We start from the raw sequence: 55,537 nt of genomic DNA, 5'->3' as shown, positions 1-55,537 counted from the left end.
TTTTCTGTTTCGTGGTTTGCATCTCTAGCAAATTTTATTTGGTTTGGATTTGCAACACATTGTAATTACTCTGGGCCAACGTCTACTGCGAGGAGCGATGGAAACCAGGGGATGATAGCTCGAATTAACCTTCCTGGATACCGACGAGTTAGGTGTGTCGGGAGTTTTCCCCCACTGAAATTTACAGGGCTGTGCCGGGACGAGAGCGTTAATTCAAATTAATTGGAAGTTCGAATTAGGCTAGATTGAATTAACAAGCTTTTACTGTATAATTATAGACGAGGTGCCAACAAATATTTATGCATCGTATTTTATTGCGCTTTTTTCGGAAACATGGTGAAGGAACCCTTTCCGTGCACGGAAGTGAAAAACCAAGGAATTTTCGCACATGTTTCTGAAGTGTATACGCCATATCAAAATAAATTACGTGAGTTCCAACATGAAATCGCAGTGCCATACTGTGGTCACATGTACCAAAGCGGAATTCTACGACCCTCGTTTGATAGCCTGTTGAGCACCGTCTACAATCAGACTATTGATCGCGTATTTCTGTTATTAGGTTACTATTTATTTTCCAAGGGCCCATGCTTTAAAATCCCAAGCCTGCATTTATGGACATGCGAAGAATGCCTTTTATTTGATGGAACCTCCAAAAAGCGCCACACTGAAACTTGAGACAGACATAGCAACAGGGCGAGCCATAATGCGTTTTACTTGACGAATTTTATTTCTAGTAGTTATGACAAGAGGCATTGCTCCTACAAAAATCTTACTGGCGTTATATTGGTGCATGTACATAGAAATAATACGGCAGGCATCACTTCCCCTGACATATGGAAGGGGAATGATAACAGGTTAAATAGATCAAAATGGATAGCCATATATCACAATGAATGTTAAGCCATTAAACCTTTACTTCAATAAAGAATATTTAATTGAATTGTTCTGGCTGCTACATTGTATGAACGTTCACCAAGGCTGCAAGTGGTTTCAGTAGACGTATGAGTCGAACTTTTTGTCGAAAGCAGTAAGATCTTTACATAACGTCCGAAAGATGGAGCTCACTGTCTAAATTAATTTGGATAACTTTGAAGGAGTCGGCGCCTTGGGAAAAACAGGGCTTATACACAGGACATGTTTCAAAATATTTTCGCTAGTGGCTAACATCTCCAGGTACGCTTGCACAGAATAACGCATACTCACCTCCGTTAAGTCCGCCACCTAGTCCGGATCCAAGTCCACCATTCAGGCTGGTGCCGAGCCCTCCACCGTACCCAGATCCAACTCCGCCGTACAGGCCGCTGCCGAGCCCCCCACCGTACCCAGATCCATATCCGCTGTACAGGCCGCTGCCGAGACCTCCACCGTATCCAAATCCAGATCCATATCCACTCGAAAGACCTCCGCCTAGCCCTCCACCTAGGCCGCCACCAAGAGACGAGCCTGCAAAGCGACACAGCCAAAGTAACATCAGAAAACAGATACTGACCATTAATCACGTAAAGGCTTCTAAAACTGGGATAAAATACTTCCCAGACCAAGCAAGAAAGTACGATTGTTGCCACCGTTTGTGGTAAAAAGCTATACCCTACAGACCTAATCGTAGTGAAAATGCCCAGGTAATATGCTGAAGACTGTAAGGCTTCCTTTGGTGAGCGCTACAATAATGTAATAAATGACGAAAAAGAATGAAAAAATGGTAGCTATATACAGCTTGGTTATGATGGCGGAATGGCTGCCGGTGTTAGTATGACGGCTGCAATCTCTGCTTCTTCAAACAGTAAGTTGTGAACCGATTAGTTAGTGCAGCCCAACTCGGTCTATCATTGCCGGAAAGACGTAACCGGAAAGACAACACAAAAATGTGCGGGCTATGACTCGTCAGTTTGCCCAGACATCACCGTTGAGCAATAAACGCTTATAGCTTTACGGCTTGTCGCCATCCGCACCCCTTTCTTGATATTATGCTGTTGGGCATTGGGGAACCAATAACGTGCAAACAAATAGGTATAACCAGAGCGAACTGAATCCTATTATTTTCTTGAAACTTGCACCACAGTATTTCTTGGGCGCGCATGCTTTCAGGAAATGTTTCTTTTGTTACAGAAACACAATTTCTTTCTTTGTGTACCTTACCTGATCCCAAGGAGTAACTTCCACTTCCATACCCCCCTGATCCGTCTTCATCGCTGGTGTAGTATCCGTATCCTTTTGTAGTAAATATGGTAGAAGGAAAGAAAAATTTCAGTTCCCTTGTTCCGAAAACTTTCATTCAATTTCTGATCGGGGAGGCACACAGCAAATGACCAAAACTTTCAAGTAACCACGTCAGCAGGCGAATAGTTTCTATCCAAAATGCTAACATTTTTGCGTCATTGAAAATTTTTAATTTCATGACTTTAAGGACGTAGAAGAATTTTTGTGAGTATCTACTTGCAGTCAAATTTTCAGAAATTCCGCAATAAATTTTTATGGTAGTTTGCTTTGTGTTAGAAAGTAAAATATCCGAAAAACAATCGACACGGCACGACAACTTCCTAATTAGGGTGATGTGTGATATATTTTCATTATAGTGGCCTTTGTTGAAACGTGTAAACGCTATGCTTATTGCTTGCATTGTACGCTTTAACTGAACTGTTAATCTGGACATAAATATGGAACTAATGAACACTTGGTCGAGTATGTGATTCTTTTTTCTTAATGAATTCAGGAGCAGTTGGCGATATCCTGTTTTTGCATGCACATTAACGGGGATAAATATTTTTAAGCTTCTGGAAATACCAAGAAATTATTTTTTTGCAGACGCTTTCCAAATATAGTTGCAACAAAATACAGAAGGTTCGAAAGAACCATGCCAATAGCTTAAAAATGCAGCTTGCCCTATTTTTATATCCACAACCGGTTTAATGAGGCTGAATTTAGTTTGTCAGTATAGGTATAATGCCCGAAATATTACACGCAAGCAGTCAGATTTATGTGTTTATTTAGTTATTAGGTAACGGTGTGTGGTGTATCCCGGCAGACACATTCTTCCTACAGCATAACATATATCCTAAATACAAATTGAGTAAAGTTTACCAATAAATTACACTCCAGCGTTGCTTGAAGATTCAACAAAACATTAGGTATTAAAATTGTAGTACAAATTACAAGTAATGTTTTTTAACCAATTCGCATATATATAAACACACATACCGTAAGCGTGCCTCGTTAGGGCCAGAAACAGTAGAACGCTGAACCTCCTCATTCTTCTCGATTTGTTTTTCCACGGACCAAAACCCCCCTTCGTCTGTGCCGAACTGGCTGGGCGAGTCTTTTTATTTCACAGCACACGTCAATCTTCTCGTGTATTGTTTGCACGCGGTAGAATTCATCGCTTGACAGCGTTCCCCCGAAGGGGACCAAGGTCGCATTCGGTCTTCGTGTTTCTATTGCAGTTCTTCTTGTGACCGAAGACAATGTACCAGTAGGACAAAAACTGACAAACAACTCTTATTTTTGTCTGCAGGCCCACCATGCCCAAGACATCGAATCTGTCTATTGTGATATTTTTCTCCTACTTTTCTATGGACGTCATCGACTCAATTGAACTTACCCTAGCACATTCAAAGCTCCCTGTTTAAAAACTTAGAGATGTTGCGTCTAATCTGAACTACTGACAAAACAATCACATTGTTCGTTAGAGACACTAAACACATTTCGCGTGGTTTGCTGGCCATAGTGCGGAATGAGGTTTATATTCAAAAATGTTACGGATGTTGCAACAGAAGTGTTAACCTGACGTACGGTAGCCTTCTGAAAGAAAATGACAAAATTGTCTAGAGTACAGCGCTATGCAGGCAGCAGGGAACATGGCAAGTCTCTGTACAAGGTACTATGCGGGGGTGGCTTTTCATAAAAACACTGTTTTGATTTACTCAGAAAAAAACTCCTTATAGGCATATGAAGTGGTTGCCATAATGCGAGGAACATAGTAAGGGTCTGTAAGCTCTTTTCTATTTCTCCCACTGTGCTCGAGACAGAATGTACACAAATCATCGTGCGTTCAACCCAGTTCCACGCCATGACATTTCGCAGCCATCTTATTGCACTTTTGTATCTTCCTTTCCGCACGGTTCAATAAATATTTCAGCGCAACTTGCGGTGTGAATGGTTTAACTTTGTTTTAAAGTAAAAACACTTTCGAGGGCGTTGTCTTTCCGTAAAAGTGTACACATTTTTTGGCTGCCTACTCAAATGCCCTAAACTCAACCAATCATTGCTACGTCAACTAGACCGAAACTAATCCGAGCTCCAAATTCAGCCACTATGCATAAGGATTCCCATTGAATGGCTACACTACAGTAAGTGCTTTCGAAATATGCGTCCGCCTAGCTACTGCTTAAACTTAAGAATTCTGGAATAGAAGAACACGTGAGCAGTTTACGAGCAAGTGAAAATTCCGGCTAAACAATATATGACTGCCCTACTCAGGCTCCAGATGGGTTAACCTAAAATCGAACACGGAGGACCGCTTGGGTTACAGGTCGCAGCGTGTTTTGTTGATTGCAATTGTGGTGAAACAATACAGGTCACTTTAGGCTCATATTTCAGGCTGTGAACCGATTGAGTTATTGTTTCCGGCTGTGGGGGGGGGGGGAATTTGCTTTTATGTTAGTTCGATGTGAAGTTTATAATAACTGCCAGGACTAACCACACATGAGAAACATCCAACAGTTTGTACGTTACCTTTTGCACTCAATCGCTATTTTCGATGGGGAATTGCCTTGCTCTGTTTTGAAAACAAGCATGTCGCAGGGCATGCAACCGCTGAAGCTATGCTTCCATTCCGGTTGATTACTTCCGATGACATTTGCATTTAATTTATGCCTATGTTTAGTCCAGGCTACCATCCCTAGTGTAGGGCACTAAGAAGCAGTGGGTGAACGTAACAGCAATGTCACATTAAAATCTTTACCTCAAGAGCAATACTCCGAGACTGGCCAGCGCATTCCCGAAGTTTCGGAGATCCGCATACTCGGCATGCACATTCACAGCAAGGGCGACAAGACAAACCTCATGAAGAAGCTTGCACTCAAAACAAAAAGTACACTACGCCTTCTACGCCGAGCCTCCACGGCCCGAGCCGGAATGAGGGAGGACGGCATGATGCGATTAGTACAGTTTTTCGCCTTCAGCCACATTGCCTACACGGCGGCGTACCACGCGTGGACCACAACCAAATAGGACAAGATAGACGCCATGATACGCAGACTCTACAAACGGGCACTCGGACTACGCGAGTCCACAGACAACGAGCGCTTCTCCCACCTGGTGGTTCACAACAGCGTCGACGAAATCATCGAAGCACAACTCGCTGCCCAGCGCGAACGCCTCGCAACCACAAGAACGGGACGCCACATCCTGGAGATCCTCTGCTATGGTCCCCAAGTCACGGGAAGACACCTTTCCAACCTCCCCGACATGATCCGAGCCAATATTCACGTCAGTCCTATCCCTAAGAATATGCACCCTGACCACAACCAAGAACGCCGTCAAGCCCGGGCCAAGTTCCTCGTGGAGCAATATGGGGATGACTCCCACGCCCACTACGTCGATGCGGCCGAGTAAGGCAACGGCTGATACGTGATGGTTGCGATCAACACCAGCACGGCCCAAGCTACCCAAACCGCCAGCGCATGCTGCAACAACGCCACTGCGGCCGAAGAGTTGGCTATCGCCCTCGCCATGACCGAACCAGACTGCGACACTATCCTCAGTGATTCTCAACAACCCCTCCGCAACTTCGCAAGAGGACGCATCCACCCCCAAGCCACCCGCATTATAGAGCGAACAGCAATCTTGGCAGGCCTACGCAAGGAATTAAGATGGATCTCCGCCCATGCGGGAGATTGTTCACCGTATGCACCGAACCACAATGAGACGGGCCAAAGGGAAGCGCGCCCTCTCACCCACCGCGCCCCCGCAGCAAGTGCCCATCCGGAGTGGGAATGGTGGACGGCGACTGAAGACTAACCCAGTGGATACGGAGAAATCCTCAAGAACATGAGGCTGCTCACCCCACAAATCTCTAAGCAGGGAAGAAGCAGTATACCTACGACGCCTCCAAACTGCGTCGGTGCTCACACCGGCGCTCCTCCATCACATGTACCCTGACGATTATCCCAGCGCACAGTGCGGCATCTGCAAACAAGGTACGGCCAATCGCTGGCACATCCTATGGGACTGTGCAGCCATACAAGACGGCGTCAGCTCCACAGAATACCCCGCAGATCTCCAAATCGCCATCGCCTCAAACAACAAGTCGGATCAAGGGTGCGCCATCCAGCAGGTTCTCAAGGCACTCCAAAGGCACGGACTCCGAAAAGGGGTCCCTGTCGAGTAGGGCTGCCCAAGAGGATAAAACGCACGGCCACGTTGAGGTCGGCCCGTCAACCGGGCTTTACCTACTGCAGGATTTACTCAATAAAGTCCTTTCCATCCCATCCAGAGCAATACTGACTGTCCATCTAATTGCGTAATTGCGTATTTTTTGTGTTGAAATTTTTGAAGTGCCTCTTTCCTTGTTTTTTTTCTTCATCTTTTAACACCAATAAATTCCACTGGCCGAACGAAACCTAAGCCTAGCTTCCCAGAATAGCATTTTTTCGAAGCTGACATGCACCTGTTCTACTCACATGGCCTCACGTTCATCTATGATGCGATATGGCATCAACGGTGCATGTTTATAACCCTTTTTAAGCCAATAGCAATCCTGCTGAATAAGTGACGTGGTTCACACACTCAGCTTCTACGATGGACGCCTGTGCTCAAATCCCATACAAACTCGAATAAGTCGTTTATTTACTCTTTAGAGCAGCAGCTATGTTTAGAGCAGCGGCTACGTCTTGGACAACAAGAACCAAAGCAACTGAGGTTTCTCGCACAGACCCCTAACCAAATTTGAAAATTCTGTGAAGGGCAGTTTGCAAAATTTCAACCGTATTTTTTTAGTCATGTAAACACACCCACCCTGAGGAATTGTAATCTTGTTTGATGAGACGTCTGCATGATATCACTAAGTATCTCTTTATGAGCTTCACCTCACCTCAAGACCTTATTTGTTTAAACTAATGGGAACGCTGGAGCAATAGGAATATTGCAGAAAGGCCTAACTACTCCTTTTTTTGAAGGGATTGCGAAACTATTGTAGCGGAAGCAGCTCAGCACTGCGGCATTCCTTTCTCTCCCGTCTGCAGCCCGCCTGTCGACAGCGCGCCTTTGTGAAAGACTGGTCTTCGACATGGTAACAGGCGCACTAGACGGGGACACAAGAAAAGAGAGTGACACGGGACGAGTGCTAATTAGCGCTCGTCCCGTGTCACTGTCTTTACTTGTGTCCCCGTCTAGTGCGCCTTTTACCATGTCGAAGTCGTATCACCAACTCGCCAAATTTCTGCGTGGAAAGACTGGTATTCGCGACGGGGGTATTCGCTCTTCGGTATTCGCTCTTCGGGGAACAACTTGTTTTCCGGCCGATTCCTGGGATTAGTCCTGGCGGCATTGCCGTCTGCTCGCTCGGGGGGCCCTTTTTCCACTCTCTTTTTGGACGACGCGGGGGTTCCCCTTCTTTCCGTCGTCGGGGGGAACTCTCGGCACTCGCATCTTTGGAAAATAAACAGTGTGTCTTGAAACTGCAAACCAGCTCCACGTCTGCTTTCTCGCTTCCTTCGGCAGCCGACATTCCCGGCTGCTACAGTATAATAGCGTTGTTTCCACGCATATAACGTTTGTGCACAGCCATGTGTTCTGAGTGCATGCATTGCTTGCATTGCCAAAGAAGCTGGACCGGCACGCCTTTGCTACACGCGTTGACAATGTTCAAGAGGCCATGGAGACAAATGCAACCTTCATCAATTAGAGAGAACGTGGTTATGGAAAGTCACTCAGCCTTTATTCCAGCTACCAAAGATATTTTTTAAAGAAATATCCCAAAACCTTTGATTGATTGTAGGGTTTAACGCGCCGACGCAACGCAGGCGATGAGGCGCGCCGTAGTGGAGGGCTCCGGATTAATTTTGACCACCTGGGGATCTTTAACGTGCGCCGAACTCTCGCACACACGGGCGCTTTTGCTTTTCGCCTCCATCAGAAAACGACCGCCGCGGCCTGGAAACGAACCCGCGACCTCGTGCTCAGCAGCGCAACGCCTTAGCCACTGAGCCACCGCGGCGGGTATCCAAAAACCTTTAAATTATCTGCCGCTACTATCAATGGTGACTAAATGGAGTCCTCAAATAGAACTATTTATGTGAGGGTAAACTGATGGTTAGCATTCGAGGGATACAAACGAGCGCTAGACGTCGCACACATTCGCAGTCACGTCTCCTGGCGGTGGCTTTGGTAGGGAGCCCCGAGTTACACAAAAAAAACTGTGACGTCATACGGAAATCGTCAGAACGTGAGCAGTGCGCTCCGACTGCTTCGTTTGTTTTAATGATGTTTTAATAAGAACTGCGAGTTGGGCTTGTTCTGGTATATGTTCATAATGGGAAACATCGCAAAAACAAAACTTGGACAAGAAAGACAACGAGACCTTAGATTGTGTGTATATATTTGTGTGTTTTGACGTTTAAACGTTTCAGTTGCAAGTAGCGCTCCGTCCCGTTGTCTTTCTTGTCCAAGTTTTGTTTTTGCGCTGTTTCCCATTATGATGTTTTAATGTTTTTTCACAAAATTTGTATCAGGGCGATTGGGACTGAGCACCCATTTGTATAAACCAACCTTGTGTTTTGTCTTAACGGTCTCTTGCAACTTGCCCCTGATCTGGCACAACTTTATCACAGCTTCCAGATGTCACACCTGCGGGTTCTTCTTCTCCGACTTCCTTGCCGCTGCTTAATAGGCTTTCTTTGTTGGGGATAATTTAATGCTTTTTGCGCTCCGTCGCCCGCTCGCTTAGCTAAAACTCAGCTGCTTCCGCTGAACTTCTGCGATAAGCTGCCCTAGGAAAGCATGTTTTTACCTTCCTATTATGGTGGACGCTGCGGAGTCTTACGCAGAAAATACAGCATTGACTTAATTCGGAGAGCACTTTACTCGTGAAAGGCAGTGCCCTGATGGATGTCCACCCATGTCGTCGCACCTACATTAAGGTTACGTCTTCCCTATGTGCTGGAAGACCACGTGACAGCTTGCAGATATCGCAGTCGCATAACGAAATGTCACCTATTGAAAGTTTATGAGGAGAAGATCGATTCCCCACACAAGAACATAGGCATTTGATGTCCAGCTATTGCCGGCAGTCAGAATCTCGTATCGACAGAAAAAATATCGGTATCCTTGGCTAGGAAAAAAAGGGAGCTCATGGCCAAATGGAAATATTGGCTTAACTGCAAATAGCGCAAAATTACAACATTAAAACGAAACAGTGGATTAAAGAACCGTCAGACTATTGGAGCTGTTACAACTAACCCACCAAATTAAATATAATCTATGAATTAACTAGCTGCCAAGATAGAAATTCAGATTCTTTGCTACTCCACATTCGGGGAGGTTGCAAAAGTCTGTGAAAAGTTCGTGGCATCGGAGATGACGGTAGTGGCCGCGCTTTGTGTGCCTTATGATAATAAGGTGCGTTGGCTGGAGATTTCATCAACGTGGTTACATTGAATTAGGCTGATCAACAGTCGGGGAGTACTGCTCACGTGTGTAGCGTAGTCAGCAAGCAGGCGCGAAAACCCGAGACTGGTTCACGTTTCAGCTGGACGTTGACGGAACTACCAGCTAAACTATAGAGCCGGGCTATCCACATCGCCACCTCGCCTCTTCCCCTCCGCATTCCTTTCCAGTGCATACGTGTTTTGGCATGTCGCTGCCCCGTGCTGCTCACATTGTCGGTGGCTGGATGTGCTCATGTTCGCCACGGGTGTCTTTGAAGCTCACCATGCACGCGTACCACGTTCATGTAAAACGCGCCCCTTTTGTTATTCGTATTCGTTCTATAAAATACGTTTGTGAAAATTTTAAACATTTGAACTGACTGACCTTTTTGAACCAATGCCCTCAAGCAGCAATCAGGCACTTTGACGGTGAAGGCCTTTTTGGTGCACTGTGCACGGGCTTTTGGCACTGGTGTGTCGTGACTAGTGTAAAAGAGAGCTTTACTTGGGAACGTGAAATAATATATTTCTATTTCCCGCAGATTTCATAGAACATGACATTTCATATGTGCAGTGTAGGTGTCTGCGCGCTACTGGTGTTGGCGTACGCTTGCACTATTCTTGCGCAATAGCTTAGCCTGTTAATGACTGAACATAAAGCTTAATAGTGGTAAAACATTAAGTGGCCCATCGAGCTAACAAGCTGGTATCAGCTGAATTTGGCCTCTGCAGCCGGCTTCTAAATCCCTAGTTCCAGTGACGTGTTTCCGAGCGCTTGCGCCTGGAAAGTGCACCATGAAAAGCAGAGCGACCATTGGTTGCGACACGCTTTATAGCGCGTGCCTTGTTTTGTTTTATCAAAAGACAGCAGCGCGCGGACATGCTCCCAAGAAAAAGAAAGCGCTTGCAAGTTGCACCTGGTTTAACCGAGTTAATTTCCGTAATCTGCGCCTGGTCACTGCTGCGTCCCATGCCTAGCGGCGCATTCTGCGACGCGGCATTCAGATGGATATTCATCAATTCGTGCTTATAAACACTAAGAAGTCCTTACGTGTCGTCGGAGTTTGTTGTGCTGATGAATACTAAAAAGAAAATGCCTGGTATGGCAAGGACCCAAATGACAGCCTTCCAATGCCAACTGCACATGGTCGACCCTCTTTATTGCGAACCAGTAACCATGACTTACCTTTCCGATTCAGTCCCTCTCAGGTTGGGTGTGCTAAGTGAAAGAAGTTATGATCAGGTTTTGTTCCCACTAAAATACTGGTTCAGATTTCGCTTTAGGCTGTGGCTCCGATCGGGTTGTAAAGCTTGAATTGAGGCACAAACTTTTTACCGTCTTGGAAATCTTCGCCCTCAAGCAGGCGGCGGGTGCACAGGTGAAGGAAAGCAAGCGGCGGCCTACGGGCGTTTTTTCCAGGCGGAAGGGATAAATTTAAATTCGCGAACTGACCGCCAATTCTGGTTGCCTTTTGGATGTATATGTTATCTGTCCGGGCTCACGGGCTGCGGGTACCTTGTTGAGGCCAAGCGTGATAGCGCATCTTAAGTTTCCGGGCTACGTGTTCCAGAATCAACCTCAAGTCTCAATGGAATGGAGTGGAAAGAAACTTTATTGATCGCCGGAAACAGACGTAATGTCTCCCCCTACTACCCCCGGACGTACCCACTCGTCGATCTTGGTGGCATTCTGCTAAGCAACAGTTTTGCTACTCACGGGGGAGGCGGACACTCTTGTCGCCAAAGGGAGGGCGTCGGACCGCAGCTTTCTCTCCGGAACTGCCGTTCGAGAGCCGTTAGGACCTGCTGAATGGCTGAGTTGAATTTCCTTGTCGTCACTGCGTATGGCGTCTCGTAACCACGGCGGAAGGTTGGTCCTGGTTGAAGCTTCGTCTCGTCACACTTCACAATCCCATAATAAATGGCCGGCTGTTTCCCTGGAGTAATTGCAAACACACACGTGTCGCCCTTGGTAGAGTTCTGGTTGGATATGCTTCATAATGACCGGGGTCATTAATGAATTCGTCAGTAGCTGTCGGAACGTGGACGCTCGTTCTCTAGTCAACTCGGGGTGAGGCGGTGCCAGCACCCACCTGTTATTCCTCTAATATTAGTGATACCTTGAAAGGTATCGTACCTTACCTTTGTCTCCATCCACCGCTCTACAGACGAATCCATTAAAGCCGCGCGGCCTGCTAATCCTCGCACCACAAATTTGCCGTTTCGTTGTGGCTGGCAACCGATTAGGACACATCCTTCCCTGCGTGAGCGGGGAACCACTTGACTGCTACTTTACGTCCGTCGATGTTCATCGATTCAAGCAACCGCACTGCTCCACACTACATCCGACCTTTAGCGAGGTTACGCACTGCACTTTGGGAGTCACTTAGCACGTCGTTGCATTTGGGTCCGCGATGACCAGGGCGATGGCCAACTCGTCTGCACACTGCAAGTCCGAAACCTGTTCAAGACACGTTGGGTCTCTCGCCACCTTTGCCATCAGACTTTGTTATGGCTTGCAGTGTAGTGGGGGGCGTACTTACTGACTGACAAACTTCCGGGTTCATCTTAATAGCGCACAAATAACGGGAGAAGGCGAGGACAACACTGGACAACACTCAGTGCTCGTCCAGTGTTATCATCCCCTTTGTCCCGTTACTTGTGCGCTATAAAGATTAATCTGTTTCAACTAGCCCGGTTTTCCCCGGTACGAGATATTTCCGGAGTCACCGTCAAAGACAAGTGATAAGCACCATCTCCTGACTTGTATGTGTGAGTAAAATTCAGAATTAACGATTGCAAATGTCGATGAAGGCGCGGAAGAATGGGTCCCCGTCTGCATATCCCCTGGCCTGGGCCCCTACGTCCGTGTTAGGCGTCCGTCCATTAACTCTGTGTATGCTCCTGTTGTCACTGCGCGTGGGCCAAACTTAGTTTTCTAAGCTACATGCGATAGTTTTGATGGTTAAAGCTTTTTTTTTATTGGTATATTCTATAGGCTCAAAGACAAGCGCTAATAAGCTGCTAATTTTAAAGAATGAATGAACAAATGAATACTAATATTTTCACAATCATCAAAACTCACTTTTATTTGAACAAACCATCTGATTCTCTAAGGGTAGTAATAACGCTTAGTTGCACCGAAAACCAAAGCATGGGCGTCGCAGGCGCAGGCAGGTTTTACACCCGCGATGGGAGCCGCCGTAGAAGGCACCGCTCCTGTGACGGCTGCGATAGCTGTATCCGTCACCTGAGATAACCATTTAAGATGGTGACCATTTCAAATTGGTGGAAAAAGGCATACCTACGGAAGACTCAGTAAAGCCCTTAATCCTGACGCTCAAGCTGGAACCGCTACATTTGCTTGTAATGCCCATTTACATAGCATTTAAGAAACTGCGGCCAGTTTATACCCTAGACCCGCGAAAATTCGGACTCAAAGGGACCCGAAGATTTTGTATGAATTATCAGAAGAGTTCTTATACATATAATTTCAGACAACATTCCAAATTTTGTTGCAATGAAGGATCCAGATGTATGTAATAGTACAATAGTCACACACAATACTTAAGTGCTGCTCACGCTTTCAAAAAATATAACGAATGGATTACTGATTTGTATTTGCGTGAGAGTTCAAACATAGTTTTCCTTGTGAGCCAGGACAGTCAGATTATTGTGAGAGTTTTTGCTTCGGTCAAGAACTTTCGAATCCAAGCAGTGTGCTGAAAGGAGGCAATTATGCCGCTAGAAGCGGCACATTTTAGCAACCTTTTCTCCAAGAACAAGCAAAAAGTCTCATTAAGCGAAATTACGCAATAGACGTTTCAATTAGGCCAATTGAAAATGCATTAAACTTATCAGGCGAACCACAATTTTGAAATTTGTTAAGCGAAGTTTGAATTACTCGAGTTTGAAATACCGCGAGCAAATTGTATGCACTGTGTAGTTAGTCAAATTAATTGATTTATTGTAGGGTTAAACGCGCCGACGCAGCGCAGGTGATGAGGCGCGCCGTAGTGAAGGGCTCCGGATTAATTTCGACCACCTGGAAATCTTTAACGTTCGCAGATATCTCCTACACACGGGTGTTTTTGCTTTTCGCCTCCAGCAGAAAAGCGGCTGCCGTGGCCGGGAATCGAACCCTCGAATTCGTGCTCCGCAGCGCAACGCCTTAATCACTGAGCCACGACGGTGGGTTAGTTACCGTCAGTGCCTTACAGGCAAAACATTTGTACACAAAATAAACACGCCTTCGCATAGCAGTATAACCAAGTTCCTGGGCAGCAGCAGGAGTGGTTCAGGCTACTTGAATAGGTACTCTACTATACACAGCGAGCATTATTTCTAACCCAGCTTCAATTAATACATGTCTTAGCATCTCTACCTAATTATTAACCCTTATTTTCCGTTCATTGCAATGAGTCGACTAAAATTTTCTTTCGAGGTTGAGGAAAACCTAAGTTTTATTATCCACAAACTTTCACGGAGATTGCAGAGAATTCTAGAAGTTAATCCTCACCGACAAACGTGTTTTAATATTTATTACTTCGAGAAATCATTCTAGCAATCGGCACATCAATGAAAAGCTTTATTTTTTTTCCAACACACGTGTTAATTTCCTGTAGCAAAAAAAGGTAAAGGGCGCTTAGCTTCACCTCCGGAGGGGAGCGCTATAACCTTGTACAGGCCCGTTCACTTCACAGTAAAGTTTTCGAGCGTGGAAAACTGGTGGCCGCGGATAAACTCTTATTATTAGTAGAATAAGGAGAAAAAGGATCGGGTTCGACATCAGAGATAGAAGCTTATGTCTGGGGCTTCTAAGCTGTAGTCCCTACCCTCATCGTCTCGACCAGCATCAACTGACCCGAGAGGGATGTGCTGGCCGGGGCCGTCTACCAAGTCTCTCGAGGGGTGTCGTGTCTACTTCTTATTTCTGGGCCATATAGTATTCATTTATTAATGCGTGGAATGTACTAGTTTGTTGGTTGACCGCGATTAAAGCGGTGGCCTTATAGTGCATTATGTTGGGACTGAGGACATAAGTGCTTGAATTCCAGGAAGAACAATGGCGGCTTTGGTGTTTAATTCAGCTTGCGGTGGTTGGAAACATCGCCTCGTTAGACAGATTATCTACAGGCGTTCGCGAATTGGCATAGGCAGACGAACGTGGTAGGTGTGATCTGGGAGTGGTTGGTTAGTGACTCCCACACCACCTTATTGCAACCGCATTCCCATCTAGCCCCTCGTGTGGGAAGGTACACCTGATGAGTATTGTGATTTTGTGAGGTTGGATGACTACCCGTAATCTCCTACTGGCACGGCATGCGTTGACTGTAGTTTCATAAGCGGCCAAAAGATAGCACTAGAGACATTTCGCGGAAACTTTTTCTCCGATAATGGTCAAAGCCGCCAATGACGCTGGATTTCGTGCCGCACGGGGCCCTTAAAGCTACGCGTTAATGAACCCCATACCTCACAAACTCTGCGCTTGGTTTATCTTTCTAGGTTGGATAATTCCTGAGGACGGTAACCACCCACGACTGAATTTCAGTACCTGGGTACTAGAAGTGCCTTACAATCACTGCGTGGCTAACTACAAGTTTTAACGACACAGATTTTGTGCCAGTTACCTTTGAGCCCACGAAGCAACTTCTTAATGTGTGCATACCCATTCTGAATTGTCTTCTGAGGATAGATTGGCGTGTGTGAACTCCTTGCAAAGCCTTCTGGAGGTGTACCTACAGCTTCTCAAGCAGCCGAGCCTCTGGTAGTACCTAATGAAATGCCTATTAAATAAAACTATTTTTTAATAAATAATACAATCATCAAGGATGTCATAAAAATGGACTCCAATGCACGCTATGAAGGTGTTTGGAAAGCAAAGCTGTAAAGAACACCCAAAGCAATTACCCATGCGACGTCATTTGAATTCACGCACGGGGTCCCGGAAAGAGTGAAAACAAATATTCTGCCAGCCGTTACCTGGGATTTGCGGGGGCGCTTCCCGAACCCCGCGCGTCGGCCGCAGACGGGCGAGAGCGACGGACGCAGCCGCTCTAGCCGTGCCGTGCGTCGGCGGAAAGAAAACAGAGAGGAGTGTCTTTCCAAGTGTCGAGAGAAGGGCGGCATGCACGGCTATAGAGTTATCTGTTTCACTTCCTTCCACTCACTCTTGTTTTACATGTGGCTTCGAAAAAGCTTCCTCCCCCTCCTTAGCCGCTGAACCAAAACCAGCGTCTGACTTCCCGTACACCCGAGTGGACGTGGCTTAGTAGTTAAGACGACGGGCTCTTGCTCCTCTTCTCTTAGGGCCCAGGTTCCATCCCAGGCGGTACCAGTACTTTTATATAGCTGAGTTCCGGGATGCGTTTTTGCAGTCTGTTATTGTGTCGTTTCCGTCGCTCGGTCAACTTCCGGCACGCTTTACAAATTCCAAGAAGATGGTTGTCAATATAGGAAGTGTCTTCCATGGTGGTAATCTGGATGGTGCGGCTGAAGACATCTTTTTGGGGTTGGGTGGCCCAGCAACTGTAGCCCGGGTCTGACTGCGTGTAGGTCATCAGGGCTTTTCGAAATTTTCCTAGTTTGCGTGCCGCGCTTTCCCACTGACTGTCTTGTACTGTGTCCCTGTGACTGAAATCTGTACAAAATCGGGATCTGATCCGAGATTTTAGGGCGCGGAACTGCAGGTGATCTTGTGTATACTTGGCTCAAGCAGAAGCGAGGTCAGGGCTTGTATCCCGACCTGTGCTTGTTCCAAGCTTGTTTGGTGCGTCAGGGGCGTTGAGAAGTGTGAGGTCTTTATGCATTTGTATTCTGAAAATTTTCTTTCCCAGCACTCAATTCTAATGGTAGCCCCATGTTTGATGCGCTGCATTGAATTCGCCGGTGATGGAGAGTCAGGCGTGGGTTCAGGGTTTGGGCTTGAATTTAAAGTTGCCGCTGGATGGCTTGGAGTAACAGTTGTTGTTCCTGAGCTTTTAGCTAGATTTGTTGCTGAACCTCTTGTATTTGCTTTTACATGTGGTACAAGAGGTTAGCGGTCTGTTGGGCCTGGAGACCAAATGCAGACTGAAGAGTAGATTGCTTGTTCTGATCGGTCTCCGCCTCCTCGTCACTGGCTTGCTGAGTGAGGTCTGCGCGCCAAGCCTTTCGTTTTGGGGATTCATTCACCTCGACAGACACAAGGGCAGCGGCTGCTAATGGTGGGGCTGGTGGGGCTTGTTTGAGGGCCTGGATGGTTGCAATGAGGGTGTGAAAAGCCTTCGCCATGTTGGACATTCCTGTTCAAGAGCGTGGATCTGGTTCTTGAGCTCGTTGTTTCCCTTGAGAAGTTGCTTCTCTATGGCTGAGGGGTTGGAGTAGAGGTAGCATCGGACCACCCCTCTTGCGAGAAAAAAATATACCAAGGTAGTCCTTTTCCCGAAAAAGTCAGAAGGGTTCGTTGCATTTGCCGATTCTTCGAGCTGCAATGAGTGTGGTGTTGTGGCCGTTGATCATTTCCATTAGACAGTCTAAGTCGGCTTCGGCAGGGATGCCATGAATAACTCCACGTACCAAGTTGTGGGCTGGGGGAGGAGTTTTATGAGCTCGTACCCCGTACACTTTGCCTCCGAGGTGCAGCACAGTAAGTGCGGCCAAATTACTGGCTGCTGCTTGGCTGGGTGTACGTGCAATGGCAATGTTTTGTCCCGGGTAGATGCGAACTTTCCATGATTTGTGCGCAGGTCAACAAGATAGACAGCCGCCTGGCGCACTTAATAGAAGCGAAAGAATCCATCTTAAACAGGTGGAAGAAACAGCGGTTGAATCGGCGACTGAGAAAGAAGGTAGCAGAGCTGAATCGCGCCATCGAAGCCCACTGTCGCGTGCTATGCACGCAACAGTGGAATGAAATCTGTAGCGCTGCGGACGGGCAGATGCATTGCGGCAAGACCTGGAACTTGATGCGGCATCTGCTCGACGAGACAAAAACCAAATCCCATCAACGCGACCGCCTCGCAAAGATCATTCACAGAGCAGTAAAGGAACACGGGGAACCAGAAGTAATCAGACAAATCGACAGCAAGTACCTCCCGGTCACCCCCACGGACAGGCATCCCGAGTACGAGGGTCAAGCCAACGAGAAGCTCGACTGCGACATCAGCGTCGAGGAGGTGCGAGCGGCCCTGCATGACCTGAACAGCAAGTCGGCGGCCGGCCCGGATCACATCTCGAACAGAGCGCTCAAGAACCTCAGCGATGCGGCCATCAAGAACCTCACCGGTTACTACAACAAGTGCTGGAGGGCGGGGTCACTTCCCCAGCAGTGGAAGGCTGCCAAGACTATCCTAATCCCCAAGCCGGGCAAGCCACCGAACACGGACAACCTCCGGCCCATCTCGCTGACGTCCTGCGTGGGCAAGCTGTTGGAACACGTCCTCATGTGTAGGTGGCAGGACTACTTGGAGGAGTCGGGACTGTACCCCGCCACGATCATCGGGTTTAGGCGTCGCCTTGGCACCCAAGACGCGATGATTCTGTTGAAGAATGAGATCATTGACGACAACCTAACGAAAGACACCAAGGCCATCCTGGGGGTGGACCTGCAGAGCGTCTTCGACAAAGTGAAGCACTCTGCGATCCTAGCCCAGGTGTCCAGACTCAACATGGGCGCAAGAACCTATAACTACATCAAGGACTTTCTGACAGGTCGGACCACCGAGCTCTGCGCCGGCGATCTGCGACTCCAAGAGAAGAGGCTCGGCAGTGTCGGGACACCCCAGGGCTCGGTTATCTCGCCGTTGTTATTCAACCTCGTTATGATCGGGGTGGCCGAGCGGCTCTCTCGAGTTGAGGGGGTCCGGAACACCATCTACGCCGATGATATCACTCTGTGGGTTACGGGAGGCAGCGATGGTCACATCGAGAGCACGCTGCAAGAGGCCGTCGACACTATCGAAGACCAGCTAAATGGATCCGGCTTGATCTGCTCGCCGAGCAAGTCGGAGCTGCTGGTATTACCACCGAAATACGTCAGGCGAAACAAGAGCGAACCCAGGGACTACGAGGCGATAAAGATCGTGACGAGTAGCGGCCACGTGATCCCGGAGGTTGACAAGATACGGGTGCTCGGCATGATTATAGACAAGCGTCGCGGCAACGGCGAGACCGTTGCCCGCCTTACAGCCAAGATCACCAACGCAGTGCGTCTCATCAGACGGGTCGCCAACCGCAACGCCGGGATGAAGGAGGAGAGCTTGATTCGGCTTGTGCACTCCTTCGTAATCAGCCACGTCGCCTACGTTGCAGCCTTCCACAATTGGATGCAGTGCGAAAAGAATAAGATCAACGCCCTGATACGCCGAGCGTACAAGGCGGCGCTCGGGCTGTTCGAATGCACAAGCAGCGACAAGCTCCTGAGCCTGGGGGTACACAATACCCTCGAGGAAATTGCTGAGGCGCAACGGTCCGCCCAGCTGGAGCGGCTGTCTACGACCGAGACCGGTAGGCGCATACTACAAGACTTGGCCTTCACGCCTGCGGCGAGGAAGGCGAGCAGCGACGCTCGTGTCCCGGACGAGACCCGGCGTCGGATTCGGGTAGACCTCATCCCGAGGAACATGAATCCGGAGTACAACAAGGAGAGAAGAGCGGCGAGAGCCAAGGCCCTCATCGACTTGTACGCCAAGGACGAGCACGCAAGGTTCGTGGACGCGGCCGAATACCAGGGAGAGAGCGAGGCATTCGTGGCTACCGTCATCGAGGCGTCGTCCGGCGCGACGAGGGCGGCGGCGAGCGTTCGGGTCCGAGAGGCGTGCCAGGCGGAGGAGGTGGCCATTGCCCTGGCCATTGCCGACCCCGGGTGCCAGACAGTGTTATGTGATTCGAGGAGTGCAGTGCGGAATTATGCCAAGGGCAAAGTGTGCGGTGAGGCTGTGCGCGTTCTGTGCTCGGCCGACCTCGAACGCGAGAACAGGTGTGTAAAACTCAAGTGGTTCCCGGCGCACGCGGGCAACGATGCGTCGGACAAGCACGACAACCACAACGAGACGGCACACACAGTGGCGCGAGCGCTAACCAACCGCGCCGCTGCAACCGACCGTCCACTGTGGTGTAGCGCCAAGGACCGTTTGACGACGTTCAACGAACTTACACAGTTCTACCGCTTGGCTCGAAGGACTCTCCCACCCCCGCACCCGGGGCTGAGCCGAGCGGAGGCGGTGCTGCTCAGACAACTGCAGACTGGGTCCTTGCCCACCCCAGTGTTGATGAAGTATGTGTACCCGCAAGTGTATGTGAGTGATGTGTGCCGCGTGTGCCAGCGGGAGAGGGCCACCCTGACGCACATCCTATGGGACTGCACCAAGTTCCCCGACGAAGCGTCGACAAGTACAACGATTCCACCGCGGCTCGCGGCTGCGGCGAAGTGCTACGACCAAGAAATCCAAACCTGGGCCGTCCAGCAGGTCTCGGCGGCTCTTGAAAGACAAAGGCCGAGCGAAACCGCCGGGACGTTGCCCCAAGGGCGACCGAACGCGGGAGTAGCACGCGCCGTAGTCAAGTAAAGACCACCCGCTGAGAAGACGTAGGGGCCCGCGTCGCGGCGCCATTTAATGGTGGTGTCGCTCTGCAGGCGACTACAATAAAGTTGCTTCTATCTATCTATCTATTCCTATCGGGGCTTAGTGTAGAATTGAACGGCACGGGAGAGTTCAACGGAGCTGACCTCCGCAAGGTTGAGCCCTCTGGGGCGAAGAACAACTTCTTACTCGCTTATCGGTAAGGGTGGCAGTTGTGACTTCCTTGGGGCAGGAGATGGCGAGCCAGGGGTCGGAGATCTCGGCCGCTGGGATGAGTCTTGCTTGACGTATTTTGCACCCGTAACCGTATACTAGCTGAATGAAGGGCCGGCGGAGGGGTTTGCGACATCTTGGTGGTGTATACGTACTTGCTGAGTTTTTGTCAACTTCGATGAAGGCGTTGCGTCACGCAGCTGGCCGGCTAAGACTTGACACAGAGTTAACGTGACGGCCGCCGGTTCGAAACTTCCCGGGTTCGGAATACGAGAACTAAGGGCTTGCCTGGGGAAACCTGGTACTCCCGGGTATCGCGTTGACAATACCGGTCGATTGGTACTGGTTTCGTCGCCTTGCAGCTTCTTGGTGGAGCGGATGTGAAGCACGCCCACGTAGGATAGCCCCCTTGCAGACTTTTCCAGGACCTTCGAGAACACTTTGCCCAGCGTTCGTTGCATAATCTCTCGCGAGGTCGTCTACTTGCCAGTTCACGGGCGTTCCCGCGTGAAGTGGGGCGCACAGATGCCGAGTTCGCCTAGCCGGTTGCCGCGCCTTCTAGCGTGTGCTAACATGGTGCACTTTAGAAGAGATGTGAAAGGCTCCAGGCAAAACGATCGGGGCCTGTCATTTATGGAGAACTTTCAGCGGCAAGCTCTGAAATCCATGTGAGGTGGAACTGCCGGGCCTTCGACAAAGGGGGACAGGCCACTAGCTCTGCGGTTTCTCTGTTCTTGCACCACTACTGAAAGCTGCGCCAATTTTCTAAGTTTTGGTTTACTATGAGGCAATATATAGGATGAGAAAGCTAATCCAGGCACATTGAATATTTGTATATCACCGAAAGTAACTCGAAGCCCTCCACTACAGCGTGATTTATAGCCCATGTGTAGCTTAGGCGCGTTAGCTCCTCCTCCCCCCTTGGCAACACAGAACATCACACATAGGTAAACCCTGTCGCAAAGGAGGTAAAATTACGAATGATAACGTCATACCAGGATCGTAAAAATGTACCTAATCGAAGCAGTCGATACAAAGAGTGGGTATTTAGACTCGCTTATTAAGATTCCATGTGACCCGCCGCAGTGGCTCAGTGGCTAAGGCGTTGCGCCGCTGAGCACGAGGTCGTGGGCTCGATTCCTGGCCGCGGCGGTCACTTTTCTGATGGAGGCGAAAAGCAAAAATGCCCGTGTGTACGAGATTTCGGCGCACGTTAAAGACCCCCAGTTGGTCAAAATTAATCCGGAGCCCTCCACTACGGCGCGCCTCATCGCCTGCGTCGCGTCGGTGAGTTAAAACCTACAATCAATCAAATCAAATCAAGATTTCACGTGTTTCAATGAACATCGTTTTCAAGAATAGCGAAAACAAAAAAAGAAAGCCTTAGCAATAAAAGTTCCACCAGTCTCTAAACACTTTGACGAACACTGAACAGTTCAAGGAAACATCCTTTAGTATTATACAGCAAAGTTAGAAAGTTGTGTGAGTGCGTGCAATTACGGGCATAAAATTCTTATCTTGGTCACTCTTGATGACTACTCAATATGAACGCCAGCGCAATTGTGAACTACAAACAAAACTAATAATGAATGTCTGCTCCGCCACCTGAGAAGCGATGTTACATCAATGGCGGCACACCAAAAAAGGGGAAACACACGGTCACATCGCTGACATTTAAATGAAGTTTGAGCAGTACAGTGGAGACCCGAGAACAAGCTACGTAGATGCAGCAGACTATGGAAAGGGCAAGTACGCAGCGGTTACCACCAGTGCGAGAACGGGGGAAGCGTCCACGTCAGCGAGTATGCGGTGTGTTAATGCAACCGAAGCACAGGAGATTGCCATCGCCTTAGCCGTGGCCGAGCCGTGGTGTGACCCCGGCCTGAGCGATTCACTAGAAGCCGTCCGAAACTTGGCGAACGGCCGGATCAGTGACAAGGCAGCCAAGATAATCGAACGAGTGGTTGCACAGGAAGAAAATGCAGTGGAAGTCATGTAGATCCCGGTGCACGCGGGTGAATGATCTTCGAATACACCCAACCACAACCAGACGCCCTACAAGGAGGCGCGCGCTAATAAACTATTAAACACCGCGCTCCCAATGTAGAGAGTGGTTCCAAGTGCCAATGGTGGTCGGAGACTAAGGACAGAGCCAGAGGCTATGGCCTAACACCGAAGAACATGCGGTCGCTGGGTCGCGGGGAAGCGGTTTAGCTAAGACTCCAGACAGCGTCGGTCACATCACCTGCAGTGTAACATCGGATGTTCCCGAACGAATACCCCCGTTGCCCTGTGCAGTGTGTGTAAGAAAGAACCGGCCAACTGGTGGCACGTTATGTGGGACTGTGCCGCCGAACCGCAGAGTGCCAATTTCAAGATGTGTGCAGCGAAACTTCAAGGGGCCATCGAGTCGGCCAGCAAGTCGGACGAAGAGTGGGCTATCCAACAGATCTTCACCGCGATTGAAAGGCACGGGCTCCGAAAAGGACCTAGTGCTCAGTAGGGCTGCGAAAGGAGATGTAACGTTAGGCCGCGTTGAGGCGGAGCCGTAGATCGGCTGCCGCCTACTAAGGGATCTTTGTCAATAAAGTCTTTCCCAATCCCAAAATCCATCTTGCTAGCAACTGAGAGCAGGCTGATGGGTCTGTAATTCTTAAGGTCCTTGGTAGGTATCTCGCTTATTATTGATCAGAATAATGTCGACCTTTTTAAGAGCAAAGCTTTTTACCAGATCGCACTTTTTCGCGTCCCCAGTTAAAAAGACGAAGAAATCGCATAGCGCGCTCTCGAGTGTGCTTCCCTCACGACAATGCCTGGAGTCAGCGGCGCACGTTTGTAAGCCAAACATACCCAGTTGGGATATTTGCCAATATGCCCCCCCCCTTCCCCCAAAATAGACCTAGCGTTCGCCGCAATCGTCACAACAATTGCTTAGGTCGAGAAAGACCCGTAATAGCGCATGCCTCTCCAAGGTGATGGCAAATGATTACCACATACTGAAAAAGTGAGGGAAGCTCACACTTATAGCAACAATGATGGAGTAAAGGTCGTTGCGGCAGCAAAGAAGCAAATAGGCGCCAATCGGTGGCATAAACCGTCGTGGTGATCATGAAGCTTGCGTATAGCTTCACTTCCTTCAAGTCTTACGCGTTAGTGGGATCTTCCTTCATTTTTCCAGGCTATCGACACTTTTTCAGTCCTTACGTATTCGGGAAATAGTGCAGCAAGCTTTTCAAGTCCAATATGTTGTCTTTCCTTTAAACGATCTACGGTTATACCGTCGTCACCTGCAGCTTTTCCCCTTTCCATGTAAGAATACAGGAGGCGCCAAAAAACCAGGTTTGGCACTTACCTTCTAGAAGCACGTTGACAGACCCACCAGCCAAGCTACATAGCTTGGCCATCTCGTCTGATTACCTCCGCCTACCTTTTCGGTGTGCACGTGCTTTAGCATGTCGCAGCCCTGTGCTGTTCACGTGGCTAGTGTCTTGCTGTGAACGTGCACACGTCATGTGACAGCCATTACGTTTCTCATATTTGTACGATGTGCATGTTAAAGGACGCGCCATTTTGTTTGTATTGAATTTACAAAAGTACAATTGTGATATTTTTAGTCTTTAGAACTGAATGACCTCTTTAAACCAATTATTCATAGCAGCAAGTAGCAATTTGACGGTGAAGGCTCTCACTGGTGCACTGTGAAGAAGCTCGTTGCTTTGTTGTTCCTGGACTAGTGGAAAGAACAGCAATTCATAAAATGGGCAAATCTACTGTTTCTACTACCTTCAGGTTCCACAGACTGACTGGGACATTCCCCATGCGGAGTCTTGAACTATGCACGCGACGTGCATTAACGTACGCGTCCAGAATTTATGATTATGAGGAGCAGTTTCCACAGGTCACGACCGAGCATAAAGCACAATAGTGTGAAAACCTTCAATGATGCATAGCGCTAAAACACCGGTCTGAGCGGAATCCGGCTTCTGTAGCAGGCTTGAGAACTCCCTTTAATAGGGACACGTTTAGTAGCTTTCGCCCCTAAACAGCAAATACTGAGAAAGAGCGCGCCCTTTGGCGGCGACGCCTTTATAGCGCGCGCCCCTGTGTATTTGTCGCAAAGAAAGAAGCATGCGACCACGTTTCCGGTCACTTTAAAAGGCGCGGGGTGCCTTCGGTTTAACCGCTTTACTTTCTGTTCTTTGAGAACCAGTTGGGCTTGTTGGTACATAGTTAAAATGGTTGCAGCGCAGAAACGACGACGGACGAGTAAGGAACAGACGGGACGAGCGCTCGTCCCGTCTGTTCCTTACTCGTCCGTCGTCGTTTCTGCGCTGCAACCATTTTAATTTCTGTTCACGGCGCGCTGAGCTTCGCACTTTGATTGTTTCTACTTCTCTCGCCTGGAGGCGCAGAATGCGGAGCAGCATTTTGGTGGTCTCTATTGGTATGTGATTTCAAAGCATAAGAAGTGCGCCGTGGCCTATGGAGCTGATATTTTTGCAACAATTACGAGAAAATGTGTGTTATGGCAAGGTGGCTCGTACAGAGAGAAAAGACCCGAATGACCTGGAGTGGACACCGCCAACAGCGCATGGTCGACGCGCTGTTCCGTGTACAAGTAACCACAACTTCGGTGTTCCGTTGCGCCCAGGTGGAATTGAGAGCTCTTTGTAATCATTTTTGTGCTTTAGCTTCCGCCCTGTTCCAATGCTGACGCAGGTCGTGTGTCTTGTTTGGATTTTGGTTCGGGTTCGACAACCTTGTTTTAGGCACAAAAAGTTGAACGTTGCGGAACGCTTTGTTATAAATTAGCTGCCAAAGTGCACACCACTTGAAGTGTGAGTGCCGGGTGTAATTGTACAGAAACGAGCAGAAGTGCCCGGACATTTTTTCGTATGGACGGTATATCTGAGTCGACCAACTCAACATCAATGCTGGTTGTTCTTCGGGCGTACTAAAGGTTGGACACAGACACCGAGCTCAGCATGGTTGTGGCGAACGTGACTGTGCATATTTAGGTCAGGCATCACTGTGAGCAATCAACCGCACGTCGGAAACTTATTCGGGCCTTTCTCGCGGGTCTGCCACGCAACCATCATCATTCTTTGCCACGGCTCTCGGTATAGAGACGGCACACTGGTTGAAGGAGCTCCGCAGTTAGCGGAAGAGACAAGTAGTTACCACCGTTTCTGACTTGGAAGTGTGAGAGAAATGCGGAACTCGTGGTTCAGAAAGCCGACGGCGGGAAAGCGCCAACGTTAGGGCAATATTATTGTTCCGCCTCCCTTCTCCCCTGACTCCTACCTAGCTTTCCACGTGCGTATTAGGAGTGCGTACACGTACTCTATGGACGCGAATTTTATAACATTGCGCGTGCCGAAATTACCATAGAAGTTTCATGGTATCGTTTCTACGGTTGAAGCTTTTTATTTTTGTTTGTATGCAAATTTTATATGCCACAAAGCGAATTAATAAATTTTGACAGCAACTTTTTAATCAGGGGCAATACTTCATTCAGTATCTCGGCGAATAAGTGCTTCTCTATCCAGGATCACCAAAACTCATTTATTTGAACAAACCATCACAAACGCCAAAGGTGTAAATAACACTTAGTTACACTGAAGACCAAAGCATGGGCGTCGCTGATACTGGCAAGTCGTACATCCGCGGCGGTAGCCGCGGTAGAAGGCACCGCTCCTATACCGGCTGCGGTAGCCATATCCGTCACCTGCAATAGCAATTTGGTGGCTACAACTGCAGTTATTTCGAAAATGACGGACTATTGAATGCATGAAAAAACGTATATCTATGCCACAGTATCAGTAAAGTAAACCTTTAAAAATATAACGTATGCGTCACCGAAGGAACAATTCGCCTTGAGCAAGAATGGACGCCTTTAAATTATGTGCTTACAACATTCACTGCCCCGTAATATTATGTAGAGCTAGTGTAACGTGTTGAACCGTTTTCCCGGCCAGGAGAGCCGTAATAAAGTGGGGTTTTGGAGCGTTTTTACCTGTTCTTAGGACGGGTTCGAATTTTTGGAGAAGGCGTGTTTTTCCAGCAGTTCACTCTGGTTATGACAAATAAATTATAATTTAGATATTCTACTCATGAGGCCTCACAACGTTTTTCTAGTTAGAACTGTTTATATACCAGCAATGGCAACAGGATTAGTAGCGTTCACTGTGTGATGACTACAAAAAACCTGTATGGCGGAGGTAAGTTTTCTAGATACTAGAGTTTTTCTGTGGCATAATTCACAACTGACGACTAAATTTTAGAGCTCCATTCGGTATTGGAACTAAACAGTGTTAGCGCTTCCCGCCGCATTTGTTTTATCTGTCTGGGCACCGTAGTTTTTCGCAAGACGTAGTTAAGTGCTTTGCATATAGTTTAGACATTTCTTATTGCAACCTACCAGATCGTTCATAGCCGGTTGAGCCAGAGCCGCTGATGTATCCGCTGTGCCTTAGACGCCCAGTACGGGCCAGGCGTCCCAGTCCGCCGATTAGGCCACCAAGTAAGGCGCCACCGAGAGCAGTTCCAACCACGGCACCGACAATCTTTGCACGTCCTTCGGAAATGCAGGGTAAAGAAAACGCAAAATTTTATGATGTAACGCATCACACCGTCTCTATTAAAATATTGTGGTCACAATTTAATGCAAGGAAAAACGTTATTGAAAGAGTTCTTTGCTACATAATACCGCCAAAATTCAGAAGAAGATATAACTTTCCTCAAAGCACCTGAAATCTACTTAATATAATATTCTTCATGATCCTTCTACCGCTCGGCAACGTCACAGCGCATAGAATATTTCCAAGTGAATCACTGTACACACCTTGCGACCGTTCGGTATGAAAATACATGGGGTGTTAAAGGTGCGCTTGTACTGCGTTTTTCTTGCTTGCCCCCGTTCGTATGCTGTAAGTATCAAAGATGAATATTTTTTCATCTCGGCTGGCTCTTCGTGATGCTGCGCAAGACCAGACATTGCATAAGTATATTTACTGACATGTAATTCTTCGCATATACTTTTGCTCATTGCTCGTGTCACAAAAGTTGATTCTTGCTCAAGGAATATCGCATCTAGGAAGGTTCAAAGAAGCATACTTAGGAATCCTTTCGGTAATACCATACATAAGTTGGAAGTGGTACGTCCGACGGTTTTTCCGGTGTGATCAAATCATGAGCAAATTCTTAAACATTTCATGGCTGGGTTTTTGATGATCCTATTACGAATAGTGATTCGTCCTTTTCCGACCTTAGTGTCCGTAGCGATGTTTCACTTGTGCCGCACGGTCTCTCCCAGCGGCTCAATCCGGTCGCTACCGACGCGATCTAACTAGCATGCAATTTGACCTTTCTCCCCTTTTGTCAGACAGCGCTGCATACAGCCGACACCTCTCAGATTTACTTGCGGGTCATCTACGCCATGCGTGTGTGTGTGTGTGTGTGTGTGTGTGTGTGTCTGTGTGTGTGTGTGTGTGTGTGTGTGTGTGTGTGTGCGCGTGCTTGCGCGTGTGCGCACACGAGCGTGTATGTGTGCGTGTGTTTTCTTGCGTGCGTGTGTGCGCGTGCATGCGTGTGTGTGTGTGTGTGTGTGTGTGTGTGTGTGTGTGTTTGCTTGCGTGCGTGTTTCCGCGTGCATGCGTGCGTTTGTGTGTGTGTATGTGTATTTGCGTGCGTGCGTGTGAGTATGCGTGTGCGTGTGTGTGTGCGTGTGTGTGCGTGTGCGTGCGCGTGTGTGCGCGTGTGCGTGTGTGCGTGTGCGTGTGTCAAATGAAACGACGAGCTAATAGACTAATTTGTTTCACTTTGTGTTGGCTCGCTCAGGTGGTATAAAGCTAATGACGTTCTTGTGGTGTTATCTGCCAAGTTTTTGTTTCTCCTATGCGAGTAAATCAATGTGTAAAAAACTTCTCAATTTTCAAAGTGTACGTCATGACAGGGTAGGGTGGAAGTGCTCAGGCGTTCTCCTTTTTTTAATCCAAGCAATACAGTGACCCAACGCGTTGGCGGGCAATCATAAAAGAGTCAGTTGGAAACTAGCTCCGGTATCTTTAGCGTGCACAACGCTCCTTGTTTAGGGCATAACACAGTAGGCGTTGGCAAAGACAAAAATACATGAAATCCCTCCGGCCCTAGCTCGAGGGCCACAGTTGTAAAGAACGGAAAGAGCAACTTTGCGGGCTAGCATAACTTTCACACTCAGTTTTCAAAGCCCACACGCACGCTCACGCACACGCACAAACGCACAAGCAAGCGTACGCTTTCGCGCGCACACTTGCTCTTTTACTTACTCTTTCCTGGGTGTTAGCGCGTTTTATGTATGCATATTTAGTTGGTTACCCAGTCGGAAAAATAGTTTGATAAAAGATGTCTGTGAAAATACTCACGCCTTCTTGCGGCTAGGTCAGCTTCTCTCGATTCCAGAGCACTTCCTCCAATTCCTCTAAGAGATCCTAGCCCCGGGCGAGCAGCTCCACTACCAAGTCCTGCACAGTACACAAAGTGAAATTATAAAAGAGCGGCCATACTTAGTATGTGTTTTTTTATGATTATGCTCCTGTCATATACCTGTGTGACTGTATAGGTGGGTAGTACTCGACACTCGCGTTGCCAAAACAAGACAGGTGCTGGAGACAGGCGTATAACACGGAGACGGCAATTTATAGAGACGGGACGAGGTAATAAGATGTATGTTACTGTCACAATGTGAACGCGACACTTAAGTCCATCCTAAGGACATGCTGTTGCGGAATGGCGAAAAAAACTGGCAACCGTTCGTAGTTCAGTCTAGAAAGCACACCCGTGGTAGATTAAACGCTTCACGTGGTGTGGCGCATTCGATGAAGTCGATGCTGGCACATTCCCGCTTCTCGGCAACATCTTGGTGGTGGACACGGGGTACACAACGTTCTACAGTCGACGCTGACGATTTAATGCGCGGTCGACGATCTGCTAGTACAAAAGGCTTCTAATACAGCTTGGCTGGGTCTCCTGCCGCCCTGACGATGGCCTCGGGAGACCACGTCTACCACATTGTAGCAGGCAGCCTTCCGAACCATGGCTCCTTCAAATCCACTCCGGTTTCGTTACCCACAAATCAAGTTCTTATTTTGTTCATCTCAGGCTGCTTTTCTCGTTCCCGTTCTTCTGCCGCCTATTCTGCCGGTTCACTTTCAGCACATATCCTAAAAGGCGATTGTACACGGTCTGTCACCTATTTTCAATTAACTTCCTCGTTCGGTCGGACGCACACCTAATCTTCGTCCTCTGCCTCATCGCACCCTGCCTTCTGCCGCGAGTTACACCTGGTACATTCTCCAAATCTTTCGGTTATACAGTGAAAACTACAATTACCAAAATTTATGGGAGTCGCGAATTATTTTGTTGAACCGAGGACTTCGGTAAATCGAGTTAGGCGTTTCTTGGTCGCCTAATTCGGTACATTCGACTACATGCTGTTAGGCATGCATTAACCTTATGGGGTTTTATAACTGCGAAGCGTTAATGCTCCGAAAAGAAAATTGTGGCCCGTGCGTATGAAAAGAGACCACGATATTATTTAACTCAAGAAGAACGCGCCCGGGAACTCCAGATTTGTTGTCCACCAAAGAAGTCTTTGCTCTTTTCTTGCTTGCTTTTTGTAAGAAGGGCGGCAAGTATGTCTCCTAAGTTTGTAGTGCAGTCAGTGCCTCTCGTGCATTCCGGCAAACATCCGCAGTACATCAAGGGCATCCATAACTTGATCTGGTGTTGGTGCAGCACTTTGGATATCTTCAGCGTCTTCGTCAGCGTCTTCAGCTGTCCCTTTTTCCGCGCTTCTTACAAGCCTCAAGATATCTCCGTCCTCCAAAACGTCTGTAGTGATTGCGTCTGCGTCGGCGCTCACGTAGTCAGAGGAGCTTATCCCGACGGGCACTCCGTCTACTGAACGAAGGTTACCCCAGGCACCTTGACGCTGATGCACGGGATCGGCGGGCTCCATGTTCGACACGCTCGTCACAAGGCTTAGTGGTGCACTTGCTTGCACGCAGCACTTCCGCGCACACGAGTAGGCATGCTAGACGGGCGGTAGGCTTAACAACTTGAACTTTGGGAAAACAACATGGGTTCAAATAGTGAACGAGGTAAAAGAAGTGCGAAAGCAGGGGAACTACCCGCAGAACCATGTGAACGAACAACACAAAGTACGCCCTGTAAAGCCCGACCGAAACTTCGTTTTGCCATGGGCCCATCTGGTGAACTCAACTCGAAATTAGAACTCTCGTTTTGCACCGTGAAATTTTGTAAAAGAGGGACAAAGATGCTCCGCAATATTATCTTTGGCGCACCATGAGTCACTTGTGAGGCATTCTGAACCAATTAGATCGAATATTCACACTTTTTGAGCTAAATTTTGTTACAAAACTCTCGTTCAACAGAGACAGATCTTGTTATTGGTTTCGCAATTTCGAGTTTGCCAAGGCATTGGGCTCAATAGGCCTCTGAGGGGGGTATCATGATATTTTCATTCAATCCGGACATTTGTAAATTGGGTTTAGTTAAATCGAGTTTCGACTATATGACTACGCTATTGACCAAGCAGTTTAAAATGTTGCTTCCTGTTACTCAATTAAAATTTCTTCTCCCAACCTATAAACCTCCTCTACTAAACGTAAAGATAATCACAGGAAGAAGGTGAAGGAAAGGTAACAATAAACATAAAGGGGGTTACTTAATGTGGCCTGATAATGGCAATGCCCACGTCCAAGGCATGCGGTTTGGTACGTTTAATTTCTGTTTCAATACACAGGAACTCAAGAGTTTTCCGTGCGTTGCAATCATATACACGGGCAAGAAAAATAAACCCGCACGGAAAAGGCATCACAAAGAATATCAGCCAAGTTTGAGACCAGGGTAGGATATTGGTCAAGGGACTGCTCCTTCCCATCTCCCTCCTCAATTCCATAAGGCAAACCTTTGAAATGTTTTGTAGTAACTTTGGTTGGCTAGCTCAGTGTGTATGTTCTGGTTGTTTGTGCAGGTAAGCTGTGTGGCTAACACCATAGTCAGATGATATTGGTAGAGATATATAACAACATGATTGATATTGGCCCTGGTCAGAATTACCTGTATAGTGTGTGTTTATTCAAGTCAATCTTTCTCCAGGGCAGGAATATTCTGGACATTGTAAACTACACGTTATGATTCCGCTAACATGCTTTTTGACAATAACAAGAACTAATACCAGAAACTAGAATTACAACTTCCTGCTGCATGTATGACTTAAGTTTCCTCAAATCAGCCGGGATAGCAATACACTCGGTTTCGGTGGAGGACACTACAAGGTCCAGTCACGCAGCCTACGAGACCTGGGGAATGACATACAGCGTTGTACTGACGCTTCCACCGTCTCTGCGGATTCAATGAGCCATTCGTAAAAATCTGAATGTGATTCGGGTAAGAGTTCTCCATGTGTTCAAACACAAAAATTCTGGCTGCTGTCTCTGGCGTGTTTATTTTATATATCATGTGAGGAACATGTAGCTGATACGGGAACGACTTCAGCGGAACAGTCGCCGAACATTTCGTGTTCTTCAGCCTTGTCTTCGAACAGTTGTCGAACAGTCTTCGAAGAGTCGTCGAACATTTCAAGTCATTAGCCTTACGTCACAAAGGGACTTTCGGGATCGGATGCAACTTTGCTCTAGCTTATCCGAACGGCCTCAGCAACGACCTCAGCACGAATATTCAAGGAGGGCCGCGTGAGATCTCCTTGGATCGTTATGTCCAGTGACAGGGGATGTACACCACTGTGTAATGTGTTGCCCAGAGCATGAAGTCGGACGCACTGCAATGCTGTCAACCATTTGAACGATGGCAGCCCAACACAACACCCTGCACCGGATCGTCTTCCCAATGGGACACCGGATGATGGGCAGAGAAGTGTCGCGCCTTATACTGCGCTTCCTTCAGGAGAAGAAACTGGCAGACTCGCGGTGAAAGAACCCTAATATTGACAATTAGGATGAGGTCAGGTGGCGGAATTGCCGGCCTATCCAGCCAGGCTACCACGGGGGGAACTTCAACAACAATAAACACCACCATACCGCCATAGCTAGTATTTAAGGGTATCACAGAAGCCCTAGGATTTAAGGGTATCACAGAGGAAGTTAATTTCAAGGCTGTCGAGGGAACGAAAAGAAGATTAGAATGCTGGTGGACGAAAAGCAGAGAGGGGAATATTGCCTAGGACAGTTACCACCTGTAACAGGAAAACAAAAGTATTTTGTGCCTAATAAGTTTTTTGTGCCTGCCCTAAGCAGCGCTAGTATTGAACCAAAAGTGTAAAACATAGGTATATTAGTCCTTTTTGGTCAGATGACATGTCATCACCCCGATACAAAGGGGAAACCAATAGAAATCATCATCATCATCAGCTCGTGTTTCTGGTCAAGCTATTCGCATCCTCATCAGACTACAAAGCCCACACGAACTTCACACAATCTGGACTTCGGATCAGACATCCCTCTTAGGGTAGGAAGCAGCCCATGCATGCACCTGCGAGTACACCTTTCGGGCCTGCCCTCGTTGCAGACCGATCGATGACCTCCAGCGACGAAATTCCAAGATGATACACGGATGTCCTCGCCCATTACCGACTACAGCACCGCATGACCTCACTGCAGGACGACATTACCCTCACACAGCTGCAAACTAACAGCTATGCCCACGGAACACTACTCTGTGCCATCAACCCAACGACACACACGGTGACGTTTCAACACTGCCCCACTCCCAACTCCTTACCATACGCTAGGGGAGCTCCGACAATCACCATCATTAGCCCCGACCAAGCCCCATCCTGGAGCAGGGGAAGACCAGCTGAGGAGCTGATGCCCTCAAGACCAGCAACGAACAGTATACAAGGCCCGCCGTGCTGCCAAGGACCAAGGCCCCTGGGATAAAAGAAGCTTCCAACGCAGGAAGCTTACGGGGCAAACGCAGTTCAAGAAATGCTTATTCCTCGTCCTCCTACAAACGTAGGCAAGTTCTTTCCCGCCGCGTGGACACGTGCAGATCTTCAGCAACAGTGACTGAAATCTGCTAACATTCACTTGCTCAATCTGGCCCTCTGATACATTTATAATTTGGGTGGCTTTGCGGGAGGACACAAGTCGCCTTTAAAGCATTCGGATAATTTCGCCCTTTCCACCTGGAAGCCTAAGTTTTTATACAAATCAGAAATTATGCTGTTTTAATGTGCCGCTTTTCGATCCTGCGCAAGACTATGCGTGATACCGGTCTCACCAGAGCGAATGTATAAAGCCAGGAAGTCTACGCGTGGTTCTTCGATGATTGTAGAACTGTTTGAAGGAACTGATCATGTTAAATAAGAGCGCGATTCTGGCCCGAAGGGCAACAGTGCAGTGGAGTTACACCACCCTTATAAAAAAGTGTTGCTCAAAATGTCCCAGCCACCGAACCCTACGGTGGTGGGACGGCGGATCGATGAAAGCCTATCGGGTTCCATACCGCAACCCCGAGACGAAACTTCGCGATTTATTTTTTTCCTCTTCTTGTAAATCCTAATTATCAAATTTTTATTTATATTTCGGCTGTACTTTTTAATTGGTCTGTGTTACGCCTGAGCACGTATTCGATGGTTTAGCGCACGAAGACACCTGCGTGAGAAGTGTCGGTCATGTTGTTGGCTGAGGGATGCGAGTACCGGCCAAATTTTTCAAGTATTCCATTGTGACGGAGAGCGGATTTTCTTGTCAGAGAGCATAAATATGCACTCTTAACAATAGCAATGACCGTAAACAATAGCAATGACCGTAAACATATGCCGACCACCGGTGACGTTGTACCATACATATCACCGTGTGTATGGAAGTCGAATTACGTTAGGGGGACAGTGAAGTGGTTTGCAAACATGGCGGGAGTCCTTGCGCGAATTGTGGTCCGGAGTCTCTAGGCCAAGTTTCGACCACTCTTGGTGGGACTTTAATTTACTAGCAAAATTAATTTGTCAGTGCCTTCCTAACCTCTGCATCCCCTTGCCGATTTTTTTGAACGTTTCGGATGACGCTTACTCTTGTAGTCATAGCTTGACTGCGCCTACTGCGGCTCGTCTATTATGCGACAGTCAGTAGGCCGGCCGCAGGCGGGATGTCGCAATTCATTCACTCAGGTGGCTTTATTTCGTTGCTTTGCTGTGTCAGTTTGTAAAAAGTCGAAGTCAATGTGTCTCTACACTAGCGCAAAGTAATTGGCTTGTAACGCTTAGCTCAGTTCGCTTCACTGGAGCTGTAAGCTGCATTTGTCCTTGCAACTTGTACTCTAGTACAAAAAATAAGGCCCATGAAAAGTGGGTGAGGTAATGTAGGTAATAAGCAAATAAAATCTATCAATTATTATCTGTAAAGTATAAAGCCAAGGTGCGGAAACACGGTTTGCGCAGGATGAGCTAGCGGAGAGGTGAGCAGCACGATCACACATTTGCGATCTCTTTTTTCCCACCTAAAGAATGTCATCGCTGGTAATAATATATACGTGGGGATTTAGGGGACTCAAAAACGTTTGCCTTCAGGCTGCCTGCTTAAAACCTGTTAGTGAAAACATGCTTGCGTGAAAAAGGAATGTCTATCTCTTGGTCCGCAGTTCTTTTATTTCCGCTAAAATATCGCCTAGGAACGAACCTTGTTGCCCTCCCTCTAAAACCACTTGCATGATGGCATCGTAGACTGACTGGGTTGAAAGGCAAAAACGTTTCTCGCAACGTTTTCACCGTTAGGCCCCACACCGAACTGGAATGTTAAAGAAAGTATTTATAGCGGACTATCCAGTTTGTACGCAATACGTACCTGCAGCAATGCCACTGTCGCCACCAACAGTTCCCGCAAATCTGTCTCCCAATGAGCCGACTCCCGGACCGTTTCCGTAAGTACCAGCGTTACCACCAGATGGGACTCCAGCTCCGATGGCACCTGGGAGGCAAAGGGTATTCCGGTCGCACTGAGTAAAACATTTTTGAAGGTCTACCCGATGAGGTACAGCTAGGCACCAATGCGTTGTTAGCTAACATTTATAAAATAAGTAAAATAAGTTATGTTCAAACGCCGCAGTCAAAAAGGTTGGAGTTGTTTTGGTATGTTCACAATAATTGGGAGCCCCTCCGTTTAACGGCGACGATAGCTGAAACGCGAAGTTTTGTTGCGTGCGAAAATCTAATGGCGAAGTGACCAAGCCAAAGCCGAAGCGGTTAAAGTCATCGCTTCCATGCTGAAGATGAAACAACCTAAGAGCCAAACTTCCAGCGTCAACGATCAAAGTGGAAGCTGCCTGCGAATGAAAGTCCATACTCAGTCGACAGCAAACGAATCCTTCACGAGAAAGCTGCGCCGTCCCCTCGACACCCACCCCCCTCATGGCTGCCGTTAGACCATTGTTGTCATCGAAAATCCTAACTGAGAAGGTGCAAAGCCAACGGCCACACAACGAGCCCAAAGAAAGGCTGAGCGACCCGAAAGTGATAATCGCGCAATCGTATAGGCGTCGGCTTCATAACGCGAGGGGCGCATGTTTGATTCTGACCACAGGAAGTATTTTTTCTTGTTTCTTCTTCAGAATTATCATCATAATTATATGTGCCTTCCCTTTCTACAGAGTTTGCTTTCCTACAGTTAGTTCTGCTTACGACCTCCTCCTACCACCCTACAATCATAAGACCGAGAAATTTTCGCTTTAAACAGCCGCCGGAAATATCAATTTTCTCAGGAAGCACAGCGTACAAGTTTGCCGGTAAGAAGTAGTAATTTTATTAGGAATATATGATGATTGTTTGAAATATTTATTACTTCACTGTGCCCTCATTTTTTCAATGAGATGGCAATATTCTGTTTTGTTGTAAGAACGACCCCAGCCTTTACAGCGGGAAGGTAAATGATAAATGAACCCTCCCCCAAACCACCGTTATTTTAAAGAAGGCGTGCAATCAATAAAATATTCTTTATCATAAATACAGATTAGGCTTCTCGCAAGAAATTGCTATAATTACAGGGGCCTGACCCCAGGCTGTTCGAAGCAATACCAATTTTTCTACCTCCAAGCCACGGAGGTGGGACAGCAGGTTCCTTACACGCCCTGTGGAAGAAACATGAGTGTTTAAGGCGACCTTTCAAATACCCTAGGAGGTATACAAGAAAGACCGGGATTGTACTTAGGCGGGTACAGAATCTTGCGATAGCTCGAGTGCGTACACAAACATTCCACTGTCCGGCTCAACGTCGATACAAATAACGTTTGCAGAAAGTAAAATCGAAAGTAAGACAGGTAAAAAAATTAGTCCGGTTAGAGCGGTGGACATGCTTATTTAGTACGTTTTGCCGTGATAAACTGTCCAGTGTTCGACTCAAAATCTGTATTGAAGCCACAAACATGTTAAAAACTATTACACTATGAAGTTGCCACTGATTTCCAAAATATGATGAAAAACACCAAAACTCTGCGGGGAAGCAACTATAGTAATAAACAAGATATACTGAGGCTATCATGGCATATGATATAGAACAAATAGAAATTAACATACCCACCCTCAAATAAAATACTCACTACCCACCCTCTGCCATAGCACTCAAAAGGCAATGTCGTAGTCAACGCGGTTAGGGCTTCTACAGGGTAAAACCACTATTATAAATGCACTATTTGAAGCGAATCGCCTTTCTTGCAGCTGATTTATTTTTCGCTTTTGTTTTCACAATGTTTTGTGGACGTTCCGGTGGGGTGACGCACATTCACTGATTATATTATAGGTGGTGAGATTAGGCATAGTGGCGGGTAGTTTTATTTACCTATCCCGTATCAGTGGAAGGAAATACGTACCAGCTCCAACGCCTCTTGCGAGGCCAACTGAGTTCCCCAAATCGCCCTCAGGAAAGCTGACTGCCGTGTTGCCTCCGCTACTACCAGCATATCCGATGGAACCCGAAGCTGCGCTGCTGCCACTGCTTATACCAGCGTCGGTTGGCAGTACTCCTGGGCAGTACAAAAAAAATATTACGAGCCATTATACTTTGTCAGAGTAAATTACCATCGAATCGTTTTAGCACACGACGTACACAGTATTCAGGTGAACGGTGTGGGCAAATTTTATTTCTCGCGAGCACGAACGGTGGTTGTCCCAAAGGAGAGTTTCGCGTCTCGGACACGATGCAAACATGCAACCGTAGCCACAAATTTTGACGTAGTTGTACGCAGTTAAGAAAACAGGTGGCGCGAATGCTTGGTTTTGAGGGTAGAGCGTGCAGTGAGCCCACAGTAGAAAACTGATGTCGCTCGGCGCAGCACCGCTGTAGGAGTTAGGGTACCTCGAGATCAGCACCACCATAGAGGGTAGAGACATCGTTTGAACGGTCTCATGCCTCCACTTTTGGTTCGAAGTTCCCAACCTGTAGTTAATATCTTTTGCCACAAATCCAGCAACGCGAAGTTGATAAGATCATACCAAGTTTACGAGTGGACCGCGTTGCAGCGAAAATTATTGTGCGGTCTTGCTGAAGTGATTTGCTGCCGCGCCGAGCGAGTGACCTATAATGGCGGCGCCAACGTATACGTGTGTCCAGCCTGTACAACAGGAGGGGTGGTGGTGATTCGAGTGATTCTAGTAGGAGTGAAGAGCACACAAATTTTATGCAGGCGTCACTATTATTCTGGACCCAATTTCGTGACTGCACGCTCTCACTCTACACACTTACCCCCTTCTTCGTAACCCTTCTTTTGTAAGAAACGAGCGATCAGTCACTTTTATTGCAGAAGCATTTGCCGCCGCGAATTAGTTACGTATGTGGCCGAAGCGGGGCGGGTAGCGCTTTCTTCAGCGCGCAAAACTGCATGCGTGTTTATTTGACCATTTGGGCAAAATGCTCTTGCTTGAAAGTCAGTGGCATGGTACCAGACGTTTTCTGGGTTCACATCTGGAGGATTAAGCTTCGCTCATGACTCCCTGAACTCCAATTTTTTCTTAGGTGTTTCGCTCATTCACAGTCATCAACAGTCACCCAATCCGCCGCTGTTGGGTTTGAAGAAGCCACGCGATTGTGGAAGTTTCTGTTTCCGTGCTATAGGGAAACCACCATGGAGGTGAAAAAACCTTAGAAGAAACACCGCTAGCATTTGGCGCATTTGTAGTCGTGTGGAAAAAGTCGCTTGGATTTTACCCCATGTCCTAGAGGCCAGTGAACCATGCCTTAGCAACGGTGGTGGAGGCCGGCCCACCGACGTGCACGTAAGGTCACAGCGCAGCCCAGCTGACATTCAATGGTCGGCAGCCGCCGACGTATTGCTACTGCTCGCGCTGGGATGAGCAGCATATACTGAAGTCTACCCGCTCCGTTGATTGCGTTTCAATGTGTGTTGAGAGTACAGCAACACTGGCTGTACAGCCACAGGAAAGAAAAGACGAATACTTTTCACCGAATTTATGCACTAAAACAATGCCTGCTTGACGAGAGCGTTCCAATCGCTGGTCAATGTTCGTCATTCATGTTTGCTACCGAAGATGCAAGTTGTTTTGTTTATTGAGCTGCTGCTAAGATGCCTGCTTTACAAATACTACCTTCTTTAAAATGTCTAACAACTCATTGCGGCGGTGCGTAGAAAGCCGTGTTATATAAAGTGGCCTTGAATGCAACATTCATTCATTCAACTTCATTCAATTATAGAGTTCCAACCTCGGATGAGTTTCTCAACTCTATTCCAGCCCCGAAAGATGTTTACAACGCGAAGCAGTTTTTGGTCACGGCTTTCATGGGATTTGGGGTGGTAACACAGGGTCAGCAATGTAGCGAGGCCATAGCTTAGTGAGGAGGAAAGAAGGCGCCAAGAAGACGTACAGCAAGTTAATATAAAACGGGATGGCTATATAGGCAAAGCATTTCTAAACGACTTATTCTATCGGCAATGTTTATACTTTTCTGCACTGTTGAGAAAAACGAAAACAGTCATATTTGATGCAAGACATCAACACATAAGAGATTTGATTCATTGGTTCATTGATTGAAAACACGAGCCTGCCTAATTTTTTGATAGCAAATAAAAATACGCTTTGAAAAAATTTTTTGACTATAAAATAGACCAAGCCTCATGGCGCCCCCTTGCAGCAGCATACCAAGTTCAAGACTAACAAAACATTTCAGCAGATTCCGCTAGCTGTGTAGCACGGCAAAATTCAACTGGCGGGAACGGGTAACCATTTGCTGGCTTTGAGAAGTTCTATAAAACCTAGCTGTGGGATTAGAGAACGCCAGGCAGCTTTGTTGTTAAGTGAGTGAAGCTGAGTGAAGTTAACTGAGTGAGTGAAGCTGGGTAATTTTTATCTAAAAAAACTCAAAACATGCAAAAAAAAACTTCAAACTTTCGTGGTACAGCCACGCGTAATGGGCAAGGGTAACGTGTTATGGGCCAGACCTGAACGATGGATATCAGCGTGTGAACCGCACGTTAGCATTCTAATAATTTAATGAAGCAAACCTAGAGGGCCAACAACAAACGCAGAGTCATATTGTTTGGCGTCTACCTTGGCAGGCCGCCGCAAATCACACAGACAAGATTGTTTGATGACATAAAGAAATATTCGGAATGGGATTGCCGAATCACCACGGCATCATGTTTTCCCTCATATCTTCATTGTTTCGTTGCAGTTCACCACGGTAATATAAGTATCGTTTCTATCAGGACAACGCAGCCTTTTTAATCAACCAATCTTGTATATTGTCGTGTTGGCCTCTTTCAACACAGTCCACAACAAAGCGAAAATAGCCAACTATCGTACTAGTAGTAAGGTATTTATTAGATTGATTTAGTTTTCCTATTGTTATGTATACAGAGGTTTCAAAAGAGCGAGGCATATAGGGTTACTCAAACATTGACTCTTACATTTAATGGTATGTTTCCGCTGACGCTTGTTCAGGTCAACTGATTTTTTGTAACACGGACTCTTACATTCAATTTTATGTTTTCTATAAGGTTTGTTACCGAGCTTTTTAGCAGTTGAACTGAAAATACGCGCTGTTCCACGAACAGCTTTGCGGCAATCAGGGCCAGTTAAACCATCTTTGACTGTGCTGGCTCTCGAGCGGTTGCGGTTGTTACCTGAAACGCCGCCAGATCCTGGGGCAAAGTTTCCGCCTCTGTTGAAACTATCACCGGCTGCAAATCCTTCTGTAAAGCAAAAATATTTGCGCAACGGGTAATATCGGGTTAGCAAAAAACGGTCCCATTTGCTAAAAATAAAGAAATGCATTTCGTGGATGCTAAGGACGGCGAGAACCAAATTTGCGGGCATAGACCAGACAATCTGGCGGCGCACACGTTTTGCTACGGCTTTACAAGCTCGACAATCTGCGCTACTCGCATGCGCTTTAAGAGCAACATCCGCGCACCTTCCCCACTGAATCACGTTGGTGAGGAAGTTGGTGCATGCTTGTTCTAAAAGTATAAGCGCAAATAACACGACACACAAGACACAGGGCGGCACAAGCGATGATTAATTTTTGTTCGTCCATTCTCAGTGGTCACCTCTGCCCGCTTAGCATCGGAATTGGCAGCCTCTTGTTCGTTGCGTTATTCAGCGGTGCCGCAGTTCCCCCGCCGTCCTTCCTATTCCATCTTCTTCAAACACGTACTTAAGCATGCACTTGCTTGGTTGATTGATTGTAGGGCTTAACACATGCACCAGAAACCCAGCACCCCTCCTTTTGCGATAGAAGGAATTCGCAAAATTTCACTTTGTCAGGAAATGTATTCGCACCAGTGAGGCTTTCAAAATGCTGCCATGTAAAATTGGCTGCAATAAGCAAACAAACATCATTCTAACCTGTGGAGTGCTAAGCATGGAAAAATGTCCTTCTGACCACGCAAACGCAATAATTATCTAAGTAGTAATTGCAGAAAGTGTAAGCTTTGCTGATTGTTATTAATAGTATTTGTCACCTACCATAGTAAGCGGTTCCGGGCCAGCTTCCTGGAAAACCGTCAAATCCGGCTCTGGAAGATGAAAAACCCGAAGATCCGGCCCCGCTGAGACCTCCACTTCCTCCAAACGAAGAACCTGCACCGAACGACATTACCCTACTAGTGTCACCTGCGTTTCCGCCACCTGGTGATCCGTGATGCGTTAGAGGTAGAATTTAAAGAGGGTACGCCACTTTCATTGAGCGAGGGGCGTACAAATCCCGCAAAAGCACTACGGAATCAGAGCCAACCATACAATCTGTTAAATATAGCTACGAAATTCGTAATAATTTTAGTATATATATCGTATGTATCGAAATAATGCGCAGAACATCAAGGTATATCAAGAACACACACACACACACACCCATGCACACTGACACAACGCAAGCATGCTTTAATGCACACGGAGGTTTTCCGAAGAGTGGTCCAAACCAGAGCTAGGTTATGCAGATATAGTTAAGCATACCCAATTGTGTTTAAACCCAAAATTCACTTATACTGAAATACCTGTAGGTTTTGGTAAGCAATTGGAAGGATAATTTAGTATCTCCAGCAAGCGTTTCCCTTAATGGTAAGCACACATTCACGACAGTCACGACTGCCGTACCAGGAGATAGGAGCTTTTCCTAATATGAAACTACGTACTAATCGAAAATCACGTACTCTAATTCTTCATGAAGAGGAGTCAGGCTCGGTACGATAGTTAGGTTCACAAAAACAGTAAAAACCGACCTATGAGCTGCGGCTGATGCTTTTGTATAACTGGGAGGTCCCGGGGAAATGAAATATTTTAGCAATTTTTCCCGTCTTTTTTGTTTCAGTATAAGCTGTGATGAAATATCCACCAACTCAAAAACACTGTTTCAACAATCCTGCGTGTTTAATGATAGTATCGTTGTGCGTGACATAAAATCACGACGAAACCCGTTTTGATCTTAGGCGTAACTGACAAGGACTAGATGGAGGCAGCCAAATTACTGTTAAAACACATAATTGGTTTCGCGTAAACAAAAGCTATACGCGTTTGGATTGTGTTTGCCAATAATTGTCCCTGCAGGTTCCTGAACACAACATTTTAAAGTGCGGAATGTGTGGGCTGTTGGTGATATGTTGAATCTAGCAAAAACATAAAAATGTTGTTGTTTCCTCTTTCATAGGAACGGGTAATGTGCCTTCAAAGGAGCAGTTGAATTTTTATTGTACATCTATATCAACTCGCACATCGCTATTTATATTTCGTCGGTATGACACCGTTATACGCATCAACTGGAGTGCACGCGCCGGTGCGTTGAGTAAACCCGACTGAAACCACAGGCGCTCACAAGCTGTCCGTGCGAGCGAAACCAAACGGGTTGCAAGCAGATCGTTTTGTGAGCCATGGTCCGCTGCAGCGAAAGGCGCAGCGCACAAAAGCTGCAGCGGACCGTGTCACGCGATGAACGATTGCGATATAAGCAAGTCGGCTTCTCCGCAGCTTACGCTGCGCGTCCCCCGTACAAGCAGGCGCTGACATCGAGGCGCCAACTGTCGCACTCATTAGCGTCATAATGCACTACTTCGCTTCGCTATGCTAGATGACAGCACCATCTGAAGGGAAAGATATAAGGCGCGTTTGTCACTCTATTCACGCGTTAGTTCATAGCGCAATCGGGAGCGCGTTTCGTACCGCGAAAGAGTTCGTGACTCAAATGCCGGCGGAGCCGCGAAGTTTTTCTGCCGATGTCATTACCGTGGCGCATATGACGGGAGTTAGATCTTGGTGAACCCCGGCATAAAACGCTTTCGTGTTAAAAAATTGCGTGATATAGCATGTTCATACATGTTAAATGGGCGGAAGGTGCACTAGTGGGCACGAAACAGTAAAAGCATGCAACATCCTGTGTTTTTTGTTGAAAATTTACGCATTTATTTTTGAAAGACTTTGTTTCTACATTCTTACGTGCGCAGCTTGCACCATGGGTACCTAAATACAGTCCGCTCAAGTTAATACGAAGTCTACGGTGACTCCAACCAACTTCGAATTAACTGAGGTTGTAATTAAACAAGGAGTACACGAACAGCATTGTTATTAGTCAAAACACGTCTCCTTTCTTCATTCCGCTCAGAATCTCGACTTTTGCCTCCAAGTCGACCATACGACACAGGTTTCTATAATAGTTGAGAATTCTCCTAAAATCGAAGCCTCAAGCGTCTACCACCCGGACTGTTCAAAAAACGCTAGACAAAACAACAAAACGAAGGTCGAGAACCTCAAAAGAAAAAGATGCATATGCTGGTGCGTGGCTCAACTGGCCCTCCGCTAAAGCAACTGCGTGCCGCCTGAGTTGCGGTGGTGCCAACGTCGGTACAGAATACAGCCCTGTTTTGGCGCTTGATAATTTTGCGTTTTACCGCGGAAGGACGGTCATTCAAAATACCTCCGAATTACCCGATGTAATCGATGTTATGTTCGAATTATCGAGCGAGTTCTTCCATTGGATTGCATGTAAAACTGCCGGAACCATTATGTCACTTTCAGTCAACTCAAAGTTCCAATCAAATGACTTTGAATTATCGAGAGCCTACTGTAATGGCCATAAAAAGGTAGAAACTAAGTCTACATTGAGCTCCTTACAATAATTCTCGAAGGTAATTCGTTGCTTTTCTTATAAAACCAGAATTCTTTTTCATACGGGTCCCAGTGATTCAGCCAGCAAGTATTCATTGCATTGTGTTCTACAATCATGAGTGGACTACGAACACCTATGCAATCAACTGTCTCCTCCCATCTAGCATTCCCGGCAAGTAACTGTTTCCAGAGTACTTGCTTTTCGAGCGTTTCTCGCCTGAGAAAAAATCGGCATTTAAATTTCACATGGACTACATAAAAGCATATTGCTCGACCATGACAGGTTTCTGGTGACCTCATTGTGAAAAAATATTTTAGTGAACGAAAACGTGGTCTTACAGTGTTTGCAAACAACTAATAATTTTATTTCAAATAAGAAAGTCTTGCGTACTTTGCTAAACGTGATGCTTCGCCCTAAAATTATACCCATTTTTTAGGAGGGTAACGTAATTGTTTTTTTATATACATTACCGTACCGAAGGAGTTGCTTCCGCTTTCAAATTCTTCATCCCCACTGGCGACTCCACGACTTCTTCGGCGTCCTTTTGTCCCGAACAAAACAGGAAAAAACATAATTTAAAATATCTTTCGAAGAATTTTAAAATTTTTCAAGAATTTTCAAACCTTGATTAGCTTGAAGCGAAGGCTTCAAGCTATTCAAAGTACGTTTTTGAGCACAATGCCCGCAGTACTTCAAGAAAGCTTGCAGTTTGCGTTCAGTCTTAGCCGGAATTGTATGAATATTGCTAAATTATGTTTTCAAATTACGTACAATACTCCAGTCCACTGAAACACAAATTGAAAATGACGCCCGCCATGTGTTTTAATGGAGATTAGGAGTAACACGTCTCAACGTGCGGCGCGTAGCGGCAGAATTTCGTACGTCCTCCCACATCATACCGACATCAAAAGTTTCCCGTTCTTTTTTTTTTTTAAGAATGACCAAGTGATTAGTGAACGCAACGGAGTTGAAAACTGAACGAAATGCTATCCGATTGGCAGCGCATACGTGCACAGACATACCGTATGCCTGGCTTGTCAGGGCCAGGAAAAATAGAACACTGAACGTTCTCATCCTACTCGACTTGCTAGCTCCACGAACTACGCCAAGTCTGGCGCTAGAGCGGGTTTTTGTAGAAACGGTAGCGTCAATCTCGTCATGTCTCAAAAGCAGGTGGTTGAATTATTGTCTTGAAGATGTAGGCCCGCAGATACCCAGCGTCATTTTTGGCCTACGTAATTCTATTGTGCTACTCTCACTAAAAAAGACAATGTTCTAGTAAGAAAACAAAGTTCTCAAAAACGGCTCTTTTTTCCTAGAAGTTCACCAGTGCAAAGATGTGGCAGTCATGCCCCAGTAAGAAAAGAAGGTTGGCAAGAGCGATTATTTTTCCACAGAAACTCGCTATTCCAAAGACGGGGCATCCATTCTACGCAATAGTTCACGGGCCCTTTGCTGGGGCTTACGTCGGTGGTGGTTACTTACCTCAATGCGTCCAAGGATCTCTCTTCGAAAAAGCATAGACAGATGACATGTTCAGACTACTGACGGTACAGGCATATTGCAAAAGACAAAGATAAGAAACACCCAAAAAGTGCGGAGAGTATGTTTGATATCGACTACAGTCACAAAAGCTTTAAATCATGTATTTTAATCAAGTTTAAATCATGTTTCAATCAAGTTTAACTTATTGAAAACACGCCTAAAAAACGAGGTGAGGATAAGTTTTCACGTTCAATTGTTAAAAAGTTCTTGTGTCTTTTTTTCCAAAAAACAAGTTATCCGGCTGGATCTGTCCGTGTTACTCAGTCCAAGAGTTACCCCTGTCAAAGACGGACACACGTTCTTAGGCGAGTTACTTGACGAAGAGTTGTGTTATAACGCATATAAATGTTCACAACAGAATGTATGAAAATATAAACGTTGTGTAAATTCTGTCGCAATAGTCGAATAGTACGGGTAGCGTTTGGTATCGAAATTCTTCTAAAGCCTTATTACCCCGAGATTGGAATATCGTACCATACCATGTCAATCATCCCCCAAGTCAATTCTAGTTGTATTCCCCATACTCCATCCCGGCCTCAATTTGGCAAGCGGTGTGTTTCTAATCTGTCCAATATCAAGTCTACATGTTTAGTCCGATAAGTGGTTCCTCTAAACAACGCGTGTCTACACAACCTTGCCATTTTCAATTAGAGCAGCATCACGTTCACTACATCTTCAAACGCACTAATAAAAGGCATCTCTACGATACACCTATTTCTCGAGCGACCTTGACATGTTTACACCCATCCGTTATCAGTAAGCACATAGGAATCATCAAAGAGAATCTTTATAACATTTTCAAGAGTACCTTAAGGGACGAGAGCGCTTTTTGGAAAGAATTGCCTCCCCGCACAGAGCACCTCGAGTAATCTTGGTGACGGTATTGGCGACACCGCGGACTCCGAGCCCCCAAACATAAGCTGTATTTAGCCGTGGCGATCTGTTTATAGGTGGAGGGTGAGAAACCACGAACGGTGGCCGGCGGTTTCGTGGTCAAGCTCCGGCGGATGGGCTCCCTGTCTGTTTACCAAGCAGGGAGCTCCGGGACCTCTTCAGCTATCAGGGTGAGGCTGGCGAAGTAAGTACCCCCCTCTCCATGCTTTTATACTATATTATATGGCATCCAAATTTTTTAAATCCAAAGATCGGCCCCCAAAAAGGCGCCGCACCGAAGTATCCTTTCCTCCGTTGCCAACGACGATTTTCCAAAAGCCGGACAACTATGCTAAGTTTTTGGTAATAGAATTTGCTGACAAATCAAACCCCCTTGCCACAAAGTCTGCCTTTCTGATCTCCAAATTTCTTGAGGGCATTGCTGATCAATCCTACAAAGCCAAGAAACTTAGAAACTTAGGTTGGACTATGGGAGTGTTGTATATGGTTTAGGAAGAGAAATAGCTTTAAAAATGCTCGACACAGTGCAGCACTTGGGCCTTCAGCTTGCATCTGGTGCTTTCCGCACTAGTCCCGTGCAAAGTCTGTACGTCGAATGCGACAGAGGCTACTTAGGGTACCAGCGCCAGTAGGTCAATTTATTGTATGCTCTTAAAACTAAATCAATGTCTCACCATCCCATTAAATGTATTGTGAACGATACATTTACAGCGCAACTATTTTTAAATCATCCATGTATTTCTGCGCCTTTCTCGTTCAGGGTGAGGGGGAGTCTTCTGAACTTTCTGTCTCGTTTTAGATACCTTGAAAACATCTGTCGTGATTTCTCGTTTACTCAATTCAAGAAAAACACGGTAGCCACAACTGCCATTTTGCAGCATTTCAGGTATCTCCATGAGAAATATGGGACGGCGGAATTTTTTAGTCATGCGTTGAAAACGTCCACTGCGGTGTGTTGTGCTGCACAGCGTCCCACATTTAGTGCTTGTAAAAGCATCCATTTGAACTCCAGCATTTTTACGGTGAAAGCATATGGTATATTTCTGGTTTTAAATCACATTGTCGAACGTAATACCACTCAGTCCATCATTTTCACAGATTCACTTAGCGTCGTGCGTACATTATCATCCCAAAGGTCTTGTGAAAATTGTGTTGTCAATCTGGTTTTGAAATCTTTGATGTCAGCGTATGCGTCGGATCTGAATATGACCGTCTGCTGGGTTCCAGGGCACGCTGAGATCACTGCCAATGAGTTGGCTCATGAAAGGGCCGCTGCTGCTGCACTCAGAAACGCTCTAGACATAGCAACAGTACCCTACACTGACCTCAAGCCACTCATCAGACAACACCTACGTAAAACATGACAAACACACTGTGAACAGTCAGACAACAAACTACATATAATAAGGTTCAGTAAAGCTTGATGTCGGGCTAGTTGGTGTAACATGTTTCGGAGTTAATTTGCGCTAGCTGTGAACACAGAGACGGGCACGGGAGAAAAGGTCCAGTGCCACAGGCGGGCACGGGACCGTGACATTGACATTGACCTAGTTTAATTAAGTAGTTCGGTACAGTTCTTACAAATACAAGGTTTTACAGAAGGAGGTCCCATGGAAAAACTCCGACAGGGGGACCTCCCGTTTCATATTGCAAACAAGAATATCATTGGGGAGGTGGTATACACAACGATAAAAATAGAATACAAAGGAACAAATTCATGCAAAGAGTTATTCATTGGTAGTAAATTCGAGTACTGCGCATGTGCGCAGCAGGTAGTTCAAAACGTTATCATGTATATTTTTTCTTGTGCCGTAAGCACGAGGAACTATCTATACCTGAGGTTGAGCGGGGAAAGAAGCAGGCGAACAGAGTTTGATTTGGAGAGCAGGAAATACGTACAGGAAATACGTACACATAGCCTAAGATGAAGTTCGAAAGAGAGGGGTAGGATGCCGGGGTGGTGGAAGATGGGTTTTACAGTAGATCGCCAATCACTGCATATAAGCAGACGAACGGCTTGATTTTGAAGACGACGCAGTGGTGCAAGATGGATATTATACGTGCTGCCCCGCGAAGACAAACAATACGTTAGGTGGGTGTGAATGTTCGAGAAATATAACGATCGTACAAGGGACAATTGGAAAAAATAAAGGGTTTTAATGGGGACGCGAATGCCGAACGCAATTTTAGATGTAACCGGTCTGATGTGTTTGTCACATTTCACATCTTTGTCTAGAAAAATTCCAAGAAATGTAGTAGAATCTCATGAATAGATGATGTGATTGTGAAAAATGATATATGGTGTGTTTGTAAGTTCTTTGTGAGCGGAATGAAAGATCATGAATGTGCTTTTTGCCTGTTAATTAGTAACAGGTTATTTTGGCACATGCAGTTAAACTTTTCAAGATTGGACGTTAACCTTGCTGTTAGATTTGAGATAGCGTTGTCGCAAGAAAATATTGTCGTATTATCAGCATAGAGGATACAGTTACTATTGTTGAGGCAGGTAGGGAGGTCATTGATTTATATAAGAAATAGTAGGGGACCTAAGATACAACCCTGAGGAACACCCTGGCTGGCGATTCTTGGGTCAGACATAGCGCTGCCGAATGTCAGAGACTGGCTTCGGTTGCTTAGGCAATTTTTTATGAGTAAATGGGCCGGGGCACAAAGACCATGCGATTTTAGTTTTTGCAACAAGATATTATGATTGATATTGACGAATGCTTTTGTAACATCAATGAATATGTCTCCCACGAAAAGGCGATTATCTAAACTCTCTATGAATCATCTCTATAAAGTGCACAAGTTGCAGACGCCCGATTTGGAATGGCTGCCTGTACTAGAAGAACTATACGTTTGGTGTTTATTTTCATTTTTTCCGTTGGCCGAAGTTCGGCTGAGGGATTTTAATTTATCTGTGACGTGTATTGTGTGCGAAAAAACGTAATAAATGTAAAAACAACTTCAAGGCTCTCTCAGTAGAGCGTTGCACACATCCCGTTGCGGAGAGAGTGATCGTGGGCTCGAAACCTAGCGCCGCCGCTAAAATCGAAGTATTTCCGGTGATGTCGTTTCGGTGACGGATGTGACATGGGTGAGGTTTGTGTACCCCGCATCACACACTTTCATGATAAAACAACCCATTCATCACAATTGCACTTATCGCCATTTCACGATGGAAAACACAAACACAGCAGCGCCGGCCTGTATCACAGAATGTGCCCTTTGGACACTGTACACAGACCTCCCTCATCACCGATGCGCATGAAGCACAGCCTCTGCAAAATTTGAATTCTTTTTCAGTTTCGGAATTTTCTATAGCAGGATTCTTTTGAATTTTGTCACACCGGACCGCGCGGTGTTCGTGTTTGCTATTGTGAAATGGCGATAAGGGCAAGTGTGATGAATGCGTAGATTGTTTTAAAAGCGACGCTGTATAGCATGTCGTAATTTTTCGGGATCGTAGTAAAACATACCAAGAAAATGCCAAGTGCTGGTATGTGCGTGCCTTGCGGCTACCGCCCAGCGTCCCCGGCCACGTTTGTCAAGCAAGGAATACCCGCTTGGGAAGATTGCTCAGGGTTGAGAGAAAAAAAACTCCAGCGTTCGCCATAATCGTGGCAACACTTGCCCAGAACGATAAAGACTCCAGCGCTCGCATGCAATGATTATCATTTCCAAAAAAAGACAGAAGGTCACACTTATAGCCCCGATAATGGAGGAAATGTCTTTTGACAGCGAAGAAGGGGCAATTCGGCTACAATCCTGGACTTAATCCATCGGGATGGTCGTGAAGGTTGCGTACAGCTTCGCTACCTTCAAGTCTTACGTGTTAGTGAGCTTCCTTCTGTTTTGTTTGAGCGCACGTATGCTTCACCATTTATGTTGCCACGACCACCACGTCCACCACGTCTATCAAACACGTGTACCAGAAAGGGGAGGCTTCTAGAAGCTTCCCGTCATGGCGGAAGTTTCAATGGCGCTGCGCGAAGTTGGAAATTTTCGCCGTTAAATCTGCCATGTTAGTTCAAAACATTTTGCACACCTCTTTAACAACCTACTACAGCACTTTTATACCAAATTTGAACCTCCTAGCACCAATAAGTTTACCTGCTACAAAAGTTCTATTTTGTCGGCATGGGGTTGGCCGCGTGGAGTTAGGTGTCAAGGCAAGTGAAAGAAACCTAGGTAGCTGCTCAGAGAGGAAGGCCCCTTAAAAGCCATGCCCATGTTACCGCGGGGCTGTTCTGATAGTATTGCAAGTTGAATCAGCTCGCTAGGACATTTTTGGTAAAGTTACAGCTAAAAGCTCACATGTAAATAATCACAGTTGCCGCAGCCGTAATCGGGGATTCCGCCGGTGCAAATAAGAGAATAAGCGAGTAATGAGCCTGGTGTGAACTTTCAGTAGAAATAGGTACAAAAAGCGCTTCTGGTACATCGTACAGGCACTTAGAAACAGAGAAAGGCCGAATAATAACAGCGCCCATCAAAATGCGTTATGAACAAAACGCAGCAACCGCATGCCTAACCGGTCTAGCCGGCGGGGTTAATTTGGAACAAAAAAAAAGAAAATTCAATTGGGAGGGGTTAAAATTATTGGAAAAGCTAAAACAGCCCTTCCCCAGCATCGGACACTAAGTTACAATGGTGAAAAACGGTACATAAGCTCGGTGCTACGTCCGTAACGCCGTGTCCATACCGACCTAGGAACACAATACCTAACCAGGGCGACACAAGCAGCACCGGAAACATTGAATAAATCAAGAACCCCTGGGTGCACAAAAAGTACTACCACTTGCTCTTACCGCCCGAGCAAGGAAGGGCTACCTAGGTATGTAACCGGTATTTTTGTGGGAAATGTGGGAAAAAAAGAGTTTTTGCACACCTGTCTTGGTTCCAAGGTTTCCGCAATAGAGCGCAGGGTTGCCTAACAATTTCGCAGCCCTGTCAAAAGGTCACTGCTATTGGTGGAGTGCACGATAAACCCTTTTTCGACATACAATACCGTTAAAATGTCGTGGAAAGATGTTAATACAATTTTACCCGCCTCTTTGGCCGGCTAGCTGAGCTTTAAACTAGCCATTTTTCATAGTTTTAGCTTGAGCGTAGCAACGATTTACTTTTCCAACGTCCAAGCGTCAGTGAATCTGTCATCAGTAAGCCCTCGTCTCAGCTGATTGCTTCAGGACAGCGCATATAAAAACAAAACCGACAAAATATGGGTCAGTATCCCTGCAGGCAAGTGTGGCAATGTCCTCCGCGGCTAACTTCTCTCGCTCTCCCTCCCTCTTCTTCGTCTAGTTCTCTCAGCCCAACCTTGGCATGCAGGTAGGAGTGCTGGCTACCCCGGAAGTGGCCATCATCCCGGATACCTAAGACGCCAACCTACATAGGTTTAACTGTGCTGGTGAACCTCTTCCGGGACACAGACAGCACTCCTTCATCAGAGAAGGATCTGCCACCTTATGTAGTTGAACAGCGCAGGGATGAGACCAAGTGCAGAGGCGACAAGCACCCGTGTTTGGCGACAAGCACCCGTGTTTGTCGCCTCCGCACTTAGTCCCGTCCCTGCGCTGTTTAACTACATGCAATGAACCAACTAGCCCAATTACAAACCTTTCTTCATCTGCCATCTCCCACGACCAACCAACTCAACTCTCGGCCCTCAGTCCCCAGCAGCAGTTGAGCATCTGTACAGGGCGGCGTTTGGAACAGCAATACAGAGGAAGGTGCTAAGAATGTCTGGGTGCGTACAGGACGCCATTGGACTTCAATCCCGGCCACACTGAACGCATGCAGCCCGCCTAGCGAGGGAAGCTTAGCTGTACTACTACAGGAACCCTCAGGCATCAAGTGGGATATTATATATTTATTTATTTATTTTTAATTATTTATTTATTTTTTGTTATTTATTAAAGATACCTTACAAACCCGCGGGGTGGGGCATAGAGTAAGGGGGGGGGGCGCATCAAATCCTCACAGGTAGCTCACAAAAATAAAACACCGGTAGGCAAAACTAACAACAGGTAGTAAGTCGACTGTATCAAGCCCATACACACGCACACATACACACAGAAAATGGAATATGTGCGCTAGCCTGCAAACATCAAGTCGCGTCAAGAGAAATTTCATTGTTTACCGCACGTATGTCTACATTTAATCAAAAATAAACAGTGTCATACAGAACACGATAAGCCTATTCATGCACTATACCGGAATACCGGTATAGTGCATAGTGTCCGGTATAGTGAAATACCGGACACTAGCCGAAGGCCAAAAACAAATAACTAGTAAAAAAAGAAAAACAGACTAAGTGTCTATGAAAGGTTCAGAAGCATAATAATCAGACGCAAGGCGCCTAAAGGTTACATGGCATGGCACAGATGCGATATGATCGGACAGATCGTTACAAAGGCGGTCAGCACCTGGGAGGGCAGGTGAGTTAAACGCATGTGTGGCACCGTAAATGCTCGAAAACATGTAGTGGTTGAACAGTTGACGTGACGTGACAGACTGGCGTTCAACATTAAACGGTGGTGGTGTCGAAGCGAAAATATACTTATAGATAAGGAATGTGACTGCGATGGAGCGACGTGTGTGCAATTGTTGGAGGCAGCATTGGCGTTTTATTTGTGTGATGCTAGAATTCCGGTTATGATTTCGAATTATGAAGCGAGCAGCTCGATTTTGGATGCATTCAATTATGTCAATTAAATGCTTTTGATATGGTGACCAAATGGGCGAAGCAAATTCCAATTGTGAGAGAACGAAGGTTTGATATGGTAGTTGGAGAACATTTGATGGGGCATGCCCTAAATTGCGTCGCAAGTAAGCAAGTGATCGAGATGCTTTTGCACTGATGGTAGAGATGTGGTCAGACCAACACAAATTGTGGGGTTAAGGTAGCACATGCCTATGCGCCAACAACCACGTATGATGACGTAGCCGTAGGCAGCTTCTACGGTGACGCCGAATAAGCAATGGAGAAGGCGACAGCGCTGTTTACGATTGTAATGGGAGACTTTTACTCAAAGCTCGGTAAGCAGGCCACGGGAGAAAAACCACTAGGAAACTTTGGTATAGACAGTCGCCACAGTCAAGGAGATACACTGCTGGGATTTCCAGAGCGAAATAGCCTGAGGTTGATGAACACATTCTTTTACAAACTAAAGTATAGGAAATAGACATGGAGAAGTCCTGATTGTACAACAAGAAACGAAATTCCCCTCATCTCTAGTTACAACCCAGGTACTGTGCAAGACGTACAGGTGTTAAGTAAGATTTGGAGGAGTGATTGTAAGATGGTTAGATGCAAGCTAAAGGGGAATCTCAAAAGAGAAAAAAGAAAACTCGTTAAAAACCAAGAAACCCCGCATGGAGTCAGTCTGGGCCAGATCGCAGGAGTTTAAAATAACCCGTCAAATCAAATACGCGCTTCTACAGAGCAGAACGAGGTCCGGGTACACAGGCTAAAAATTACAACCTAAGATCGGCAATCAGTGAATCAGCAGCAGCTCAAGAAGAGGCAACATGTTGGAAACAGACAAAAAGCTTAAGAAAATGAAGAAACGAATCGCCAAACCTAAACAAATGAAAGTGTAAATTCCGCCAGATCATATTGAATTAGCCGAGCTGTCGGAGCTGATTAACACAAGTAATAAAACGACATTCGTACATATAAAAAGGCAGTGTTTAAGGAAACGCTGGAAATAGGGGTACGCTTGAAAGCAAGTAAGAGAAAGAAAGCCATCGGCAGAGACAGGATACATACATTGTGAGACGAGCTGGATAAAATTACGCCCAAAGTGGACGAAATAGTGAAGGTTTCTAGAGCGGGTTTATTCCAGTGAATTTAGACCAGGGAAAACTACTGAAAGTACAAGCTCAACTTGCGATGCCCCACTAGTTGAAGAGGAGGTAGTAAAGGCTAACGAAGGCATGAAAAGGTCAAGCTGCAGGGTACGACGGCATAATCGTGGATATTTTGAAGGAGGGAGGAGATCTTGCACTGGAAAATCTTGCTGTAATATTTTCGGAATGCCTGAACACTCAAAAAGTGCCCATTGATTGAAAAACCGCCAGACCATTTTTATTCATGACGAGGGAGATCCCAAGAAGCTCAAGAATTACAGACCCATCGGCCTACTGTCACTTCTTTGTAACCTGTTTACGAAAGTTATAGTTAGCCACATAGGTGACAACCTGGATTTCTAACAAACGAGAGAGCAGGCTGGGAGATCCATGTTTTCAATCCAGTGAGAGAAATTCCACAGAATACACTTAACCCCGTTACATGAGATTTATAGACTATTACAAAGTGCTTGATACCGTACTCTAAGCAGCCACACTAGAAACACGAAAAGAATAGAGAATAGAGACCTGCATAAGACTTATATAAGACACAAGGAATGCACGCACAGGTTAACCCTCCACAAGCAAAGCGATAAATTCTCAATCAGAAAGAGAGCAAGGCAGGGAGACACCATCCCATTAAAACTATTGACAGCATGCCTCGAGGGGTTATTTAGATAGCTTGTGTGGGGAAATATAGAATTAAGGATAAACGAGGATCACTTGAGCTATTTGAGGTTTGCGGATGACATAATCTGACTGAGTGTGCAGAACACCAGCAAACACTGCTTCAGGAAGTACAATCATAAAGCACGGCTGCGAGGCTAAGATAAATATGACAAATTATGAGCAAATCTAAAGTTAAGAGGAATAAGCATGACAAAAACGTCCTCTTCAGCTTAGGAAACGAAACTCTAGAAGGAAAAGTATATAACTACCTCCCAAAGATGTTGAATGCTAGCCCCTACCAGTGGAGGGAAATTCGCGCAGAATATGTATGGGTTGGGGAGCTATTCGCAAGCACTCCGAAATAATGACAAGTAAGCTACCTCTGTCAGTTAAAACAAAAATATACAACCAGTGCGTTCTCCAAGTTAAGACACACGGAGATGAAACTTGGCACTTACTAAACAATTAGAAACCAAACATACGTCGGGTCAACAGGCTATGAAACGAATGATGTTAGGAGAAACACTTTCGGATAGGA

At 46.5% G+C, this 55,537-nt stretch overlaps 2 protein-coding genes across 5 annotated transcripts in view; both read right to left on the bottom strand.

Moving 5' to 3' along the window:
* The window catches only part of LOC144142463 (uncharacterized), an 18,486-nt gene extending 15,172 nt beyond the window's left edge, over positions 1-3,314 (bottom strand). For both annotated transcript variants that reach the window (XM_077674003.1, XM_077674002.1), the window contains exons 1-3: positions 3,196-3,314; positions 2,137-2,208; positions 1,204-1,443 (exon numbers count right to left, since the gene is read on the bottom strand). In XM_077674003.1, the coding sequence (XP_077530129.1) occupies positions 1,204-1,443; positions 2,137-2,208; positions 3,196-3,247 (364 nt within the window). In that variant the 5' untranslated portion in view covers positions 3,248-3,314. The remainder of the gene's footprint in view (positions 1-1,203; positions 1,444-2,136; positions 2,209-3,195) is intronic.
* Positions 3,315-25,966: 22,652 nt separating this feature from the next.
* LOC144141486 (uncharacterized) lies at positions 25,967-45,186 on the bottom strand. Of its 3 annotated transcripts, XM_077673042.1 has the most exons (9): positions 45,057-45,181; positions 44,510-44,575; positions 41,406-41,519; positions 40,562-40,630; positions 37,295-37,447; positions 35,278-35,400; positions 28,819-28,917; positions 26,838-26,993; positions 25,967-26,144 (listed from the first exon to the last, which is right to left on the bottom strand). In XM_077673042.1, the coding sequence occupies exons 1-9, from the start codon at positions 45,106-45,108 to the stop codon at positions 26,026-26,028; spliced, it is 951 nt and encodes a 316-aa protein (XP_077529168.1). In that variant the 5' UTR covers positions 45,109-45,181; the 3' UTR covers positions 25,967-26,025. The 3 variants fall into 3 exon arrangements, with proteins under 3 accessions (XP_077529168.1, XP_077529169.1, XP_077529170.1); XM_077673043.1 differs by lacking the exon at positions 40,562-40,630 and having other exon boundaries at positions 45,057-45,186; XM_077673044.1 differs by lacking the exon at positions 37,295-37,447 and having other exon boundaries at positions 45,057-45,183.
* Positions 45,187-55,537: the final 10,351 nt, after the last annotated feature.

Source organism: Haemaphysalis longicornis, unplaced genomic scaffold, assembly GCF_048455015.1.
Source record: "Haemaphysalis longicornis isolate Haplotype H1 unplaced genomic scaffold, Haemaphysalis longicornis Haplotype H1 scaffold_6, whole genome shotgun sequence".
NCBI lineage: Eukaryota > Metazoa > Arthropoda > Arachnida > Ixodida > Ixodidae > Haemaphysalis > Haemaphysalis longicornis.
Note: the sequence above shows the minus strand (reverse complement) of the source record. Positions and strands in the feature narration are given on the sequence as shown.

Excerpts from the sequence above, each read along its gene's own strand:
- LOC144141486 (XM_077673042.1), bottom strand. The coding sequence starts at position 45,108 with ATGAGAACGTTCAGTGTTCTATTTTTCCTGGCCCTGACAAGCCAGGCA. Across the intron at positions 44,576-45,056 it reads CCTGACAAGCCAGGCATACG|GACGCCGAAGAAGTCGTGGA; the intron begins GTATGTCTGTGC and ends TCGGGACAAAAG. Across the intron at positions 41,520-44,509 it reads AAGCGGAAGCAACTCCTTCG|GTTCTTCGTTTGGAGGAAGT; the intron begins GTACGGTAATGT and ends CGTTCGGTGCAG.